The 72,089-nt window shown below is 45.7% G+C and overlaps 3 protein-coding genes across 3 annotated transcripts; 1 reads left to right on the top strand and 2 right to left on the bottom strand.

The window, feature by feature from the left end:
* Positions 1-40,463: 40,463 nt before the first annotated feature.
* LOC123122543 (histone H4) lies at positions 40,464-41,059 on the top strand. The gene has a single exon (XM_044542743.1). It carries the CDS (start codon positions 40,537-40,539, stop codon positions 40,846-40,848), a length of 312 nt encoding a protein of 103 aa, XP_044398678.1. The 5' UTR covers positions 40,464-40,536; the 3' UTR covers positions 40,849-41,059.
* Positions 41,060-43,043: 1,984 nt separating this feature from the next.
* On the bottom strand, positions 43,044-46,109 carry LOC123122542 (NAC domain-containing protein 86). Its single transcript, XM_044542742.1, has 3 exons — positions 45,853-46,109; positions 45,478-45,755; positions 43,044-43,553 (listed from the first exon to the last, which is right to left on the bottom strand). Exons 1-3 carry the CDS (start codon positions 46,007-46,009, stop codon positions 43,335-43,337), a joined length of 654 nt encoding a protein of 217 aa, XP_044398677.1. The 5' UTR covers positions 46,010-46,109; the 3' UTR covers positions 43,044-43,334.
* Positions 46,110-48,140: 2,031 nt separating this feature from the next.
* On the bottom strand, positions 48,141-50,444 carry LOC123125403 (NAC domain-containing protein 86). Its single transcript, XM_044545900.1, has 3 exons — positions 50,173-50,444; positions 49,764-50,074; positions 48,141-48,769 (listed from the first exon to the last, which is right to left on the bottom strand). Exons 1-3 carry the CDS (start codon positions 50,327-50,329, stop codon positions 48,458-48,460), a joined length of 780 nt encoding a protein of 259 aa, XP_044401835.1. The 5' UTR covers positions 50,330-50,444; the 3' UTR covers positions 48,141-48,457.
* Between the last annotated feature and the right edge of the window lie 21,645 nt (positions 50,445-72,089).

The raw sequence follows: 72,089 nt of genomic DNA, 5'->3' as shown, positions 1-72,089 counted from the left end.
GATACGTCTCCAACGTATCTATAAGTTATGAAGTATTCATGCTATTATATTATCCATCTTGGATGTTTTATGGGCTTTACTATGCACTTTTATATTATTTTTGGGACTAACCTATTGACCCAGAGCCCAATGCCAGTTCCTGTTTTTTCCCTTGTTTCAGTGTTTCGAAGAAAAGGAATATCAAACAAAGTCGAAACGGAATGAAACCTTCTGGAGAAGTTATTTTTGGAAGGAAAGCAACCCGGGAGACTTGGAGTCCACGTCAAGAAAGCAACAAGGAAGGCACGAGGCAGGGGGGCGCGCCCTCCACCCTCGTGGGCCCCTCGTGGCTCCCCTGACGTACCTCTTCCGCCTATATATATCCATATACCCTAAAACGATCGGGGAACAGAAGAGATCGGGAGTTCCGCCGCCGCAAGCCTCCGTAGCCACCAAAAACCAATCGGGACCCTGTTCCGGCACCCTGCCAGAGGGGAGAACCCTGACCGGTGGCCATCTTCATCATCCCGGTGCTCTCCATGACGAGGAGGGAGTAGTTCACCCTCGGGGCTGAGGGTATGTACCAGTAGCTATGTGTTTGATCTCTCTCTCTCGTGTTCTTGATTTGGCACGATCTTGATGTATCGCGAGCTTTGCTATTATAGTTGGATCTTATGTTGCTTCTCCCCCTCTACTCTCTTGTAATGGATTGAGTTTTCCCTTTGAAGTTATCTTATCGGATTGAGTCTTTAATGATTTGAGAACACTTGATGTATGTCTTGCCGTGCGTATCTGTGGTGACAATGGGATATCACGTGATTCACTTGATGTATGTTTTGGTGATCAACTTGCGGGTTCCGCCCATGAACCTATGCATAGAGGTTGGCACACGTTTTCGTCTTGATTCTCCGGTAGAAACTTTTGGGCACTCTTTGAGGTTCTATGTGTTGGTTGAATAGATGAATCTGAGATTGTGTGATGCATATCGTATAATCATACCCACGGATACTTGAGGTGACATTGGAGTATCTAGGTGACATTAGGGTTTTGGTTGATTTGTGTCTTAAGGTGTTATTCTAGTACGAACTCTAGGGCTGTTTGTGACACTTATAGGAATAGCTCAACGGATTGATTGGAAAGAATAACTTTGAGGTGGGTTCGTACCCTACCATAATCTCTTCGTTTGTTCTCCGCTATTAGTGACTTTGGAGTGACTCTTTGTTGCATTTTGAGGGATAGTTATATGATCCATTTATGTTATTATTGTTGAGATAACTTGCACTAGTGAAAGTATGAACCCTAGGCCTTGTTTCCTAGCATTGCAATACCGTTTGTGCTCACTTTTATCATTAGTTACCTTGCTGTTTTTATATTTTCAGATTACAAAAACCTATATCTACCATCTATATTGCACTTGTATCACCATCTCTTCGCCGAACTAGTGCACCTATACAATTTACCATTGTATTGGGTGTGTTGGGGACACAAGAGACTCTTTGTTATTTGGTTGCAGGGTTGCTTGAGAGAGAACATCTTCATCCTATGCCTCCCACGGATTGATAAACCTTAGGTCATCCACTTGAGGGAAATTTGCTACTGTCCTACAAACCTCCGCACTTGGAGGCCCAAAAACGTCTACAAGAAGAAGGTTGTGTAGTAGACATCAAGCAGTTTCTGGCGCCGTTGCCCGGGAGGCTAGGTAAGCGGCACTCACACCCCGTCAACTAAGCTAGTTTCTGGCGCCGTTGCCGGGGTGGTGAGTGCCTGAAGGTATATCTTTAGATCTTGCAATCAAATCTTTTTGTTTCTTGTTTTAGCACTAGTTTAGTTTATAAAAGAAAACTACAAAAAAATGGAATTGAGTTTGCCTCATACGCTTCATCTTTTTAATATCTTTCGTGAGTATGATGGAAAGGAAAATTGTGCCAAAGTGTTAGAAGAAGAATGCATTAAAAATTTTGGCACTAAATCTTTGAATGATGAGCATGATTGCAATGTTGTTAGTATGAACTCCTTGAATATCCATAGTACTAATGATGATTGCACTAGTCATGATGAAAATATCTCCTATAAGCATGTGAATTTTGTGGAGTGTATTGGGTTTGCAAGTACACGCCAAATAGAGAAGATAGATATTGCAAGAGGCATAAGCATTTAGAAACTAAATGGTTGCAAGAAAGGCTAGATGCGTTTGCTGAAAATTTAAACTTTCTTAGCCATACTTGTGAACTTTGCAATGAACGTGATCATTTCAGTACCCAATGCAAATTGTTTCATGATCGTATCGTGTCCAAAAATTGTGATGACTTGATTTCCCTTGCACATCATAATGAACTTAGTTTGCTCTTGGGTTATGAAGAAATGAAACGTATAACTAAGGATATTCCAGAATTTGCCCTTGATAGAATTCTTCATTTTGTTCTAGAGGAAATTTATATGTATTACGCGGTGAATTGCATTGAAAATCCTTATATTGCCAATTACATAAAGAAAAGAAAACAAATAGAGGATGAAGAGAATACTAATGAAAGGGAAGAGGCTTCCCAATATCCTCCTATTATTTCTTATGATGAATCAGGTAACGAGGAGGAGCCTTCTATTCAACCAATCTCATTAATAAGGAGCTCCAAAAAGAGGATTGAACCCACACATGATGTGGTGAAGAAGAAGAAAAGAAAAAGGAAGAGAGGTAAAAAGATATCTCTCCCAAATAAAGTTGCTCCTATTATTGTTGTGCCTCATGAAAATGAATCAAAAATAATTGTGGAAGATGATGCACTTGATGATGATCTCGTTATGCCTATTGCTTGTTGTGATGATTATGATTGGGAAGATAATAATACTTCTTATGATCTTGAAAATCTTTTTGGCACCTGCTTGGAAGAATATGATAATTGCTATACTATTGGTGCTATCCATACTATTAATGATGAGAGTGATTATGCTTATGATATGAAAAGGCCCAAGCTTGGTGATGCTATGTTTGATGAAGATGATGTTTTTGAGAACATATATTTGCTGCAATTAATGTTTGTCCCAAGCTTGGGGATGCTACGTTTAATGAAGATGATATTTTTAGCCTCCCAAGTTTTGATATGCAAAGTTGTTATGATGATAGCATGCCTTCTACCTATGATGATTATATTGATGAAACTGGGTTTGTAAGAGTGTCAACTTTAGGAAGTAGTGATCCCACTATTTTGGAGGATGTTGAATCTTATAATATTTATGAAAGTGGATTTGGAGAGGTCATGACTTTATTTAGTAATGATTCCACTATCTTGGAAGAGGTTTCAATCGATTATGATGAGAACAAAGTTGCTACTTATGAGGATTATTGTGATGAAACTTATGCTATAAAAAGTAGTGGTGATTATATTTATAAAACTTGTCATGATTATGATTACCCTTTTTCTGAACATTACTCATTTAATGTGGAAACAATTTATAGTATTCAAGTCTCTTATGATACTCCCACTATTCCGAATGAGAAGAATTTTGCTTATGTGGAGAGTAGTAAAATTTCTATGCAAGTAGATCATGAAAAGAATGCTTTAGGTGCTGGTTATATTGTTGAAGTCATTCATGATGCTACTGAAAATTATTATGAGGGAGGAATATATGCCTGTAGGAATTGCAATAATATATCAAGTTTCCTCTCTATGTGCTTAAAGTTTTGAAGTTATGCTTGTTTTGCCTTCCTATGCTAGTTGATTATTGTTCCCATAAGTTGTTTGCTCACAAAATCCCTATGCATAGGAAGTGGGTTAGACTTAAATGTGCTAGTCATATTCTTCATGATGCTCTCTTTATGTTTCAATTCTTATCTTTTATGCGAGCATCATTGAAATCATCATGCCTAGCTAGGGGCGTTAAACGATAGCGCTTGTTGGGAGGCAACCCAATTTTATTTTAGTTTCTTGCTTTTTGGTTCTGTTTAGGAATAAATAATCCATCTAGCTTCCGTTTACATGTGGTTTCATGTTTTAATTAGTGTTTTTGCCAAGTAGAACCTTTGGGAAGACTTGGGTGAAGTCTTTATGATCATGCTGTAAAAAAACAGAAACTTTAGCGCTCGCGAGATTAGCTAAAACTTTTTACTGGAGAGTGCTATTTAGTTGATTCTTTTTCCAGATGATTACTAGAAAAATTCCTTAGGTCCACCAATTTATTTTAGAACTTTTGTAGTTCCAGAAGTTTGCGTTAGTTACAGATTACTACAGACTGTTCTGTTTTTGACAGATTCTGTTTTCTATGTGTTGTTTGCTTATTTTGATGACTCTATGGCTAGTAAAATAGTTTATAAACCATAGAGGAGTTGGAATAAAGTAGGTTTAACACCAATATAAATAAATAATTAGTTCATTACAGTACCATGAAGTGGTGTTTTGTTTTCTTTCACTAACGGAGCTCACGAGTTTTCTGTTAAGTTTTGTGTTGTGAAGTTTTCAAGTTTCGGGTAAAGATTCGATGGACTATGGAATAAGGAGTGGAAAGAGCCTAAACTTGGGGATGCCCAAGGCACCCCAAGGTCATATTCAAGTATAACCAAGAGCCTAAGCTTGGGGATGCCTCGGAAGGCATCCCCTCTTTCGTCTTCGTTCATCGGTAACTTTACTTGGAGCTATATTTTTATTCACCACATGATATGTGTTTTGCTTGGAGCATCATTTTATTTTATTTTGTTTTTCTTGCTGTTGAAATAAAATACCAAGATCTGAAATTCTTAAATGATAGAGAGTCTTCACATAGCTACATGATTATTTTAACTACTCATTGATCTTCACTTATATCTTGTTGGAGTAGTTTGTCATTTACTCGTGTGCTTCACTTATATCCTATGAGTAAATGGTTGAATGATTTGAATGTCATAAATCTGAAATTATATATGTTTCATCTGCCTTTCCCATGGGGAGTAATGCCTTCACATATAATAAGTAGAGGTAGTAAATTTATTTAAGGTTAGCAAACTTTGTATTGGTCACTTGAACAATTCATGAAAGAATATTGAAGGAAGAGAGATTTCACATATAAATATACTATCTTGGACATCTTCTATGATTGTGATCCCCATTAATTATTTTCAATCCTGAGCAAATTAGTTGAAGTTGGACAAGGAAGACAACATAATGAGTTATGCTTGGGTATATTTGTATAAGTTATATTGTTTTGGATCCTCTAACATGTGGTGCTTGCTATTTAGAATCCTTTGCTAGCCAAAATATCTGTACTAAGCGGGAATACTGCTTGTGCATCCAAAATTCTTGAACCAAGTTTCTTCCATGAGTGTCCACCATATCTACCTATATGCGGTATTTACCTGCCGTTCCAAGTAAATTTGCATGTGCCAACTCTAAACCTTCAAATAATAATCTGTTTTGTATGCCCGAATCGCTCATGTAGCGACTACGGGTTAGCAGTATCTTCCATGCTAGGTGAGTTATTCTCACGATGAGTGGATTCCGCTCATCATTCACGAGAAAATGGCTGGTAACTGGGATGCCCAGTCCCATGATCAAAAGATCGAAATCAAATCAAAAATAATTGCAAACAAAACTCCCCCAGGTTTGATGTTAGTTGGAGGCACCCGTTGTTTTGGGCAAGCCATGGATTGATGATTGTTGGTGGAGGGGGAGTAAAAATATTTACCTTTCTGTTTGGGAACCGCCTATAATGTATGTAGTATGGAAGATATTGGGAACTCTTGTTCGTTATGTTGACAATGAAAGCATACCTCCCAAAATTAGTTTCATCTATGTTTTTGCTCCGAGCTCTGGCACCTCTGCAAATCCCTACTTCCCTCTGTGAAGGGCCTATCTTTTACTTTTATGCAAGAGTCAATAGTATTCCTTCTCATTCCAACCTACTCTTTAGTTGGCAAGCATCATGTGATGGAAAGATCTAAGCATATATGGCCATTCAAATATATTTGATCATGAATTATTATTGTTGACATTACCCTTGAGGTAAAAGGTTGGGAGGCGAAACATTAAGCCCCTATCTTTCTCTGTGTTCGATGAATACTATTTGTCCTAAAAATATGCTTTGAGTGGTAGCAACCATGGAAGACTAAATGATAGTTGAGTATGTGAAGTTTGCTGAATCAAAGCTCTAACATAGACTCTTCCTGAAAATAAGATGAATTGCAATTGTTTGATGACTAAGAACATAGTTTGTTAGTTTTCAAGAAAGTTTATGTTCTATACTTTAACATGTGAATAGTTTGTTACTTGATCATGCAAAGTTCTATGAGTTGAGCTACTGTTATGACATATAATGATGCTAGAAAAGGTGATTGAAATTATCATTGATCAAACTTGTGCACCTGCTAGCATACACACTTCATAAATTATTTCTTTTATCATTTACCTACTCGAGGACGAGCAGGAATTAAGCTTGGGGATGCTGATACGTCTCCAACGTATCTATAATTTATGAAGTATTCATGCTATTACATTATCCATCTTGGATGTTTTATGGGCTTTACTATGCACTTTTATATTATTTTTGGGACTAACCTATTGACCCAGAGCCCAATGCCAGTTCCTGTTTTTTCCCTTGTTTCAGTATTTCGAAGAAAAGGAATATCAAACGGAGTCGAAACGGAATGAAACCTTCTGGAGAAGTTATTTTTGGAAGGAAAGCAACCGGGAGACTTGGAGTCCACGTCAAGAAAGCAACAAGGAAGGCACGAGGCAGGGGGCGCGCCCACCCCCCTGGGCGCACCCTCCACCCTCGTGGGCCCCTCGTGGCTCCCCTGACGTACCTCTTCCGCCTATATATATCCATATACCCTAAAATGATCGGGGAACAGAAGAGATCGGGAGTTTCTCCGCCGCAAGCCTCTGTAGCCACCAAAAACCAATCGGGTCCCTATTCCGACACCCTGCCGGAGGGGGAACCCTCACCGGTGTCCATCTTCATCATCCCGGCGCTCTCCATGACGAGGAGGGAGTAGTTCACCCTCGGGGCTGAGGGTATGTACCAGTAGCTATGTGTTTGATCTCTCTCTCTCTCTCGTGTTCTTGATTTGGCACGAGCTTGATGTATTGCGAGCTTTGCTATTATAGTTGGATCGTATGTTGCTTCTCCCCCTCTACTCTCTTGTAATGGATTGAGTTTTTCCTTTGAAGTTATCTTATCAGATTGAGTCTTTAATGATTTGACAACACTTGATGTATGTCTTGCCGTGCGTATCTGTGGTGACAATGGGATATCACGTGATTCACTTGATGTATGGTTTGGTGATCAACTTGCGGGTTCCGCCCATGAACCTATGATAGAGGTTGGCACACGTTTTCGTCTTGATTCTCCGGTAGAAACTTTTGGGCACTCTTTGAGGTTCTATGTGTTGGTTGAACAGATGAATCTGAGATTGTGTGATGCATATCGTATAATCAGACCCACGGATACTTGAGGTGACATTGGATATCTAGGTGACATTAGGGTTTTGGTTGATTTGTGTCTTAAGGTGTTATTCTAGTACGAACTCTAGGGTTGTTTGTGACACTTATAGGAATAGCCCAACGGATTGATTGGAAAGAATAACTTTGAGGTGGTTTCATACCCTACCATAATCTCTTCATTTGTTCTCCGCTATTAGTGACTTTGGAGTGATTCTTTGTTGCATGTTGAGGGATAGTTATATGATCCAATTATGTTATTATTGTTGAGATAACTTGCACTAGTGAAAGTATGAACCCTAGGCCTTGTTTCCTAGCTCACTTTTATCATTAGTTACCTTGCTGTTTTTATATTTTCAGATTACAAAACCTATATCTACCATCCATATTGCACTTGTATCACCATCTCTTCGCCGAACTAGTGCACCTATACAATTTACCATCGTATTGGGTGTGTTGGTGACACAAGAGACTCTTTGTTATTTGGTTGCAGGGTTGCTTGAGAGAGACCATCTTCATCCTATGCCTCCCACGGATTGATAAACCTTAGGTCATCCACTTGAGGGAAATTAGCTACTGTCCTACGAACCTCTGCACTTGGAGGCCCAACAACATCTACAAGAAGAAGGTTGTGTAGTAGACATCACACCAACTGTGACCGAAGACCGCGGGCTTAGCTTAAAGCGCCAGCCCAACCCGGTCAGTTCCTTTAATGTTTTCAAGGAGTATCCCCTACTAGCATATTTTGAGGGGAAATTTAAGCTTCCTTCCCCTATTTTCAGGCCTGGATTAAGTTGCCCGAGAAGATTAACTGTCCGGCTCCGCTACCCGAGGACCAGGAATTTCCATTATTGGAGAAGATGTTGTTCCCTGCACCTTATGAGGTGCCGGAGAAGACGGCTAAGAAGGCGGCCCAAGGGGCCCAGAAGGGCCTTCGCCGGAGAAGCGTTCCGGACGAGACATCCGGAAGCGAGACTTCCTCTTCGTCCTCTGACGATGACGATGACGAGGAAGAAGAAAACGACTCCCCACCTGAAGCGGGAAGGAAGAAGAGAGCGGCCCCCGCAAGCCCGGAGGCGAAAACGCCTAAGAGGGTTAGAGGCTCCCTCGCGGATAGTTCCGCATGGGATGTCGACAGCAGTCCGGAACGGCCTTGCCGGACCAAGCCTCGGGCCGCTTCGTAAGTATCAGAATTTGCGAATATCTGGCCTTTCTGGTTTGTGATATTGACATATTGTAAACCTTGTCCTTGCAGTCCGGTGCGCGATGGCTCTCCGCGATCCTCGACAGAGGATTCGCTAAACACGGAGGAGATGGCTAGCATGTCTCCGCCACCTTCTCATTCCCTCTCACCCAAGGGTGATGACGAGGTGGTGTCCAAAAAGACCTTCCCAGGCCGGGGGGTTCCGGAGATCATCGGGGTGACGCCCCAGGATGACTCCTCGGACGCCGGACACATGGGGGAGAAAGCCCCCATGGGGACTGGTGATGGGGCCCGAGTTTCCTTCGGCCCTCAGCTGGATACCCTTCCGGAGATCTACACATCTCCGAGGTCCAGCGAACAGCACTCCCCGCGAGGAGGGAGTGTGCCCGTTCCACCGGTGACCTCTGTCCAGCCAGAGGCACCGGACAATCTGCTGGAGGCGCTACGAGGCGCCTCTATCGTGGATGAACATCGTGTCCTTATGGACATGGTAGTAGAGAAGGTTCAGCTCGTTAAAAGCGGACTGACCAAAGCCTGCACTAGCCTTCTAACAGGCTTTGAGGTAAGTAATGTGATTGGAGGAAAAGTATCACAGTGTAGACAGTAGCCCCTGATACTCTGTTTGGTGTTCGGGAAGAAAAGCCGAACAGAGGATCAAAAAATTGCAGGAGTCTAACGTGAGTTGTCTATGTGAATAAGCAGGTATCCCTGCAGGCTACCACTGCTCATGCTGCGGAGGTCTCAGGACTGAAGCAGAAACTAGAGCGGGCCGAGGAGGAGCTCGGCCATGTGAAGAAGCAGTTGGAGGACAGCCAAGGTATGCAATAACCTGTAGGTACATTTCGAAAAAAATGAGTAGTCCGACTTGTCTAAAACATCATAAACTTTACTAGGGGCCACGGTCGAGGTGGCAACCCTGAAGAAGGTGCTAGCCGAGGCCGAGGACAAAGCGGCCAAAGAGCGTGTTTTGCGCGAAAAGCACGAGGCCCGGGTTGGCGAGGCGCAGCAACAGCTCCAGGGCGCGATAGAGAGATTTGAGGCCCTGGAGCGCGATTGTAAGGCGCAAGAGTCCGAATTGATGAAGGCTCGCCAGAGTGCACAGGATGCACGAGCCGAAGCCCAGGGCGCCCTCCAAGAAGTCGAGATGGCCCAGAAGATTGCGTCGGGTAAGTTCTTCACCATGCAGAGCGGGCGTGTAGAAGCAACGTCCCTTGTACTTATCCTTTATTTTTGGTTTTCCAGGGGCATTTACAAGTCTGCCGCATAGTGCATCGGATGCGGCCGAGCATTATAGAGCCGAGGAAGGGATGTCTACGGAGAAGCTGTTCTGGTCCCAATATCTGGGATCCGAACATCCGGTGCCCTTCAGCGACCAGCTAAAGCAGTTGGTCGAGCTGCACAGGTTGGCAGAGCTATCCATGAGGGAATTTATAGTCCGGCTGTGGCCTACCGATCCAATGCCTGGCAGCTACTTCGGACTTGTGAGCGGCTTGTGAGTGCCTGTCCGCGGCTCGAAGCCGTAAAGCGGTCGGTCTGCATTGAAGGTGCGCGCATGGCCTTTGCCCGCGTCAAGACGCATTGGGCGAAGCTGGATGCCAAGAAGCTGACGATCGAGGGATCGCCGGAGGGCAAGGAGCATCGTCGACCCGAGCATTATTTTGATGGTGTCCTGGAGGGGTCCCGCCTTGCGGCGGAGCAATGTTCGAAGGATATTATATTCCCGTAAGAACATGTGTATTATCTTGCCCTGTAATATGGAACGAAGATGTTATCTATGTGATTTTTTAATTTTACCTCCTATGCGGCCGTTTGTTAAATCTGAGGGATGACCAGTCGTCGGCTTCTGCCCCCACGTAGATAGTACGGGGGTGTTCAGGATAAATCTAAACACTCTTTACTCCACATTCTGGTCCTTAAAGGAGGTGTTTAGCGCAGCGAACAAGGCAATCAGACTATGCGGCCTTTAACGCCCCCACTTAGCCATAGGAGTTTGACAATTAATGAAGTCGGCGAAGCCCCTGGTGTTCGGAAGGCCGAATTAGGGGCGCTATACACGCCTAATCGGAAGAACCGATTCTTCGCAAGAAGCGAGGAAAATCTCCAACGATTTGGAACCTCACGAACAGCTGACCGGCTCTCACCGCATCATGACAGTCAGTTTTCGACTTTCTCTACTAAGGTGCTCGTCCGGAAGAACCGGGACACAATCGTAGTAGTTCTCCCTTCACTACCCTAGCCGATATAGCGGAACGTAAGGTAGTAAGCACAGGAGCCGGGCAACCCAACTATTGACCAAAGACATGATTCGGAGCCAATGCATATAATGCTATAAGTTCGGGGTGCCGAATTGTACTGTAAAAGTGTTCAGACTTTTATTGCCGTGATGCGGGGCGTAATTAAGCCCCTGGTGTATTAGTACGTACCATGGTGTACGTGTGCAGTGAGTAATAAATACTGAGTTGAGGGAACGGAAAAAATGAAGTAATGGGCTGATGCCACTATTTATTCACCGTTGTTATGTGATCGGTACGTCAAGGCGTACTTTGTACAAGTAATGCAATAAGCAAGTAAGGCTATTGAAAATGCCGTAACCAAGGGCGGGCTGCATGCGGGTATGTAAAACAAGTAGATGAATCATTTATTAGAAACCACCTGGGGGTTCTTTAGTACGCCGGAGCTCCTTGCTTCCTTGGAGTGTTCTGCAAGCAGGTCGTCCGTATAGCCCTTGAGAAGAGAAGAAGACTTGTACAAAGAAAAAGTAGTAGCGTGCGAATCCCAGGGTCTATCAAGCCGTACTGTGGATTGTGAGCAAGTTGTGCCTCCGTTAGTACCCATGAGTGCGTAGCTTATGTGCTCGCGGTGCTAATACCATTGCCTCGTCTGGGCTTGGACGGAGGCCGAATTTTGCTATTTTGGCCCGTGACGAGCTGAGCTGTCCTGCTGCAGTATAGTTCGGACCCTCTTAATGCTGTCCAGGGGCTCGGCAACCGGATTGTAGTGCTGCTTGAGAAGGCCACGTTGTACTTCTGCTGCTAGGGCGGTAGTGTGCTCCTCTGTTCGGAGGGAGCGTTCCGTGATTCCATTTACTATAATGACGCCACGTGGTCCGGGCATCTTGAGCTTGAGATAAGCATAATGTGGCACCACGTTGAATCTAGCGAATGCGGTTCATCCGAGCAGTGCGTGATAGCTGCTGCGAAATGGGATGATATCGAAGGTTAGCTCTTCGCTTCGGAAGTTATCCGGAGAACCGAGTACTACTTCCAGCGTTATTGAGCCCGTACAACGGGCCTCTACGCCTGGTATGACTCCTTTAAAGGTAGTCTTCGTGGGCTTGACTCGTGAAGGGTCAATGCTCATTTTACGTACTGTGTCCTGATAGAGCAGGTTGAGGCTGCTACCGCCGTCCATTAGGACTCAAGTTAGGTGAAATCCGTCGATGATTGGATCGAGGACAAGTGCGGCTGAACCGCCATGCTGGATGCTAGTTGGGTGGTCTCGTTGATCGAAAGTGATTGGGAATGATGACCACGGATTGAACTGTGGGGCGACTGGCTCTACCGCGTAGACGTCCCTGAGTGCTCGCTTGCGCTCCCTTTTGGGGATGTGTGTAGTGTATATCATGTTCACCGTTTTGATTTGGGGGGGGAATTTCTTCTGCCCCCCAGTGTTCGGCTGCCAGGGCTCTTCGTCGTCGTCTTTGCTCTATGATTCCCCTTCTTTGCTTCTGTTATTTACTTTGCTGGCTTGTTTAAAGACCCGGCAATCTCTTTTAGTATGGCTGGCTGGTTTGTCTGGGGTACCATGTATTTGTCAAGGACGATCAAGTATGCGGTCCAAGCTGGATGGTTTTCTATTGCTCCTTTTATAGGGCTTCTTTCGTTGGCCGGACTTAGAGCCACTGAATCCGGCGTGAACTGTTGTGTCATCGGTGTTATCGCCATTGCTTCGGCGTTTGTTTCTGTTGCGCCGGAGGTTGCCGGCGCTATTTTTGGCCTCGGAGGGACTCATTTCGTTGGCCGTATTTGTACTGCGGGCCAGCCAACTATCTTCCCCCGCGCAAAAGCGGGTCATAAGTGCTGTCAGGGCTGCCATGGACTTCGGTTTTTCTTAGCCGAGGTGGCGGGCGAGCCATTCGTCCCGGATACTATGCTTAAAGGCCGCTAGGGCTTCGGCATCCGGACAGTCGACGATCTGGTTCTTTTTGGTTAGGAACCTAGTCCAGAATTTTCTGGCTGATTCTCTGGGTTGTTGAACTATGTGGCTTAAGTCATCAGCGTCTGGTGGCTGGACATAGGTTCCTTGGAAGTTGTCTAGGAAAGCTTCTTCCAAGTCCTCCCAGCTGCCGATAGAATTTTCAGGTAGGCTGTTAAGCCAGTGCCGAGCTGGCCCTTTGAGCTTGAGTGGGAGGTATTTAATGGCGTGGAGGTCATCTCCTCGAGCCATATGAATGTGGAGAATGAAATCCTCGATCCATACTGCGGGATCGATTGTGCCGTCGTATGATTCGATATTGACGGGCTTGAATCCCTCGGGGAATTCGTGGTCCAGTACCTCGTCTGTGAAGCAGAGAGGGTGTGCGGCACCTCTGTACCGGGCCGTGTCGCTGCGGCATTCGGACCGGACGTGGTTAGGTTTGTCACGTCCGAATAGGTAGCCGTCCTCGCGATCCGTAGATCGATCTTGTATGTCCTGCTCTCTTGTCCAGGGTCTGCCGGAGGTCATACGTGTGACCCCGAACTCTTCTGACTTTATTTTTGCGGGGCGGTTGGGCAGGCTGCTGCTCGGCCTGAGTTGCCGCTTTATCCCGACCGCGTGGTGGCCGGTCGGCCGCCCTGTCTCGACCACATGGTGGTCGTTCCGCCTTACGCGAGGGAGATATGTGCTCTGGTGCCTCCTCATCGAATTGGGGTAGCAGTCTGCATTTCGGGTAGCTCTTGGCTGGGTGCTTGAGGCCGTATTCTTCTGCTGTCAGGACGTCAGTCCATCTGTCGACGAGCAGATCTTGTTCGGCTTGAAGCTGCTGCTGTTTCTTTTTCAAGCTCCTTGCAGTGGCTATGAGCTGAACCTTAAAGCGCTCCTGCTCCAGAGGGTCCTCCGGCACGATGAAGTCTTCATTGCCGAGGCTTGTCTCCTCTTCGGAGGGTGGATGGTAACTATCGTCCTCCGAGTTATCTTCTATGGCCTGTTCATCAGGGTTGTCTTGCGTGTTGTCATGTTCCTCCTGTTCGGATGCAGCGCCGACAGGGTCATTGTCTTCGGCGTCGCCCGGAGTACTATTTTCTCCGGTGCCGGTGTTGCCATCCTTTGAGCGACGAGGCTTAGAACGGTGTTTGGGGCGGCGGCGCTTGGACTGCGTCTCGGAGGGTTTGTTCTTATCCGGCTCTTCTTTGTCGTCGCCAGATCCTTTGGGTGTATCAACCATGTACACGTCGTACGAAGAGGTGGCCGTCCAACGTCCAGTGAATGGTGGGTCTTGGCCTTGCTCATTGTCGGCATCGTCGTCCATACCAGTGATGTCTTCGGAGCCATAGTCAAGCACGTCGGTTAAGTCGTCGACAGTGGCTATGAAGTGGGTGGCGGGTGGAAGCAAAATTCCTCGTCGTCCGCTTCTAACTCGAACCGAACATAGTTCGGCTGTGAGTCACCCTCCAAGGACAAGTTCTTCAAAGAATTTAGTACATCACCCAAAGGCGGACGCTGGAAGATGTCTGCGGCGCTAAATTCGAAAATTGATAACTGATCCAGCTCGGTGTCCGCAAGCGCACTTGATCCGGGACGTGTAGCCGGACACGAGTCCGGAGTTCCATTGACGCAAGCATTGCAGGATGTCGAGTCCGTGTGCGGCTCCAACGCCGCGGACTTTATGGCCTCGGAGGGGATATCTGCTTAGGTACTGGGGCCGTTGCAACAACAGGATCCATCTCCTGGGTGTGCTCCGGTGACAGATTTGAGTCATGTTCATCGGAGAGAAGGGGAGAGATCGCCGTGGTCTCAAATCCATCGAAGATCAAGTCTCCACGGATGTCCATGACGTAGTTCAAGCTTCCAAATCTGACCTGATGGCCAGGGGCGTAGCTATCGACCTGCTCTAGATGGCCAAGTGAGTTGGCCTATAGTACGAAGCCGCCGAATACAAAAATCTGTCCGGGGAGAAAGGTTTCTCCCCGAACAACGCCATTACCGACGATTGAAGGGGCCATCGAGCCTTATGTCGACGGCACAGTGGAACTCTCAATGAAAGCACCAATGTCGGTGTCAAAACCGGCGGATCTCGGGTAGGGGGTCCCGAACTGTGCGTCTAGGATCAATGGTAACAAGAGACGGGGGACACAATGTTTACCCAGGTTTGGGCCCTCTCTATGGAGGTAATACCCTACTTCTTGCTTGATTGATCTTGATGAATATGAGTGTTACAAGAGTTGATCTACCACGAGATCGTAATGGCTAAACCCTAGAAGTCTAGCCTATGAGTATATGGTAATGAATCTGTCCTATCCGGACAATGCCCTCCGGTTTATATAGACACCGGAGAGATCTAGGGTTACATGGAGTCGGTTACATAGGAGGAAATCTTCATAATCGGTCGCCTAGCTTGCCTTCCACGCCAAGTAGAGTCCAATCCGGACACGGGTATAGTCTTCAGCCTTCATGTCTTCATAGCCCATCAGTCCGGCCCAACAGATAACAGGCCGGACGCCCGAGGACCCCTTAGTCCAGGACTCCCTCACCCTTCCCTTATACTAGGTTTACATCATTAGTGGTCTCTCTACTCCACATACACACACTCCCTCTCACACACAAACGCGCGCACAAACACACACAGACATGCACAAACACCCATTAATCTGGATCCTCATCTCTCCCCATGTCCGCATGTGTATCTCGCACACTCACTCTCTAATTATGTATATGTGTCTCCACGTTACACAACACAAAGCCCCTTGTACATGTCTCTCTCTATCCTCCACACACATAGACACAAAGAATATGTTATCATTGCCTCAGTCTCTAGACATATCACACACGCACACTGTCTCTCTCTCTCTCTCTCGCAAACATGCTCAACAAGGGTTTCCTCGTGAATAATTTACCGTCTATTCATCAACAGTCGTGGCAGTACGGTGAACACGAGACGTGAAAAAGAATAAATCTACACGTGCTTAGACTACCTAGTATGACTACTAGGACTAGAGCAAGCCAAAAAGCGCGCCGCCGTCACCCCCTCCTTATCGGCGACGGGAAAACCTTTGTTTTACACAGTCGAGAAGTCATTGTGCTAAGGCCTCACATGCTGAGGCATTGAATAGAATGTAGATGCTAGTTTACGGAAACAAGTATCGATAATACGTTTGTATCTCCATACTTATATTTCTTCTCTTATAAAAAACCGAGTTGGTGATGATGGTACGCGTGCCATCTTGCAATATAGACCGTCCGATCTATATCTGACTGATGGAAATTAAACTAAAAGATACCCGCACCCCTCTCCACATTTGCAGACAAGGCCTTCCCTCGTTCATCCTTATCTCCAACAACCTCATTGTTGAGCAATTAAGAAAGGAAGCCTCTGGAACAAACTGGCCTGGTGGCCGCTGCCGACGTCGTCAATCCCCATGCCTCCGCTCAGTCCGACCACCAATCACCACCACGCCCCACTCCTCTTCACCTTATCTCCTATTTCTCGAGATATCATTAGTTTTTACACATGGGATTACTCCCGCATGGGTCAATCACAACGAGTGTTTTTATAAAAAAATGCATCTTGATGTTCCGTGCAATGCACGGATCTTGCTAGTACTCGTACAGAAGACTAAGTTGGTGATGATGGTGTGTCTGCCATCCGTCGTTTGTGACCATTAGATCTACATCTAACGACCGTGAGGTAAGTTGTTGCCTTTTCTTACAAACATCCCACTTGTCTACCAATTTGCAGAAAACCCATAATTAGTATCTTAAAACCAACCACATCCCTCCCTGACCTCACCAAAACAGCCCAAGGAATATATTCTAATTGAAACATAATATATCTCTAGTGATATATGTATATCAAAATTAGAGTGTTTTGTATCAAGTTTTTGAATAAGTATTATTCTAATTATGATTCGTTGCAATGCACATGAACATTGCTAGTATTTCCAACCATGCAATTTTTTCCCTAGTATTCCATAGTTTCGAGTTTTCCATCAAGATATTAGTCACTCATGGTTGATATTTACTTTCAATCATGTACACATATGCACTATGTAACTAGCCTTGCTTATTGGGTTCCAAAGCTTAACTTTCACTCCTACTTACAATATGTAGAGTATTTAACAAAAAACTACCACTTTCAACCAGCTCTAGGAAGAATCTATTGTACAAAAAATAGCAAAAACATATCCAAAATTTCTTAATCCACGCCAAAAACTACTACCTACCGATTAGGTTAGTTTAAACCCATTTATGACAGGGTTGGCCCACACGTCCGTGCTGACGAGGCAGCTTAAACCAACACATTTTGTTTGACCGTTGACACGAGGGACCCACATCTGACCTTCTATCCTGTTATTCCCCCTCAAATCATTATTTTTCCTGAACATTACTTCAAACAGTACTGGTGCGTGTTCGTCGGTGGCGCCGGTGATGAGCGAGTTGGCCGCCGCTCCGTCGGATGGGCCGGACGCCGCGCTGGCCTCCGCACGGGTTGGCAGGCTGGTCCGAGCATGACTCACGAGCGAGCAAGCCGCGCGCTGGCCTTCGCTCGAGCCAGATGGCTGGCCTTAGCGCGGCGCGCACGAGCAAGCCGCCACGCCGCCGTGCCAATCTAGCTAGCAAACCTTGCAGACAAGCAGCTGGACGGAGCTATCTTGGCTAGCTAGCGGCCGCGAGCACCGGACGGAGCTGGCATCCGGGCTGCCGCAAGATGGGATCCGCACCGCCGGCGGTTTTGACCTCGCCTTCTGCCGGCGGCGGTAGCTGCGTCCCATGGCCGAGGATGACTAGGTGGACGGGCCGGAGGTAGGAGGTCACTCGGGGATTTTTGTGCAGACTGACATGTAGGTCCCACAAGTCATAACGCCCGGTCGAATAGAAGGCATTGACTTAATGGGCGACATGGGCCCTGTTTGGATACAGAGGTTAGGTTCTAACCCTGAACTAACTCTAACTAAAGTGGTGTTTGGATGGCAGGGTTAGATTGACAACAAATGTATCCAAACAGGGCCATGGGTTGAAACGTGCCTATAACGGCACTTTGTAGAGTAGTTGTTTCTTGGTAGGGCTGGTTGGTAAGAGCATGTACAATGGTTGATAAGGTAGTCTTATCTTAAGTCTGCCACGTATGCAAGTGGTAGTAGTTTCTTGGCATTATTAGTGGTTTCTTGCATTATTAGGGGTTTCTTGTAAGGAACAATGTACTACTAGCGACAAAAGGCGATTCTAGGTTGTGTTGTACTCCAATGAGTACTACTAGTGGTCGCGGGAGTGTATACCTCGTTTTGTGGGTTCGATCCCGGCCGAACGCACGGCGGCCTTTTTTTAAATAGTAACTTCGCTACGAGCCAATATTTTACACGGGTAGTTTGAGTTTTGAAGTCAAACGAACGTGTGGCACCACAATCTGGGTGCACTGGATAGCCTAGCCACGTGAACGGGTTTTCCTTCCCAGCATCTCGTGGCTCGCGTGCTCGCCCTAGCCGCACCTCGCTTGCAGCTTCCTCATCAGCTAGTAGCATATTTAAACTAGAGCCTCCCAATTAAGCCCGAGGAGCCGGAAAAGCCTGGCGGGGCATTGGGAACTGTGCAATATGGCTATGTATGTAAAGTGCTCTACTACTACTCTGTAGCTTGTGGCGTTGCACGCATGGACTTCACTCCATTATCGGCTCTACTATAAAAGAAATTCCTCTTGACGTGTTTTTTTTGAAACGGAGGCAAAAGCTTTGCTTCATCTCATTCATAAAGAAGGAACTACTAACAAAGTTCGACGAGAATCATTACACCTCCACGAATGGAAGCGAAAAGCCTAGTCTCGTTGTATCAAATAACTCAAATGTTCTGCCCCCGCAGTAACCGTCGCTGATAAACAGGCTGCTAGTGTGTGCGTGAGAGGAGCGGCTGAGTAGGTTGGTCGTTCATGAAGCATGGTTGTGTCTTCAGTGTGCACCGCCGGATGAACGACATGCTGGGACACGCTATCCCTGATTTATGCCGCTTCAGCTTGGATGAGTCTCCATCGTGTGGAACCGGACTAGAAAGCTGCGACAATGATTCCCGTTGCCCACCGCTATGGATCGTGCCATCCATGAAGAACACCTGGGACTAGAACCTGGAGGAGGACATGTAGCCCATCTATAACGTGTAAGTGGAGTACGGTAAATTGTGAACGGTAGCGCTGTGAATATATGTAGACTAGTCGTGCACAAATTTATCACATGAATTGGAGATGAACTTGTGTGGCATACTGGCATTTATCCTTTAGAATTTATAACTAGCAAATGTGTTATGTGTACGTGCAACTTGTGTGGTTGTTGCACGGGCTCCAACGCGCTCTTTGAGAAAAAAAGGTGGCACAGCTTTGGATATACGTGATGTGGCGGCATCATACAGTAGCATCGTTCGCTATAGTTGTAGTACGCTCCTACTAGGACGACAAATCCTATAAAACCTTGCGCTTGGCTCTTTGCCTCTTCGGGAGGTTCAACAGTTCGTACTCGTGTGAACCTTGCACTTGGCTCTTCGCCTCTTCGGAAGGTCCAACAATGATGATACTACAGTACACATTATGCTTTTGGCAATCTGACACCGATTGAACTGCTGCACGTCCACCGCGAGGGCGAGGGTGAGGGAGAGGGCGATATAGTCAAAACCCTCTCCTCGTCCTGCGAACCACCGCACGCGTGGGCGAGGGAGAGGCATAGTAAGCAAGCTTCTCCTTGTTCGGCGAGTTGACAGGACACATCAAAGCAGTACTAGTACTAGTCCATACTGCGTCCTTTCCGGTTAATATGGCTTAATTTGAAACGAGAAAAATACACTGGCGGTCAACGTATGTAACAATACGCTCTTTACGGTCACTATATATAGTTTTGCGGTGATTATATGATCACTAGCTCATCGTAGAGAACCGTATTGCACCCTACTGACCGGCCACATAGTCGACGTGGCACTTTGTTGACTGGTTAAATTGTCACCTGGTTTCTGGGTCCCACTTGTCAGTTGGCAGAGCAAAGAAATCAGCTAAAAAACAAAGAGTGTAGTACATCTACACTTCCAATGCATTTAGCCTTTAATCTAAATCGATATTGATTGACTAATGCACCAACTTGTGCTCTAGGTATAGGCTATGTCTATCCTTAATTACAGCATGCAACGACCTTCATTTAATCTTCTTCTCTCAATGGTCGCATGCACACATAAGTCTGCTACTTTTGGGCGTTAATTATGCCCTGGTCAATGTGTAAATCTCTATATGTATAGTCTTTCACGGATGTAGGGAGTAGGTTGAGCACTTGAGAGTGAGCGTGTGTGTTGCGTTGTGTGCTGTGTGCCGCATGGGTGCGTGAGTGTTGCATGCGTCCATGTGTACGTGTGAGTGTTGCATGTTGCGTGCATGCATGCATGGGGCTTACTCCCTCCCATTGACATGTTCATATTTCAAGCTTCCTCTGTTCCCTCCATATGGTGATACTCCCTCTGTTCCCAAATACGGAGTAAAATCCTCCCTTTGTTCCCAAATATGGAGTAAAATCCTCCCTCTGTTCCCAAATACGGAGTATTTGTCTTTCTAGAGATTTCAACAAGTGACTACGTACGGAGCAAAATGAGTGAAGTGAGCGTAGAGGCATAGGGATAATGTAGAAAGGAAGTCTTCGCGATCCATTATTCCCCATCTCGGTCAGAGAGAACTATTCAACTAGTCTTCGCAGTGAAGTGACAATACACGCTGCAGCAGATGGGACACTTAATTAATAAGTTGAACCAGCGTGTTGGTGTTACTAAATCAGCCTTACCCAGTACTGCCATCATGTTTGCCAGTAGAGCACGCTTCTGTCCTCCATTAACTGACATATGGGCCCTCTTGTGGTAGACCCACATGTCATCGGTGTAACTATTTACACTCCGAAGGACGGTATATCCTGGTAGTAGTAGTAGAATTGAGATTTAATGCACTTTCTTCCCCGTCTTCCACTCTTCTTCCTCCTCTCTTCCCCATCGCCGGCCGCACACCATTTCCCCCCGCTCACTGCTCGCCCTCCCACGCTATCTTCCTTGGTAGCTCGCGCGTACCATATCCCCCCGCTCACTGCTCGGCCACACGAGGAGAAGCTTCTTTGCTCGCCCGCCCGAATCCACTTCCCCGCTGGCTCGCAGGCACCAAAAACCCCAATGGCAGAACCGACTGACACACAGAGCCACGATTGGAATTCCCTCCCCGATGTTCTCTTGGAGCAGATCTGTAATCGTATGGACCTACTCAGCATCGTCCGTCTGGCCGCATGCTCGGTGTCTCTGTACCATCTACTCGTCTGCAATCGGCCGGCTCTTTTCAAGACACCCTGCTTGCTGATGCCCGATCCTCGCAGGTGGCCCAGACAACGACTTGACGATCCTACGGAGGTTGTCGTGGTGCCCCTCGACATGCTACCACTACCCGTCCACCTGTCTTTCATGCGCAGCCACTACTGGGCGGGCATGAAGGCCAACTGGATCGTCCTCATCCACCAATCCGGTAGTCCGTGGCGTCTCGTGGATATCTACACCCAACGAGAGATCACCCTTCCATCTTTGGATACCGCTGCCATCGAGCCTCGCGGCCCGCCGGACACTCCTGCCTACTACGCACGAGACGCGTCGAGCTTTTGGCTCGACCTCTATTTGCTGAAGGTTGTAATCTGCGAAGTGCCCATACCATCAGAAGACTACATGGATTACAAGCTCATTGCCGTGTTCAACATGGGATTAGTCTATCTGGAATCCGGTCACCATACATGGTTATGGCTCATCGTCGATCCTCTTTACCCAACACTTCTGTCTGATGCTATAGTGCACGATGGCATCGTTTATGCAGTCGGCGCACAGATTGGCTGCCTATACTGGTGGAATCTATCGTCGTGTAATTGTTCTATCTCATCTCATCTTTACCTTAAGAATACGACTGCCTGTTCATTGTTACAAATTTAGAATATATAGTATGTCTATAACCACATCATTGCTATATGTTCCTCTCATTTCCTAGATTTTTATGACCACACATATTATTGTTAGAGTTGATATGAGAACAATTGGTATCTAATGATTGTTAGAATAGATATTATGAGTATAACCTCATAATTGCTATATGTTACTCTCATTTCCAGGATTTTTATAACAACGCATGTTATTGCTTAGAGTTGATATGATAACCGTAGTAAGTGCTATGGTAGAATATGAGTAGGCCCTATCATATCTGTTTTCCTCTCATTGTTACATGATGTTTGAACCATGATATATTGCTAGAATATGAAAGCTGTTGGCTTCTTTTTTTTAACTTGGGGTATGATTATGACCACGGCATTGCAATTCTCTGTCTATGATATGTGTTACTGTTATAATAATCTTAATTCCACACATACTCTGAACATGATTGTTTATTTTTGTCCTTTTGGTCTCCAATTTGAATTGTTGCAGCTGACGCAAATGTGCTGGCCTTCATGATTCCAGGACCTGGAACCATACCAGCCGATGGGTGGTGGTTTATCGCTCGTTCAGCTGACGGTGGTCATTTGATGCTCATTTGCACGTACAAAATTGACCAAACCATTTCATCAAACCACATGCAGTACAATGCCTGGGGCGTTCGTGACATTGATGGCTATGGCTGCTTCGTGTTCGAGAAAGATCCCAGCTCCGTTGGGCCAGGCGTATTCAACTGGAGGAGGGTTTACAGCCTCGGCAACCACTCCATGTTCCTTGGGCTCAATTATCCGATCATCCAACCAATCATCGATCATATCACTGGCGATGATTACCGTGCTATGCAACTTCCATTCGCCAGGGGGGACTGTGTTTACACATCATACCATGGGTTTCATGAATCACCATATCTAGAGATTCGCCGACACAGCTTGTTGCCAGATAATCTTCAATGTGTGAAAGGCATCAAGCTTCCATGCGATGGATGGCTTTTGCAAACCCGACATGCGGCGATGTGGTTCATGGCAACAGCAAATATGCACAACTTGATTCGTACTGATATGTAGACTGAGCCATGGATTATGCTGCTGTAGCACGACCCTCTTTTGTTGGATATTATGTATTGTTGTTAGTTTGAAGCACTCATCTGGTTTGAAGGATAGATACCTTTCTGGGATCAAGTGCATCCTAACTCACCTGCGCAGGATGTACTGATAATGATGATGGAGATGATGTGCGGTATATATATATATCACTTAGGCTTCAAGTGCGTACTTGTTAGTTAAACCTATGGTTAAAATGTGACACTAAATACGACTAGTAAGTAGTACAGTAGCAGTACTAGTATACGTCGGTCAAATTATTCATCATGTCCACACATTGAATTGACGTGACAACACGCCGCGCGTGAGGTGACACAAGAATCCCGCAGGCGTGTTCGGGTATTCTGGACTTCAGATTTGGATTACCACTTATCTGTCGAAATCTTTCATCATTCACTTAAAATAGTCGATTGATCATACATTGAGTACCATATAACTGGAATTAACCCATGCAAGTCAAAGAAGGATTGGCCGGTGCTGCCGGCTGGCATCAAGTTCGATCCCACGGATCAGGAGCTGATCGAGCACCTTGAGGCCAAAGTGAGTGCTGACAGCGCGAGATCTCACCCTCTCATCGATTTGTTCATACCAACCATCGATAGCGAGCATGGCATATGCTACACCCAACCTGAGAAACTTCCAGGTAAGACACCGATCGGCCGTCTACTTGCACAAACATATTCCTTTGTTTATAGCTCTATTTTTCTTTTTAGACGCAGACCTGGTGAAGCAATTACAATTTGACAGTTAATAAAAAGTGAAACAAGTGACTGCAACATGCCAAAGATGTTATGAAAATGCCAACTACGTACACTAAAACCTGTATTCGACAATACTGCAGGTATCACACTGAGTGGCCTAAGCAAGCATTTCTTCTAGCGCAATTCCAGGGCGTACAAAAGGGGCACGTGGACGCGTCGCAAGATACAGTCGGAGTGCGGCATGCACGTGATGTGGCACAACTCCGGCAATACCTTGCCGGTGATGGTCAACGGCCGGCAGATGGGCAGCAAAAAGATTCTGGTGCTGCACACCAACAAGAACTTCGACCAGCAGAGGACCAACTGGGTGATGCACCAGTACCACCTCGGGGACCTGGAGCAAGAGAAGGAGCGGGAGCTGGTCCTCTGCAAGATTTTCTACCAGACGAACACTAGGGCCAGGAGTAAAAAGATTATAAGTTAGTTTGGTATTGGTACTTGTACTACCTTGTCGTCCGCAAGTTGGTATTGTTGTTAACGATCTTTTGGTATGAACTTGGCATTTGCTTCCAACCATCATGCCGAGGGTCGACGTGGATATAAAGCTGAATCATTTGTTTCAAAACAAATTTTCAAGCACCTGATTTTTATTCGATGGGTAGCATAAGCACCTGCCGTTCGAATTCCCAGTTCTCCAAATTTTTCGAAACAAGTGCATGCTCTTATTATCACGATGAAAAAACAATATCCCTGCTGCATCCCAGTTATCAGTCTGTACTTGCAGAATTCTCTCGTTTATTGAGCACATATATTGTTTTTCAGGTCGAGCAAGTTTCAACTGGGCTGTCGACTGCCCAGGCTTGGTTTTGTTTTTAACAGGCCCAGCCCATGACGACAATGGGGCACGAAGATCTAGCAGGTATCTACTGGCCTCTGGCCCGCCAGCGTTAGTTATATTTTGTATTACAACATCCGCAGGCAGTTTTTTTACTGAATCAAACACATAGCCCAGTTCTATTTTCCCCTTGAAACGCATGTCCTACATCCATTTTCTAATCTCCACCTATAGTTTTACTAGTTCATATACACGTATCATTATATTGAAAATGCATAAAATTCCCTTTTCATATTTACATCCTTATTTTTGTTGTTGTTTTCCCTCCCAGCGTTGATTTTTTTTACCACTGGTTTTCCCTTAAACCAACTCAATTGTCCCACGTCTTATTTGCTTACAAAAACAAAGCGATTTTTTTGGCAAATCAATAAGTTCTTACAAAAATGTTTATCATTTTGGGATTACAAAAGTTTGGGCTCCACCGAAATATGCAAAATAAGGTTGAACTTTTTGACCGTGGTCCTGAGCAGAAAATGGACTGTAATAAATTACTTAAGAATTAGCAAATGGGCTGCAAATTATTAAAAATTAGAAAATGGGCTCTATGTTATCTTCCACAGATTTGGAGGATGACTTGTGGGCCTACTAAGTTCATGCGTACACAAGGTTTATCAAAAAAGAAACTTAGTCAACAATCGACTCTACCAGCGTCAGACCGTTAGATGTCAATCTAACGGCAATCGTGCTTCTTCAGTCTGTGATCTTCCTGCCCCAGCCGCCCAAACCAGTGCCGTCGGAACCGCCTGCTCCCGCCTCCCGTGGCCGGCTGTGCTGCCGGGCAGGCCTCACGGCCCCATCATATACTCGCATCCCTGGCCTGTCTAACCCTCTACTCACCCACACATCCTGTTATTTTCCGGTGACGGCAGCCGAACCAGTCAACCCTCGTACTCTCCACCGCGTGGGCAGCCACTGTCGTGTCTTCCCCGGCTCCATGTCGTTCCCTTCAGAGGCCTCACCGTCGTCCACCGCCCTGGTGCTCTCGGCGCGACGTGGTCAACATGGTCAACGAACGACATCCATCGGAAGTGGACTGTACGTGGAGAAGCTGGCAGTTGGGTCCACGGCCGCACACAAGGAAATGCCTCCTTATTACGTGCAAAATAATGATTCCTCCACCTGACATCAGGGACACGCCGGAAGGGCCTCTGTATTTCGCGAAAAAACGTTCCCTCCGCTAACAGGTCGGACCCACCAACTATATCTTCGCACGCAAGGAAGTGCCTCCTTATTGCGCACAAAAAATGAATACCCCCTGCCAGCTGGGACCCACCACAGTGGGAGGCTGACTTGTGGGCCTACTAAGTTGACGGGGACGGAGGGCTTTGTCAACTTAGTCAATATGAACGATTCTAGCTCCAGTGATCGTACGATGTCCATCCAACGGCCTTAGTGCTTCTTCAACCTCTGGTCTTCTTGCTCTAGCCGCCCAAAGCAGCGCCGGTCGTGCCGCCTGCTCCTGCCTCCCGTGGCCGGCTGTGCTGCCGTGGAGGCCTCACCGCCCCATACTACTCCCACCGCTGGCCAGGCCATCCCTCCACTCACCCACACCCCCTGTTATTCTGCGGCGACGGCAGCCTCACACCGCAGCTGAACCAGTGAACCCTCGTACTCCTCTCCGTGTGGGCATCCACTGCCGCGTCTTCCCCGGCTCCGCGTCGTCTCCTTCCTAGGCCTCGCCGTCGTCCACCGCCTTGGTGCTCTCGGCGCGGCGTGGTCAATGTGGTCAACGACCGACTTCCATCGGAAGAGTACTGTACGTGGAGAGGCTGACAGCTGGGTCCACGGCCACAGCCCAGTTTTTTTGTGATTTGCCAAGTAAGTCGCTTTGTCAGGCCTGTTGGGCTACAAATCTTTCAAGACGAGGAGAGCTTCATTTGGCTGGCCGAGAAAATGGCCTATCAGTAATGAGAAATGGGCTGTACATTTTTAGAACACATCAAACCGGCAATTAGTTTCAAATTTATTTTTTTCATTTTGAGATTTTAAATTGCATTGATTTTTATGCGTGGACAATTTGTTGGATTTTATATTGATATACATTTATTTTTAAAATTAGTTTCAATGTGACTCGAAATTTTGGGATTAAAAATAGTTCGGACCGCACCGAAATATGCAAAATTTCGTATAATTTTTTAACCGTGGCCACAATATGGGCTGTAATGCTAACAAAAAGAATATGGGCTCCAAAAAAACCTTAAGAATTAGCAAATGGGTTGTAAATTATTAGAAGTAATGGCAGATGGGTTGTATGATGTTTTCCACAGATTTGAGGCTTTCCTAAAAAAAGGTTGACGCACAAGCAGTGACTGTTGGATGTCCATCCAACGGCCGCCGTGCTTCTTCAATCTCTGCTCTTCCTGCTCCAGCCGCTCAAACAAGTGTCGGCGGGACTGCTTGCTCTCTCCTCCCCGCGGCCGGCTGTTCTATCGTGCAGGCTTCACCGCCCCACCGTACTCCCATCACTGGCCTAGCCATCCCTCTACTCACCCACACATGTTGTTATTCTCCGGCGACGGCAGACGAACCAGTAAACCCTCGTACAGTCGTACTCCCCTCCGTGTGGGAAACAACTACCGAGTCTTCCCTGCCTCCGTGTCGTTCCCTTCCTAGGCCTCTCGGTGCGGCCTGGTCAACATGGTCAACAACCGACATGCATCTGAAGTGGACTGTACATGGAGATGCTGACAGCTGGGTCCACGGCCGCACGCAAGGAAATGCCTCCTTATTACGCGCAAAATAATGATTCCTCCACCTGACATCTGGGACCCACCGAAAGGGCCTCTGTATTTTGCGAAAAAAACGTTACCACCGCTGACAGCTTGGACCCACCAGCTATATCTTCGCACGCAAGGAAGTGCCTCCTTATTACGCACAAAAAAATGAATACTCCCCCTGCTAGTTGGGACCCAGTATAGTGGCAGGCTGACTTGTGGGCCTACTAAGTTGACGGGGACGGAGGGCTTTGTCAACTTAGTCAATATGCATGATTCTAGCTCCAGTGACCGTACGATGTCCATCCAACGGCCGTAGTGCTTCTTCAACCTCTGGCCTTCTTGCTCCAGCCGCCCAAACCAGCGCCGGTCGTGCCTCGAGCTCCTGCCTCCCGTGGCCGGCTGCGATGCGGTGGTGGCCTCACCGCCCCCTACTACTCCCACCGCTGGCCAGGCCATCCCTCTACTCACCCACACCCCCTGTTATTCTACGGCGACGGCAGCCTCACACCGCAGCGAACCAGTGAACCCTCATACTCCTCTACGTGTGGGCATCCACTGCCGCATCTTCCCCAGCTCCACGTCGTCCCCTTCCTAGGCCTCGCCGTCGTCCACCGCCCTGGTGCTCTCGGTGCGGCGTGGTCAACGTGGTCAAGGAATGGCTTCCATCGGACGTGGACTGTACGTGGAGAGGCTGACAGCTGGGTCCACGGCCGCACCAAGGAAGTGTCTCCTTATTACGCGCAAAATAATTATTCCTCCACCTGACAGCGAGGACCCACCGGATGGGCCACCGTATTTCGCAAAAAAAACGTTTCCCCCTGACTGCTGGGACCCACCAGCTACATCTTCGCATGCAAGGAAGTGCGTCCGGGCAAAAACAACGATTCGCCCCCTGACTGCTGGGACCCACCAGCTACATCTTCACAGGCAAGGAAGTGTCTGACAGTCGGGACCCACCTGGTCGAAGCGTACGTAGCATTGTCATTCTGGTCGCGAACGTGTATGTACATACTGGTCGATGTAGAGACGCGCACGTGTCGTAGTAGAGGCGCGCACGTAGCATGTACACGTACGTACAGCGGCTAGTGTGCAAGAAAGAAAATACGGCCATGTACGTACATACGGGCAGGGTCTCGAACGCCTACTCGTGCATACGTACGGCCAGGGCTCGTGTACATGGTTGGGTCGGAACGGAGAAACAGCGTCATTGTGTTCATGGGGAGCCAACCAGTTGGGTCGGAACGGAATGCATCGTCGTGTTCATCGGGAGGGCTTGGACGGAACAGCAGATGGAAACGAGGCCTGGCGTACCGCAGAACGGAGGAAACGGCCTTGTGTTTGAAACGGGATCCTGTTCATCGGGAGGGGTCTTGCGTACCGCAAAACGGAGGAAACGGACCTCCTATGGTCGAAACGGGGTCCTGTTGATCGGGAGGGGTGTGGCGTATCGCAAAACGGAGGAAACGGACTTGTGTTGGAGCGCTATGGTAGAAACGGGGGTCCTGTTCATCGGGAGGGGTGTGGCGTACCGCAAAACGGGACTCCACGGGATATTATTCATCTCCACCGTCGACCCCCTCCAGCCTCCACGGGCTACTGTTCATCCACCGTCGACCTCCTCCAGCCTCCACCTGCGACTGTTCATCCACGGGCTCCTGTTCATCCAGCCTCCACCGCGCGCTACTCCACCGGCTACTGTTCAACCAGCCCTCTCCACGGGCTACTGTTCAACCACCCCTCCACGAGGCTACTGTTCATCCAGCCCTCCACCGTCTACTATTCATCCAGCCCTCCACGGGGTGGTCCTGTTCATCCAGCCCTCCACGGGGTCCTGTTCATCCAGCCCCAACCGGCTCGATCGATCAGGGTCCTGTTCATCCAGAGGCAACACCACGGGGTCCTGTTCATCCACCCCACCAGGAACTGTTCATCCAAACCCCCCTAGCAACGCTCACTGTTCATCCAGAGGCAGCATCGATCGGCTTCAGTTAGCAGCAGTAGCGAAGGAATCGCTCGATCAGGTTCAGTTAACAGCCATCGATCGATCACTCGGGTTCAGTAACGCGTAGCCTGCAGTGCAATCGCTCGGGTTCAGTTAGAGCCCAACACCTCGCTCGGGTTCAGTTAGAGCCCAATGCCTCGCACCCACGCGCGTGCGTGTACGAGAGAAACGCGCATCACTCGGCCCCGACCACCCACCGTAACCGGGAACACCCCGATATTTTCCTCGCCCTCGCTTCTACCACGGTTTTTTCCATCATGGACGGCCCAAAGAATGTCATGCAGCTGCGTCTCCGGCCCGCCCAGGATGAAAAGCCCATTTTCTGTCATGATTTTTTACTCATAGAAGTAGGACCCCACCACATCTATGATGATACCGGGTTTTGTCACAATTATCGTCATAGAAGTGTCATAAGTATGACAGAAAAAAAATTCGTTCGGCCCAAAATGTCACGGATGTGTCTTTTTTTTGTAGTGGTTTGTGCAGGTATTCGGTGGCTTGCTGCGTTGTCTCCTACTGGATTGATACCTTGGTTCTCAAAACTGAGGGAAATACTTACTCTACTTTGCTGCATCACCCTTTCCTCTTCAAGGGAAAAACCAACGCAAGCTCAAGAGGTAGCATATGTGAACGTAGAGTCTATCACACCCGATCATCACGTGGTGTCTCAACACGACGAACTGTCGCAACGGTGCATACTTAGGGATAACACTTATACCTTGAAATTTAGTTGAGGGATCATCTTATAATGCTACCACCGTACTAAGCAAAATAAGATGCATAAAAGATAAACATCACATGCAATCAAAATATGTGACATGATATGGCCATCATCATCTTGTGCTTTTGATCACCATCTCCAAAGCATCGTCATGATCTCCATCGTCACCGGCTCGACACCTCGATCTCCATCGCAGCGTCGTGGTCGTCTCGCCAACTATTGCTTCTACAACTATCGCTTACGCATAGTGATAAAGTAAATCAATTACATGGCGTTTGCATTTCATACAATAAAGAGACAACCATAAGGCTCCTGCCGGTTGCCGATAACTTTTACAAAACATGATCATCTCATACAACAATGTATATCACATCATGTCTTGACCATATCACATCACAACATGCCCTGCAAAAACAAGTTAGACGTCCTCTACTTTGTTGTTGCAAGTTTTACGTGGCTGCTACGGGCTTCTAGCAAGAACCGTTCTTACCTACGCATCAAAACCACAATGGTGATTTATCAAGTTTGTTGTTTTAACCTTCAACAAGGACCGGCCACAGTCAAATTCGATTCAACTAAAGTAGGAGAAATAGACACCCGCCAGTCACCTTTATGCAAAACTAGTTGCATGTCTGTCGGGTGATCCGGTCTCATGAACGTGGTCATGTAAGGTTGGTCCGGGCCGCTTCATCCAACAATACCGCCGAATCAAAATAAGACATTGGTGGTAAGCAGTATGACGATCACCGCCCACAACTCTTTGTGTTCTACTCGTGCATATCATCTACGCATAGACCTGGCTCGGATGCCAATGTTGGGTAACGCACCATGCAATTTCAAAAAGTTTCCTACGCTCACGCATGATCTATCTAGTAGATGCATAGCAACGAGAGGGGGAGAGTGTGTCCACGTACCCTTGTAGACCGAAAGCGGAAGTGTTTGACAGCGCGGTTGATGTAGTCAAACTTCTTCTAGATCCGACCGATCAAGCACCGAACGTACGGCACCTCCGAGTTCTGCACATGTTCAGCTCGATGACATCCCTCGTCCTCTTGATCTAGCAAAGGTGTCGAGGAAGAAGATGAGTTCCGTCAGCACGACGGCATGGTGACGGTGACGTTGAAGTGATCCGCGCAGGGCTTCGCCTAAGCACTACGAAGATATGACCGGAGGCGTAAACTGTGGAGGGGGGCGCCGCACACGGCTAACAGTTGTTGGTGTGTGTGCTAGGCGCCCCCTCCCCACGTATATATAGGTGGGAGGGGGAGGGGAGCAGCCATGGGGTGCCCCAAGTAGGAGGAATCCTACTTGGGGTCCTATCCCAATTCGCCCCCCTTTCCTAATTATCGGAATGGGGAAAAGGGGAAGAGGGAAGGGAGGAAGGGAAGGGAGGAAGGAAAGGGGGGGCCGAACCCCCTCTTCATTCTCCTATTCGGCCTCCTGCCTAAGGGGGGGGCGCCACCCCTTGTGGGCTGGTGTGCTCCCCTCTTATGGCCCATAAGGCCCATTGTCCCCCCGGGGGTTCCGGTAACCCCCTGGTACTCCGATAAATACCCGATACTATCCGAAACACTTCCGGTGTCCGAATACTATCATCCTATATATCAATCTTTACCTCTAGACCATTTCGAGACTCCTCGTCATGTCTGTGATCTCATCCGGGACTCCGAACAACATTCAGTCACCAAATCACATAACTCATATAATACTAAATCGTCATCGAACGTTAAGCGTGCGGACCCTACGGGTTCGAGAACTATGTAGACATGACCGAGACACCTCTCCGGTCAATAAAAAACAACGGAACCTGGATGCTCATATTGGTTCCTACATATTCTACGAAGATCTTTATCGGTCGAACCGTAATGACAACATACGTTATTCCCTTTGTCATCGGTATGTTACTTGCCCGAGATTCGATCGTCGGTATCTTCATACCTAGTTCAATCTCGTTACCGGAAAGTCTCTTTACCCGTTCCGTAATACATCATCCCACAATTAACTCATTAATCACTTTGCTTGCAAGGCTTCTTATGATGTGTATTACCGAGAGGGCCTAGAGATACCTCTCCGATACTCGGAGTGACAAATCCTCATCTCAATCTGTGCCAACCCAACAAACACCTTCGGAGATACCTGTAGAGCATCTTTATAATCACCCAGTTACGTTTGTGACGTTTGATTGCACACAAGGTATTCCTCTGGTATCCGGGAGTTGCATAATCTCATAGTCGAAGGAATATGTATTTGACATGAAGAAAGCAATAGCAATAAAACTGAACGATCAATATGCTAAGCTAACGGATGGGTCTTGTCCATCACATCATTCTCCTAATGATGTGATCCTGTTACCAAATGACAACTCATGTCCATGGTTAGGAAACCTTAACCATCTTTGATCAACGAGCTAGTCAAGTAGAGGCTCACTAGGGACATAGTGTTTGTCTATGTATTCACACATGTATTAAGGTTTCCGATCAATACAATTCTAGCATGAATAATAAACATTTATCATGAATAAGGAAATATAAAATAACAACTTTACTATTGCCTCTAGGGCATATTTCCTTCAGGAGGGGGGCGGTGGGAGGAGGAGGGTCGCCGCATACCGAGAAGGAGGAGGGAGGACGGCGGCGGCGGAGGCACAGTGGCGCAATGGGGAGTGAGGGGAGGGAGTGATGGGAGGAATAAGGTCAGGCCACGTCGGGAGAAAATTCGATAAGGCACCCATAGCAGTAGCGCTTGTCCCAGGAGGGCGCTACTGCTAAGCCCAATAGCAGTAGCGTGGTCCGATGACAAGCGCTACTGCTAACGGGGGCCCACCTGCTGGCCCGTGCACACACTTAGCAGTAGCGCTGCCCCTCGGCTCAGCGCTACTGCTACTTCACCACCTGTAGCGTTGGTATATGTACAACGCCACCACTAACTAGCAGTAGCGCAGGGCAGTTGTAACACGCTACTGCTAAAATCCTATCTATAAGCTTTCTCCTAGTAGTGTGTTGTCACCTGGAATGTTAGCATCATGTGCTGACCCTTCCCAGCCAGCCAACACATAGGTGAACATCATATCAAAGTAAACAACAGCAAGCACATTCTGGCTTGTGTAGTGCTTCCTCTCTTAGTATGTTGCAGATTGTGACCGAGGCACTCTAGCAGTGATATGACTACAATATATTGCCTGAATGCAAACTTGGAATGGCAAATGAAGATTGTGTTGGTGCTCACCTTGAACAATACAAGTATATCAAGCCATGAAGCACATACTGTCAGTGCTCACCTTGAACAATACAAGCATATCAAGCCATGAAGCATATACTGTCAGTGCTCACCTTGAAGCATGGATACCATCTTGGACTAGTGCGAATCTTGGTAGGAGTCCGGCCGGTTGGTGACTTGATCATCTCTCCCCTGTGCTCCCCAACAGCATAGAGTACTTGCTTGAAGTACCTCAAGATGGTCTCCATTGATCTTCTCAACGTGTTATGTATAACCCTGAACCTCTGATTACGACCAACAACATGGAGGAACATGACCACTTGCTCTTCCACACTGGTGTGGATGCTATCTTGTAGCAGCCCCTAGCCCTGAAGGTCTGGACAAGTTTGGCAAATGGTGCTCTTTTCATTCGAAGCATCCACATGGCCTTTGTGTCATTGCAGTTGTAGATATAGTTCAGATTGACGATCCTCTCCCGCTCCTGCATAAGCATTCGAGCATAACAGATGACATGTCTCTCACCACAACGAACAACACTCTTGTGCATGAACATGACCCATGCCTGAATCACAACAATTAGTGCTGCTGCCTGAACTCCCAGCCTCATCCGTGCGTCCATAACCTAGTCGGCATTGAGGGTTCATTGAGCATAGGGAAATCGATCCTAACAACCTACCTAACATACGAGAGAGGGGGTGTTGCTTACCGGCATCGGAGACGAGGAGGATGAAGGGGGGGCATGGCTGAGGCAAGGACAACCCGACGGTGGCCAACAGAAGGAGAGCACCAGCTCCTACAGCCGGATAGTGCTGCTGCCGCGTCCGCCGCCGCCGGCGGCGGTTGTGAGGCTAGAGGAAGTAGCTGTCCTAGAGGTAATGGTGACCGAGTAATTGGGGAGGGGGGGCTAGATTTGGCGCCGTGCCGCCGCACCCGATTTCCATCTCCCACCACCCCTCCCGTTTCCGGGTTGCTTCCGCGCGTGCGACCTTGCGCCGCACTAAGCCTAGCTTGCTAGAAACTCCTGATTCGAGGGTTTCCAGCAAACCAGGCTCTGGGCTGCTTTAAGCTTCGTGCCCATGCAAGTCAGCCCACCTGTATGAAACCAAATACACATTTCATGACCCAACTCGGTCTGGTTGGCCCTAAGAGCATCTCCAGCCGCGCCCCCAACAGGCCCTTCCCAGGCGTTTTTCCCGCGCCGGCGCCCAAAAATCGGCCCAGTCGCGCCCCAGGAGCCCATTTTTCGCCGGCTTGGGCCGAAATTGGCGCCGGCGGATCCAGGCCGAACCCGGCGCGCTGGGGGGCGCCGGGGCAAGACATTTTGGCGCGAAAGCGGATGGGCCCGCCGAGTCCGCGACACGCCGCTTCATCGCCCTCATCGTCTCGGTTCCCGCGGGAATCAGTGCGAAGGCTGCCACGCTGCCGCGTCGGTCAGCCTCCATTGATGCCTCACGGGCGGCGCAGTAAACGCGCCGCGACGCGCGTCCAGCCACGCGTCGCCCGGCATGCAGCCCAACGCCACCCAGCCACGGCTATAAAAGGCGGCCTCCCCGCCGGTGGACGCCACAACTCTCATTTCCCCCCTTCCCGGCCTAGAAAGCAGCACTCTCCCCTCTTCCCGCCGACAAAGAAAGATGGCCGAGAGGTTCCCAGGCGACGGCGCGGCGGCGAACGGATTCGGCCGCGGCCACCTCCAAGAGGCGGAGGCGCGGCTGCTGTACGAGGCGGAGTACCCGGCGCCCCCGGACATGCGGGTGCCGGGGACGTGGAGGCTGAGCGCCGGCGGCGTCCCGGTGCCACCGGTGCCCGAAGGGGCGGCGCGGCGCGCCGAGATCGCCCGCATTCGCTCCTCCCTGTCGGAGGAAAGGCGGAACGAGCCGTGCTACGCCGCCGACAGCCACACCCTCTGGACGATGTACTTCGAGCGCCGCCGCGAGGAGCAGATCGCCTCCACCAACGGCGTCATCCCGCGGGGCCGCCACAACGCCAACGGGCGGCGCGAGTGGTGGGGCGTTCCGGGCCGCACGCTCGAGGTCGTCCTCGACCACATCGAGACTGGCAACATGCCGTGCCTCGAGTACCCGCCGCGGCCGCGAGGAAGGCGGCGTCATCGTCCTCGACAACGACGAGGAGGGCGAGGCCGGGCTATCCAGCGCACCACCGCGCCTCGGCGACCCGGGCCAGGGCTGCAGCAGGGACGGCGCCGACCCAAGCCAGCCGCGCGACGACGACGACGGCGGCGACTACACCCATTTCTACAGGCTCCTCGACATGTAGACGACGGCGACGGCTAGGCGTAGTTTAGGCGTTATTAGGCGTAGTTTGCATGTGTTGTGTGTTTTTTGTACAAATTCAATGAAGTTTCGCGAGTTTGTGCAAAAAACGCCGAGTTTTCATATATTTTGTACGGACGTCGCCGAACCCGGGGTGACCTGTGGGCCGACGACTGGGAGCTAGGTCGCCCCCAGGGGCCAATCTAGCGCCGGCTCGCCCCTAGGCGGCTCTTTTTCGGCGCCCTGGGGGACGAATGGCTGGAGATTCTTTAATACGGGCAGCCAAACACGTCCTTGGTTTCACAGTTTTGCCTACCAGATCAGGGTCCTGGAAAACGTACAATACGCCTTCCATCCGTGCTCGTCATAACCAAGTTTACGCCTTCAAACCAGTTTCGTGGCAGGGGTACCAGGAGAAGCTAGATGTCCAGGTGGGAGGAAAAAGAGGAGTGGTGCTGATGGATGTTGATGGCAAGGAAGGGGAGAGAACAAAGAAAGCCAAGGTGAATGAGGAGAACAAAAACACCGGTGAGGTGAACGCGGGGCTGTCGGAACAGCCCTACATAAACCAATGAAACTAGTGGCATGGAACTGTCGCGGGCTTGGGAACCCGACGGCAGTTCGTAGCCTCCTGGAGCTTCAGGGGGTTGAAGAGCCTGACATTCTCTTCTTATCAGAAACAAGACTGATAGAAAGGGAGTTGGACAGTCTGAGGTGGCGATTGGGTATGCCAAACATGGTGGTAAAGGACGCGGTTGGCCGGAGCGGTGGTCTTGCACTGCTCTGGAAGAGAGGAGTGGATGTACAGCTGAGGTGGAAGGACAAGTACTACATTGACGCAGAAGTTAGGGAAGAAGATGGCACGAGGTGGAGACTGACGGGCATGTACGGTGAGTCGAGATGGGGGGAGAAGGAGAACACTTGGCAGGCTATGAGAACCTTGCGTGCTCAGTCCGATCTGCCATGGATCTGCCTTGGGGATTTTAATGAGATCCTGTTCGCAAATGAGAAGGAAGGGGGGCCGCTTCGGGCCCAAGGGTGCATGGATGCGTTTCGGAGTGCGTTGGAGGCTTGTGGTTTGGAAGACTTGGGTTTTGTTGGGGACCCGTACACGTGGAGAAACAACTGGCATTCGGTGGATGGATACACTAGGGAAAGACTTGATCGTGCGGTGGCTAACATGGAGTGGAGGTGTCTTTTCCCATTGCATAAGATCATAAATGGGGACCAGCGACACTCGGACCACAAACCACTTATTGTGGAGCTCAATGGAAGAACATGTATGCCACAGGAGAGGGCGGGGCCAAATCTATTCTGTTTTGAGGCACGCTGGTTGCAAGAAGAGGAGTGTGCACATGTGGTGGAGAAGGCATGGAATGATGCTTTCGCGGATGGAGAGGTCTCAGTGATGGAGGGCATCAAGCAGGTGGGAGGGGAGCTGTCTAGGTGGGACAGGGAAGTGTTGGGGGAGCTGCGGGGTCGGATTAGGAAAGCAAGGAGAGAGCTGGAGAAGTGTAGGCGAAGCCCTTTGAGCCAAGAACAAGTGAACAAAGAGCATTTGCTGCGATATAAGTTGGGTAGGCTGGAAGACCAACATAACATGTACTGGAGGCAGCGAGCACATGCACATTGGCTAAAGTATGGTGATCGCAATACGAAATTTTTTCATGCCCAGGCTTCAGAGCGGAAGAGGAAGAATGTCATAAGAAAGTTAAGAAAGGAGGATGGGAGTGTAGTGGAGGGAGAAGAGGAGATAGGGCTTTTTGTCACTAACCACTACAAAAGTTTGTTCACTTCTCATGCAGGTTTAATCAACGATGAACTCCTCTCTTGTGTCCCTGCTTCTGTCACCCGAGAAATGAATGATAGGCTGACACGGCCATACGAGGCGGAGGAAGTGAGGAAAGCTCTTGAGGCCATTGGTGACCTTAAAGCTCCGGGACCGGACGGAATGCCGGCTGTGTTCTATAAAAGGTTCTGGGAGTTGGTGGGACAGAAGGTACAAGCTGAAGTGCTTGCTGTCCTAAATGGGGGCGCTATGCCTGAGACATGGAATGATACCATCATTGTGTTGATTCCAAAGAATAAAAACCCTGAAAGAGTGACAGAGTTCAGACCCATAAGCCTCTGCAACGTGCTGTACAAGTTGATTCGAAGGCAGTGGCAAACAGATTGAAGGAAATACTTCCAGAGATCATATCACCAACACAATCAGCGTTTGTCCCAGGGAGGATGATCACGGATAACGTGTTGTTGGCCTATGAGATAAATCATTTAATGCACAAGAAGAAGGGTGGTCGTGATGGATTGGTTGCTATCAAACTGGATATGAGTAAGGCCTACGATCGAGTTGAGTGGAAATTCCTCGAATGCATTACGCGCAAGATGGGTTTCGCTGAACAGTGGATTGGAACCATAATGAAATGCGTCTCAAGTGTAAGGTATAGGGTGAAAGTAAACAGAAACCTCACTGAAACTATTGTGCCCGAAAGAGGACTGCGCCAGGGGGATCCCCTCTCGCCGTACCTATTTCTATTGTGTGCAGAGGGATTCTCGGCGCTCTTGCACCGAGCTGAGATTGAGGGATCGATTCAAGGAGTACAGATTTGCCAAGGTGCCCCTAAGATCAACCATCTGTTCTTCGCAGACGACTCGCTGATTGTGATGAAGGCAAATGCTCAAGGGGCCCACAGGTTGCAGGATATTCTTGCACTTTATGAGGCCCAGTCTAGCCAAATGATTAATAAGAACAAGTCAGTTGTCACTTTCAGTAAGGGTACCAGCAATGCTAGAAGAGCAGAAGTGTTGCAGATTCTTGGAATCGCGCATGAGTCTGTAGGAAAGCGGTATCTCGGTCTGCCAGTGCACGTCGGAGCAGCAAGAAGCAAGGAGTTTGAATACATTAAACAAAGCATTTGGCAAAGGATGCAGGGATGGATGGAAAAACTGTTGGCTTTGCCGGGCAAGGAGACGTTGGTGAAAGCAGTGGCACAAGCAATCCCGGCATATGCCATGTCCTGCTTCGATCTAACTAAGAAATTGTGTGAAGAGATTGACACTCTGATTAATCGGTATTGGTGGAGCCAACAGGACAAGTGGGACCAATGCCATTGGATAGGGTGGGAGAAACTCACTAAGTCAAAGAAAGATGGGGGATTGGGCTTTCGGGACCTGCACATTTTCAATCTGGCCATGCTTGCTAGACAGGGGTGGCGAATACTGCAGGAACCGGATACTTTGTGTGCGAGGGTGTTAAAAGCAAGGTATTTTCCAAACTGCTCGGTCCTAGAAGCAGAAGCGATTGGGGATATGTCGTACACCTGGAGGAGTATCTTGAAAGGGGTGGAGCTGCTGAAAGAAGGAATTGTTTGGAGGATTGGGACAGGAGAACATGTGCGTATCTGGGAAGACCCGTGGATACCAAATGGAACGACGAGACGGCCGCGCACTGCTAGAGGCAGCGTGCTCATCGACAAAGTCAGTGACCTGTTTGATCCGTATACGGAGAACTGGGATGAAGAACTGGTGAAAGATCTGTTCTGCGAAGAGGATGTGAAGGAGATACTAGCGATACCAGTCAGGAGTGGCATGGATGATCAGCCGGCTTGGCATCTGGATCCAAGGGGAGTGTTCTCAGTGAAATCCGCCTACCATTTGGGAACCAGCATTAGGGACGCGAGCAAGAATAGAGATGCTAGCTCGTCGACGGCCACGCCAAGCTACTCGAAGAAATGGAATAGGTTCTGGACTCTTGATTTGCCCCCCAAAGTGAGATGTTTCTGTGGCGTCTGGCACATAACTCTTTGCCGCTACGGATGAATGTCAAGCGAAAGCAGGTGGAGCTAGATACTAGATGCCCGATATGTATGAGGCTGGATGAGGATGGTGGCCATTTATTTCTCAAGTGCAAGCTAGTGAAGCATCTTTGGAGAGAATTGCAGCTGGAGGATGTTAGACTAGAGTTGCTGAAGTGTGCTGATCCAGTAGCCATGTTTGATTTCCTGTGGTCGCTAACGCGGGTTCGCCGTGATCTGGTCCTGATTCTTCTATGGGAGTGGTGGAATATACGCAATAAAGCAAACCATGGCGGCAAGATGAAGCCCACCGAAGGAGTGGCCTATAACATCCGCAGAATACTTGATGATTTTCAGAATGGATCTTTGCAGACTGAAAAGCATGACACAATGCATACAATAGCAGGGTGGAGTAAACCAAAGGAAGGTTTTGTCAATATTAACTTTGACGCAGCCTTCCATGTGGAGCAAGGAGGGGGAGCCTGGGGCTGTGTTATGAGATCAGATCAAGGGGACGTCATTGCTGCATGTGCAGGGAGGATGGATCATCTCACGTCGGCTTTACAAGCTGAAGCTACTGCTTGTAACAGGGCCATCGAAGCGGCGAGCGAAATGGGAATCAATCAGGCTATTTTTGAATCAGACTCGTTGAGTCTGGTGAATGCCATAAACTCTGGCGAGAGGGATCTGTCTTCAATTGACGTCCTAATCCGTGAAGCTCGTAGCCTTTGTTACGCATCTTTTGATGCTTTTGAATTTACCTTCTGTAAGCGTTCTTGTAATTCTGTAGCCCATAGCCTTGCTGCTTTTGGCTATCGGGCAGGTGTGGTGTGCTCCTGGTGGAAGGACCAAGCATCAGAATTTGTATGCGACTTGGTTGCCGGCGATTCTGCTGTGCACGGTTAAGTTAATGGAATGTGTATTCCAGTTAAAAAAAAACCAGTTTCGTGGCCTGCACACAGCTCACTGGCCACGCCCACACCGACAGTCTCCGCAAAAACGCATCCAAAACTTCGCGGCAGCGAACACCCCGCGCAAAAATCCATCCGAAAACCACGCGGTCCCACCCGCCATCCACCCAGACGAGACTCGCGCCCTCCCCGCGTCCCAGCAGCCCGCCTCGTCCTCACAGAAAAAGCACACCTCCCCGCCACGTCACCGATCCGCGCCACCACTCCACCCCCACTCCTCGCCGTCCACCTCCCATCCGACGGCCCGCGCGCCGCATCACGCGGATCCTGGCCGCTCCCCTCTCCCCAAACCCCGCGGCTATAAATCCCACCTCGCCCCGCACTCCACCACCATCAATCTCATCGCCCACCACCAAAACAATCCAATCCAATCCCACCGTAGAGAGGGGAGAAGCGCGGAGGATGTCGGGCCGCGGCAAGGGAGGCAAGGGGCTGGGCAAGGGCGGCGCGAAGCGCCACCGGAAGGTGCTCCGCGACAACATCCAGGGCATCACCAAGCCGGCGATCCGGCGGCTGGCGCGCAGGGGCGGCGTGAAGCGCATCTCGGGGCTCATCTACGAGGAGACCCGCGGCGTGCTCAAGATCTTCCTCGAGAACGTCATCCGCGACGCCGTCACCTACACCGAGCACGCCCGCCGCAAGACCGTCACCGCCATGGACGTCGTCTACGCGCTCAAGCGCCAGGGCCGCACCCTCTACGGCTTCGGAGGCTAGGCCGAGGGTTCATCGATCCAGCTCGCGACGCCGCCGTCCGACCGAGAGTAGTAGTGCTATCTATCTAGTTGCTGTCTAGGGTTCGTGGTTCTCCGTGCAAGAGCAGTGGTATCTCCTTGGTGTTTGCTCCCGTCTTGTGAGCTGATGTTGCTGTTGTAGAGATGTACTGGAAGAAGTTTGGAATGGAAATTGCAGCAGTTTATCCCTGAAATTCTTCTGATGTGAATGCCTTCCAGTGCGTTCGCTGATTTTGCATTCTCTGCCCCCCATCCATCGCCTGGTCTGATTCCCCATCTGAAGTCTCTGAACTGTGAAAGGCATTTGAGCTGTTTTATCCCTGAATTCTTCCTTCAATCTCTTGCTCTGTTGCTGTGGATGTGCGCGGCATGCTAACTTTTCCCCATTGCCCGTCTCTGAATTTCAGTGCTATTCTGAACCATCCCTGCATTTCCGTCCCCGAATCGTGAAACGCCCACTTCGAGCTGATTCAAATTCCAATTCCAAATCCATCGATTGACACCGATCCACCCAGCAGCCGGAGAACCGAGGAGAACGGAACGGCTCGTCTGCACCGGCAAAGCGGCGGCGCAGGTAAGCCCAAAACCTGTTTCCATACAGCCATTTCGTCGAACACCCGAGGTGCATTCTGTTCTCCTTTCCCCCTTCGTTTTCGTTCACGGCCCATGACTCTTGCTTCCGAAACAGATTGGAGCCGAGGTCGCCGCTGACCGCGGGGATGAGGGCTGTCGTGCCGCGGCGGTGGAACGCGGCCGCCGCCATGGGGGGCCTTGAGTTGGGATCGCGTGCTCGCCTCTGCCCCGAATCGACCCACTTTGCTGCTCCCGCGACCTCTCGGTACAGATCTGCTTTACCATCTCGATGTCTTTGCAAAAGCTGTCATGATCAGCCACAGCTTCGATTTGGTAGTTCATACTACCAGCTTTATTGGTTGCAATTTGGACGCGCTACCAATCAGGACTCCTCATAACATTTGAACTGTGATGGGAATTTCCTTACTTTGTTATTTAAAATAGGTGTTGCCTGTCTGACAACATTCTGAATGTGATAAGAACCAGCTGATTTCTTTGCTTGTTCTTGAAAATGGACATCGGCCAACGGACTACCTTTTGAATTATGGTAAGGAGCAGCTGGTTTCTTTGGCTGAAATTATATTTTGACTACCTGACCCAACTTTTTTGATGTTGGTAACTGGCAAGAACACAGTTGATTTCCTTGGCTGATAAGATCATAAGATATATGAACTGAATGCATCATGGAGAAACATGAACCAGTGTGGATTAGGTTGATGGGGTCTGGGTTTGGTTTACAGATACCCATGTTGCCATATATCCCAGGAATTTGTTATTGTCTGGGTGCTGAGATTTCTGGCTTTCACAGCCTTGAAATGATCAAACCAGTACTATGATACAGTATATAAACAATTATACTAGCTAGCCTTGGATTGGGATGGGAAGCAACTGATTTCTTTGCCTGATTTTGAAAATAGATGTTGACTATGTGAAACATCTTTTTTAATTGTGGTAAGAGGCAGCTAATTTCTTCGGCTAAAAGTAGATTTTGACTACCTGACACCTTCTTGAATTGCAATAACCATTTAACCATCTTGTTTCTTTGGCTGAAAATGCATATGAACTGAACATGTTCAGAGGCAGATGATAGGAAAATATACGACACATTATGGTGCTAAAGGCGCATAAATAAAGGTTGACGGGTTCTGTGTTTGGTTTTCAGCAACCCATGCAGCCATGTATCCAAGGATTTTATGATAACCTGAGTGCGGAGATTTCAGGCTTTCAGCCTTGAAATGGCCAAGCGAGTATAATGATATCTAAACAGCTTTAGTTAGAACCTACATCTGGAAAACAGTCTGAAAACTGTATGTAGCTTACGCTATTCTTTATTTCACACGTATCGAGCTTAGGCTATTGACGAACATGACAATAGCACCACTTGTATACATTTTGCAACTCAGGAACCTTTGAACATTAATAAGAACGATTAACTACCATATTGGCACCTTACATTTCTGAGTTGAATTTTATTAGTCGGTAATGGTGATTGCTAATGGTATTAGTAGCTTTGGTCTCTTTACATTTGAGACTGATACCCTTAAAATCATTATAAACTGATATTACAAAAAAATTTAGGAACATGAAAACTGTTCACAGAATAAGATACATTGAACTAAGTTTCTGCCTTTTGTATTAGTGCTTTCACTACAAATCATTGCATTGGATGGTAGATACAGGTAAAAGAAGACTTCAAGTACAAAGTAGCCCATTTGTATATTACATTACCAAAAGAAGAGAAGTATAAGCCTACATCAAGAATCAGAGTCCAAACTTAAGTGTTCATACTGTCCAAAGTGAGAAGTGTTTTTATCAAACATATACAAAGATACACAGTGTAACTAGTGCTGGATTTTCTGGTTAGATCATGTTGAGCAAGCTGCATTCTCTAGTTCATTACTTGGTTTTGTTGCTGCACCACAGGTCTTCCACTATGAACTGCATCCAAGAATTGTCTTTGTCATTCTCGTTTGCAGTTGAGGACTCTCCAGCATCCTCGAAGTCTGTAACCTGTTCTTGATTTGCTTTAGCCTGTGATGAGCTGCATTCCCCTTGTTTTTCAAATTCACCAGCCGGCACATTTTTCTTGAAAACCCGACATAGCGCATAGGAGTCCTGTAAAAGAACAAGAAAGATGAACAACAAAACCTCATTCCCCTTTTTTTTGCTTTCACATGGAACAAACTGTCTCTTATGTTCCACATGGATGGAAAATTAATTCCATGCTAACCTTTCTGCTTTATTGAACAATACACAGCTGCATACTTAAACTGTGTCAATGATGCTTCTTTCTTATGCCGGGGAATTTTGCTGTGCTATATCTAAAAGCTGAACTAACGTTATATCTTTATAATTTGAATCATATGGATGTAAAATTAATGCCATGCTAACCTTTCTGCTTTACTGAATGATATACAACTGTATACTTAAACTGTGTCAGTTATGCTTCTTCATTATGCCAGGGCATTTTGCTGCTCAAATAACGTTATGCCCTTATAATTTGAATCATATGGATGTAAAATTAATGCCATTCTAACCTTTCTGCTTTACTGAACAATTTACAGCTGCAAACTTAAACTGTGTCGATGACGCTGCTTCATTATTTTGGGGACTTTTCCTGCTTTGTTACATGTGCTAATGTGCTATATCTATACATTTGAATGCCCTTCTATGTTTATGTGCGGTGGATTGGGGTCTGTTTTCTATTTTTCTTAATTTTTTTCTATAAGACTCACAATTAGTTATTTGCGTTCTAATAATAGAATATCTGTTTTACACTTGCATCTTCAAACTTATAAACCGTGTAGATGCTGCTGCTTCATTGTGTTGGGGACTTTGCTGCTCTGGTACATGTGCTATATCTATACGTTCAAATAACGTTCTATGTTCATACATGTGCTGGATCGGGGTTCGCATCCTGCTTTTTTTCTTGTTCTCTTTTGTAGGGCTTATCATTAGCTACTCTTGGCTTTTCATGATAGAATTCTGGGTTTCTAGCTAAATAAACCTTGTTTATTACCAATCTTTGGAAATGAATCTCCAGAGAATTCAGCATTATGTGCAGCAGGAAATGATATGCAAGTTCAGTGCTGACTGTAGTATGCTGCTACCCAATAGTCTATTAGAATATGATCAACCATCCACACTTATGAAGAGTTTTTTGTGGGGTATTTGGTGTGTTACGTTTGGACCAAATGTAACCAAATTTAGTTGTCACATGAAGCGATGCACAAACTCTGAATAGTACTACACTATTACTGTATAAACAGTCACAGAAATGTGAAAAGGATGGCCCAGTATGCACAATTTTTAGCTAGCAAGTTTGCTGTGCTCTGCTCTCCCATCTAATCTACAGTTTACATGGGATCAGAAGTTTATGTTCAGTTTTACTACCAAGTAAAGTAGGAGTGGGACATGGAGAATAAAGTGCAAAGCCACCGACACAGCACTGGGCCACACCGAAGGATGTCTAAGCTTTAAGGTAGCATCAACATGCAAAAGACCTAGATTATGTGTACCCTGCATCATGAGGCGGTGGTGGCACCCCTTATGCAGTCACACAGTATGGTTTCAATTCAGAAACCAAGGATTGGATGTTACATTTGTCTTATCAAGTGTACCAAAAAAAGTGCACCATGTGTGACCCCATTAGAAGAACTTCTGCTGTACTTTGTAAAGTATCTATGGTCTATGGAAGCAAGGAATACTTTATGCTGATGGATATGGGCCGGGGAAAAAGAGATAAGAACCCTAGCTTTTCATGCACTCCATGCATAAACAACGTAGTTTTCCTGAATTGCGTATGCCCTAGCTAATTTTTCCCTCTTTTATTGTCAATTTTATTTTTGCTGTTTATAATAAAAACAAAATTATTTTAGCAAGACAATATCTCTAAAATCCTGCATATTTCCAAGGTATGATTACTACAAGATTGGCTGGATTTTAGTACTATGAACTGCATCCTGAGCTCACTAAATGTAGCAGAAACACAATGATTTAACTGATACTGAAAGTGAGGAGAGGAGAATGAAGGAGTAACCTGAACCCCCATGGTGTTGTTGCATTCGCTTTCCTCGATGCGGTACTCATGCATGACCCAGTTGCTCCTGATCCCCTGAGGAGCTCGGCCTTGGTAGAAGACTAATGTCTTCTTCATACCGATTGACCTCTTCTGGTAGTTGATGGATCGATCTTTGCCGGTCGATTTCCAGTATCCTGCCCGAGTTGCTCGGTTCGTCCGGCATCCATTTGGATACTTCCTATCCCTTGGCCCAAAGAAGTACCACTCAGGGTCTCTACTGGGCAGGAACGATTTCTCTTCCGAAACAAAGAACATATCCCAAGTTCAATCAGGACTCAGCAGTAGTTAGACAACAGGATGAACAACACAACAGAGTTTAATTTTTCAGGTTACCTGCTAGCTCCCAAGGCTCACACTTGTAGAGGTCTACCTCTGGGATGATGTCGAGTTCGATGCTCTGGCCATGGACCTTCCTCTTGAGGTAATAGTTCACAAGCTCCTCATCAGTTGGATGAAACCTAAAGCCTGGGGGGAGACCAACCGGCGCCATGATCTCCTGGTTCGCCTCCTCCTTTGTTGCCGATCTTTCTCTTTGTCTTTCCCCTTTGTCTTTCCCTACCGTGTCCAGCTGCTGCGCTCTTTAGCCCCTTCGTGAAATGATTCAAAGCCTGCCCTACAAGTAGCCGTGTCTCTCTTTCCAGGATTCTCACACAAGCAGGCTCTGGACGTCTTACAGCACCGAAGGATCTTCTTTTCATTTCTTTTAACGGAGCCGACTTTTGTTCTGTTTTTTATCTGGATAACACACTTTTATGATCTCCAATGCTGGTAGGTCGTGGAGGGGCGCTGTACCAGCATGAGAAAGTTGTCACGATGCCGCCTGCCTGGACCTTGCATTAGATCATGTTCTTTTGCCCACTGAACTTGTTTTTGTGCCTCACAAGCTTAGCCTCTTTGAAGTGTCGTAGAGAAGAAGAGGACTAAAGACAAGGGTAGGGAGCTATGCCACATGCATCTGTCTTGGGATCAGCATTGTAAAACAGAAAGTTTCAGAAAGGAAAAGGAAAGGTTCATGTAGCCATGAGGCCCTATAGTGTCAATGAGCTTGCATTGCTAGCCATTCAGCCATCTAGATCAGACAAAACTTTTAGCTTTAGATTCTGACAAAGGAGTAATTGAGTGCATTCGATCATCACATTTCTAGTTGAGCATACAAATGCCTCCAGAAGCATAAGTTGATTAGAAAGCTCCTTGTGTTCAAAGAAATTAACGGCAATGATCTAGATCCTCTCTTTCTTGAATGGAAGCCGTTCGATTAGTAAGATCAAATGATCAGTCTTAACGCAAGAAATATTTATGTGTACTGCAACCTTATTTTGAAGGGGATAAATGATCCGTTAAAAAACTGGCTGTTATTTTCTCCTAAACTCCTCCAACACTACAATGCCAACGAAGCAGATGGCATCTCATGTAAAGAGGCCAGCGAGTGGCCTTACCCAATTCTCTACATGAAAAGAAGGGCATCGCCTTCAGATGCATGTGGTCTAAAGCAAATTCTGTTTCTAAATGTAGATTTGCAAATTACTTTGCAGTTGGTGTGACTATCCAAACGGCGAAACGGTTCAAGGGTACTATTGACCTGCTGGGCCATTCTGAAAAAGATTCAGAGGCAACACGCTTGCAGCGAAGATTCACGGTGAAGACACGATAAGGTAGACTGCAGAACTTTAGTTCTGTCTTCTCTGGTACCAGTGAGGCCGGAACGATGCCCAGAAAGATGATAAATCATTACTGTTTTCGCCTGAGATCTGCATAGAAGCTTTCCTGGCCATGTGGTAAAAAGAGATGTTATTGGAGCACCACTCGGGTAATACTTTGTTGCAGTACACGGTTTTGTGAAAAATACAGTCATAGACCTGTATGTTTACTGAGAGTACAAAGCTGCTCTGGGCTTATATTTATTGACTTGAGATGGATTCTAATTGACATTCTAGGGCTACTGGCAACAGCATGTGGTAGCCTCTGATCTAGAATAGTATTCCTTCAACGCTTTGGTGCACAGAAGTGTTCAATTAAGCTTCTTCGTCAGTACTGATGCATGCCTTGCAATCCAAGCATGTAACGGAACCTGTTGCATAGGATTTTCCATGTTTACAGGATATAGTGCTTTGCATGTGATATACTAAAAAAGGTAGATTTTCAGCATTTGAAGATATATATTTAAAAAAAGTAAAATGGTTTACTGTGAGATTTCTATTTTATGAGTCATGAAGTATAAAGAATGTTTTTTCATATCTATATGCTTGGCCTATTTACTAAAGTAATACATGTAAACAATTACGGCACAAATGTGGTTGCCAAAAATCATAATTTAGTTGCAATTTTATTTTCTTATTTATTGATAAACATACGAATAATGGATTTACTGAGGCAATAAGAACCAGGTGCCAGGTTTGGAGCAGATTGATGCAAATTGAGCAGTCAGGTACAAGCAGTTACATTTTTGTTCAATTCTATTGACATATAGGGAGGCACACAACAACTATATATGCTATGGAATGGCATAGCCTCACTCTTTCTTTTTTCACAGGAAGAGGAGAAAAAAAAGCCTCCAATCGAGAAGCTTAATAATACATATGAACACCAAGGAAAGCATGAACAGAAGAAGAAAAACACAAATGTAGTCTGATTGTTCCTATCATCATCATATAAATATAAATCCTCCTTATGAGCTCAACTCCAGGAAGGATTACAGCCTTCACCTTGAGGCCAGCATCGATCGATCGGTTACCCAAACTCCCAGCAATACGCTGGAAGATGGAACCCAAAAGGATTATATATACCTTATTACTGCTTGATCTTTCACCTTCAACACTCGGTGATTATTGATAAATTGCCAGCAGCACCGATCACAAAAAGAAAAAGGAAAAATATATAGGTATATATATCAGGAGGATTATTTCCACCGACAGAAGAAGCTCTCCGGCCGCATGCATGATCAGCCGGCGCAGGAGGTGCTCTCCTCGGCGGCGGTGCTGGAGCACCAGGCGTCCTCGGAGATGAACTGCATCCAGGAGTCGTCCTTGTCAGCGTCGTCGTCTGCGTCGGCGTCAGCACCGCAGGAGGTGGACCCTGCGGGCACGTCGGGCGACGGGGTCTGGTAGTACTCCTGTCCGGCAGTGCGGCTGCTGGCGAGCAGCTGCTGGCAGGCGCCCTCGAGCAGTGCCATGCTGCACTGCCCCTCCTGCAGCTCCTCCACCTCGGCGCAGATGGCGTTCTTCTTGAAGACCCGGCACAGCGCGTAGGTGTCCTGATCCATCCACCATGCATGGTATATTAACTCATGACAGGAAAAAGCAAAAACAAGATCCATCTGCTATTGTGGTTTCTCGAGACTTTCTTGAAAGTTTATGCACACACTGATGCATGATTATCTCATGTGCAGTTACTTCTGCCAATTAGTAGTCAACAGGCCTTGGGTTTTGGGCAATTTGATCCATCAGAGTGCCATCATAGTGTTGTATACATTCTTGTTGATTGTTAATCAGAAAAAGAGGCCGATCGATTATCAAAGCAAAGCGGGAGAAGAAATAAGAAGACTAGCCGGCCATGGAAAAATCAGAAGGGTGTGAGGATGATGATGGGATTCAGCACGGAATAAAGCGGAAAGCGCGGGAGGACGCCGACATGCATATGGCCATGACTCGACACGAGCTGCTATCTCGCGCCAAGATGCATGAGGGCTTGCTTTGCTTTGCTCTCTAGCTTTGGTTAAGGCCCTTTAGCGTCTCATGATCAGTGCAGACTGCTCTAATCTCACCCCAAAAAAAGAGAGAACGTAGCGTAGCATGCATGGTTAACACGCAGAGTACGTACTACTCTTATCTTAGAACAAAGAACGTAGCTGGAGAACGAACAAATACTACTAATGCTAAGGCCCCGGCTTTTACTTTTGTTAGTTAAATTTTTTGGACAGCAAGGCGAGGCCTACATGTTTGTCTCTCTCATCAGAGTAGTAGCTGGAGCAAAGCAAAGTGACCCATACTACTACCACACCGTTTTACAGACGGGAGAAAAGCCATGTTGTAATCCTCTCAGAAAATTTTACGTCTTCCTTTCATTTTAGACGCAAGCAGAAAATTTTCTTTGCCCGGCCAGCACAAAAGAAAAGGATCAATTTTTTCTCAAAGCCCTAGCTAAATAGCTTTCCATTGCATCCATGGAAGGAGAAGATTAGACATGCATGCATGATCACCTTGCATGACGGGATAGGTCACTCAGAGAATGAAGGTGATTATACATACCTGGATGGCGATGGTGTCCTCGGAGTCCTTGTCGTCGAGGCGGTACTCGTGCATCACCCAGTCGGTGCGCACCCCCTGCGGCGCGCGTCCGCGGTAGTACACCAGCGTCTTCTTCATCCCGATTGCCCGCGCGCCCCCGCCGGCTCCTCCGCCGCCGTGGTGCTGCTGCGTCATGACGCGCCGGTCCTTGCCGGTGGACTTCCAGTACCCTGCCCGCGTCGCCCGGTTGGTCCGGAAGCCGTTGGGGTACTTGCGGTCCCTCGGCCCGAAGAAGTACCACTCCGGGTCACGGCTCGGCAAAAACGACTTCTCTGCACGCCATGAGGACGTACGTTGTAATTCGCATCAGTTCACAACACATACGCGATCGAGATCACATGCGAACTGAGATCGGTGGTGCGTACTGTACCTGCGAGGTCCCAGGGCTCGCACTTGTAGAGGTCCACCTCCGGGATGATGTCGAGCTCGATGTGGAGCCCGTGGATCTTGCGCTTCAGGTAGTAGTTCACCAGCTCCTCGTCCGTCGGGTGGAACCGGAAACCCGGCGGCAGACCCACCGGCGCCATACCCCGGCGATCGACGGCGGCAGCAGCAGCAGCTAGGTTGGTAGGTAGCTGCTTCGGCGGAGGAGCAAGACGCGCACTTTGCTTCTTCTTCTCTGCTCCTGCTGGTTGGAGGAGGCTGCTGCTGCTGCCTTTACCGGGCGGCCAGCTGCCCTTATAAGTAGGTTTTCTCTTCCTCTGGGTCGATCGTCGTCGGCTGGGGTAGGAGGCACAGTAGTCGTCCTCCCCTCGAGATTTTCATCGATCGGATGGGGGCCACCTTTAGCTAGCTACCTCCTCTTTTGCAGATTCCCTCGCAAGCTTCATCCTTTTCCTTACACGGCCGACCGCCCCTCATTTCTCTCTCTAGACGTGTAACACTCTCTCTCTCTCTCTCTCTCTCTCATCCTGGCAAGTGAATGGATCAATTTTTTTGCGAGTGACTAGATTACTCCATTGCTGAAATAAAACTACTAAGACAGTGTCCACTATATGTCATGTCTTTATTGAGGTTTCAAAAAACCAAGTCCTTAATAAATGGTTTATATAATTATATTACATAATCTCGGTCCAACAGTTAGAAAGCTGAGCACATGTTTATACATGTACAATGTGAAGCCATTGCTACATTGTTTGAGCATCCACACCCTATAAACACCTATAGCCTCGGTATACACACCATCTTTCTCTTGATCCGAGAGTTAAAAGCTGAGCATGCCCCCGTTATTTTAGATGCCACTTACACACATTTTATTTTTTAAAATATATATGTGCATTGTGGAGCCATTGGTCGATTTCTTAGATCATCCGCATCCCCATAAATAATTATAGTTTCCAGCCTCGATAAGTGTGTCAACTTTCTCTCTCATTCACCTTGATAAGTGTTTTTTTTACCATATCCTCTAGCACCACTTGAAGGTACTAAATATATTAAATTTATCATCCAAATTAAAGATTGGCACACAAGCTATTAGTTTAACATACTTTGCTAAGCTTAGCATTGGATGCTAAGCTTAGCGTTAGTGCTAAGCTTTTGATCTTAGCATCTACCCTCACATGCATCCTTTAGCACTAGTGCTAAACAATTTCTCTCACCTTTAGCCTCTGCTTAACACCTAGGGATGCAGATGCTCTTAGTACATATAATAACTTAATATAACACAACTATAGCGTTCAAATAACGACATCCATAGCTATTGAGGCATATTAATTTCCATGGACGAAATGCAGCAACACTGGTTGTAGTGAGCTGAGTTGGATCAAGAATGTGGGTACACCGGTAGCTTCTACATACAAAAAGGAAGAGGAAGGAAGAGAGAATGTACAAAGCAACACCGAATCAGCTGTATCATGTGGACTCTGGCTATATATGTGTGTGCGATCTTGTGTAGGAATATCACGTTTTTGTTCAGTGATGAATGATGGTTTATCTAAACAGTACCCCTACTACCATCTACGCTGCCACATTATGGTTTCTACATGCATGTCATCTTTTAGGTACTGGAAACTAGACACACTGTCCCGCCCTCTACACCATACCATGCACACAAATTAGTTTGTTAAAATATGAAAAGAACCAAAAAAGGGAAACAACTCATAAATATCAAACAAGGTAATCACCGTGCAGAGTAGCTCTGCCACTGTCTCCTGTAGCTTAAAAAGGTCAATATAAGGAGCACATTTGCATAACCGAGACATTCATATTAGCATTTAAATTTGAATATGCTTATCACTTATGGCCATTCCTTTTAATTCCAGGATAATTAAGATGTCTTCATTCATAAGTGATCAATTAATTGTAGCTCGTGCATATATCACCCCATGTTACATTTGCGCCGCATCACTATATCTATATGTACACAGTGTAGAGCACTCTATCAATTAGCCGGTGCAGCATAAAAGAAGACAATACACATGGAGCATCGGCTGTCCTACAAAAAGGTAAGAGAATATATCCCTTGCCATGCACATTTTTGAAAGTTAAAACATGTGATTTTTTTCTTGCTAAGTTTCAATATCAGGATCACGTGAACAATGTTTAGCTTAGAATTTCCTACCATATTACTAATCATACCCTTGATTCATAGGCGGTCAATGGCTCTATCTCAGTTTTGCCATGTTAAGCAGAAGATAAGAGCATATCTCCAAGAGGCCCCTACTCCACCCCTCAAATCACTTTTTGAGGGCTAAGGACAAAAAATCAACTCCAATAACCCCTACTACATTTTTTTTTGCAAATCAACCCCTACAACATTCATAACAGAGGATCCAAAAATAATAACCCTCCAAGCCCTCAGTTCAAGGCCGCCCTGCTCCATCCTCCTAAACTCCTCCCTCCAGGATCCCACCCCTCTCCTCTGCCCGATTTCGCCACCCCGCCTATCAATCCGGGCGGTGCCGATCGTCTCCCTCCACCAGCACCATCGAGGCTGCCACCCTCTCGCCGTTCCGCCTCTCCATGTTTTCCCGCACCATGCCCCAACCTTACAAGGTGCAAGTCGCTACGACATCGCCTCCCTGCCCGCACTGTTGTTTGTGTTATCATTGAGAGCGAGTGTGGGTCAACATGAAGACTTCGAGTGAAATGATATGGGAGTCTATGTGGCTTTGGAGGATCTGCATCACATTACTGCTAGTGAATTCCTTGATGTCTAGAGAAGGATGGAAAGCCCTATAAGCGCACGATCAACTTTGAAATGACCTTTTTTTTCCGACGAAGGAGCCCCTCTCCAATTTTAATTAACCATGAAAATGATAAACAACGGTAGGTAATATATATCAAACATGAGCCTTGGCTCAGACCATGGCCGACACAAGCGATCAACTCAAAGATGATCTTTTTTCAGCACTCGCGAGAATGATATGGGTCCAAGTAGTTTATTTACTATATTTTTGTTTAAAACACCGACTACGTTGGATGAACCATGTAGTTCAATGAACATTTCCTAGTATTATTTGATTTTTTTGTGTTCAATATTTTGAATTGTGGCGCTTAAAATTATGAATTTGAACATTGTTGAGTTTTATGCGTAGACATATTATATTTCAAATTATTGTGGTGTCAAATTTGGTGTCACATAGAGCAAATGTGCAACAAGAAGATTTTTTCTACAAAGCTGAGAAATGAAGGGTATTGTTAGAGTTTTTAGGGCTGAGAAAGTAGGGGGTGCCCTCAAATGACCCTTCGAGGACCTTTCTTGGAGATGCTAAAGCAACTAACGCAATGGATGGAAATTAGCAAAGTATTTTTATTTTTATTTTGCACAACTCACAAATGATCGCATTGAACACAATAAAAATATATGGTCATGCTTTGTGTCCATTTTCTACATGCATAAACTGTTTGTCTATTTTTTTAGAAAAGCTTGACCGATGTGATTTTCTTGCTAAGTTTTAAAAGCGGGATTGTATGGAACCATGCTCACAGTAGTACTAGGAAAATCCCTTTCGGTGCCCGCGGTTCAGATGAGCCCGGTGAACATACCACAGTTTAAAATAGAAAAAAAGTTCAAAAATTTCCAATTTTTTTGGTGCAAGATGCTCCTATGCGTGAACTCCATACAAAATTTTATGAAGGTTGGACATTCAAGGAGCTCGTGAAAAAAAAGACAAAATCAGGCATGAACACTGCGATTTTCAAAAGTTTCTCAGACATCCGAAATTTATCTTTTTTGCCACGAGCTCCTCGAATGTCCAAACTTTACAAAATTTTGCACAGAGTTCACGCACAGAAGCATCTTGCACCACAAAAAAAATGGATTTTTTGAACTTATTTTCTATTTTGAATCACGATACTGTTCTCGGGAGCCAAATCGCTGTATATACTATTAATTCCGTATTCATGACTCATGAGTGTACACGCCAATGTACTGAAGACAAAAAGCAAAGAAAAAAAGAAGAAGAAGAGAGAGAGAACCGTGCATAAAAATATCTTTAGTTTTTTTAACCTTTAAGTACCTTGAATAAGAAGGGCATACAGATCAAGAGCTTTGCTGTCATAGTCTCGCTTTGATGCGTGCTAACGTATCAGCTTTTCCTTTTAGCCATAAGTTGTCCTCACCTTTCAATCGACCGTGCTACAAACGCAACTGATGAAGGAAATTTGACTCATTTAAGGCAGAGCAAGGTTAAGATCATGTACACCACACCTCCTCCACTAGTGGTATGAGACTAAACTTTAGAGAATATAAATCATGATTAAAATTATTATTAGCATGCAACAATCTAGCATACTAGATGAACATGGAAACATGTACCACAACATTGCACAAATAATGGCAACCATAATTAGAGACATGAATAGATCACGACGCACGTACTATTTATCGGTAGCCGTAGCTGCTGCAGGAGTGATGTTGTTGATGATGCATTCATGAAGACAGGTCGAAGCAAATGACGTTGGAGATGTCGGTACGCGATGCGACCCGACTTGGATGGAAGACACCCGTGGTGACGAAGTTGAGCAGTCGCACGAAATGCTTACCAAAAATCTAATTCGTCCTCTCCCTATGCAGGATCACAAGAACGAAGGGTTCTAGTGACCTGCTCTCCCGCTCGCTGGTGCACACACACACGTTTGGAATGGAGTAGACTACGATGATGTCGCAAGTTGTGAGATAAGGCAAAACCCTAGCTTGTTTCGGTGTATCTTTAGTCGTAGCTGGTAAGTCATATTTATAGGAGGACCAAGGTGGTAGCGTGTCGTGATCACGATCTCAAACCGACTTGGTTTTCAAGTCGTAACTTACCAGACAAGTCAACTTGTGAACCATTCACACGCATGTCGCACAACCACACCCCTCCCTGTCCAGACCAGGCCAGGTGAGGCGAACGCGCACGCTTGTGGTGTTCTCTTTCTCTCGTCATACTCACCGCATAGTGTGGTGGGGAGAACCCACTATGTAAACATGTCTCATACCTCCTCCACTAGCGGTATGAGACTAAACTTTAGAACCACCCTGTTGGAGTCCTGGACTAGGGGATGCTTACCACGACGGCCCGCCGGTTATGGGCCGGGTCGAGGACCCAACAAAGACTGATGAATGGGCCATGCAGGCCCTGGCCCTCTGTGTAATCAAGATGAAGATCTCCGAAGGCTTGGCATTGCTACCTCTTGAGCATGCGCTGGTTTTCTCTTGAAGAGGAAAGGGTGATGCAGCAAAATAGCGTAAGTATTTCCCCTAGTTTTTGAGAACCAAGGTATCAATTCAGTAGGAGATTACACGCAAATCCCTCGTACTTGCACAAACAAATAAGAACCTTGCAACCAACGCGATAAAGGGGTTGTCAATCCCTTCACAGCCACTTGCAAAAGTGAGATCTGATAGAGATAATAAGATAAATATTTTTGGTATTTTTATGGTATAGATTGAAAAGTAAAGATTGCAAAATAAAACAGATCGAAAACTTATATGATGGAAGATAGACCCGGGGGCCATAGGTTTCACTAGTGGCTTCTCTCAAGATAGCAAATTCTACGGTGGGTGAACGAATTACTGTCGAGCAATTGATAGAAAAGTGCATAGTTATGAGAATATCAAGGCATGATCATGTATATAGGCATCACGTTCGCGACAAGTAGACCGAAACGATTCTGCATCTACTACTATTACTCCACACATCGACCGCTATCCAGCATGCATCTAGAGTATTAAGTTCATAAGAACAGAGTAACGCATTAGGCAGGATGACATGATGTAGAGGGATAAACTCAAGCAATATGATATAAACCCCATCTTTTTATCCTCGATGGCAACAATTTAATACGTGTCTTGCTGCCCCCGCTGTCACTGGGAAAGGACACCACAAGATTGAACCCAAAGCTAAGCACTTCTCCCATTGCAAGAAAGATCAATCTAGTAGGCCAAACCAAACTGATAATTCGAAGAGACTTGCAAAGATATCAAATCATACATATAAGAATTCAGAGAAGAATCAAATATTGTTCATAGATAATCTTGATCATAAACCCGCAATTCATCAGATCTCGACAAACACACCGCAAAAAGTATTACATCGAATAGATCTCCAAGAGAATCGAGGAGAACTTTGTATTGAGATCCAAAGAGAGAGAAGAAGCCATCTAGCTAATAACTATGGACCCGAAGGTCTGTGGTAAACTACTCACACATCATCGGAGAGGCTATGGTGTTGATGTAGAAGCCCTCCGTGATCGATTCCCCCTCCGGCGGAGCGCCGGAAAAGGCCCCAAGATGGGATATCACGGGTATAGAAGGTTGCGGCGGTGGAAATAGGGTTCGTGGTGCTCCTGGATGTTTTTAGGGTATAAGAGTATATATAGGCGAAGGAAGTAGGTCGGTGGAGCCACGAGGGGCCCACAAGGGTGGGGGGCGCGCTTACCCCCCTGGGCGCGCCTCCCTACCTCGTGGCCGTCTCGTTGCTTCCTTGACGTCCACGCCAAGTCTCCTGGATTGCGTTTGTTCCAAAAACGATCCTCGCGAAGGTTTCATTCCGTTTGGACTCCGTTTGATATTCCTTTTCTGCGAAACACTGAAATAGGCAAAAAAACAGCAATTTGCACTGGGCCTCCGGTTAGTAGGTTAGTCCCAAAAATAATATAAAAGTGCATAATAAAGCCCATTAAACATCCAAAACAGATAATATAATAGCATGGAACAATCAAAAATTATAGATACGTTGGAGACGTATCAGGCATCCCGAGCTTAATTCCTGCTCGTCCTCGAGTAGGTAAATGATAAAAACAGAATTTTTGATGTGGAATGCTACCTAGCATAATCTCAATGTAATTTTCTTTACTGTGGCATGAATTTCAGATCCGAAAGATTCAAGACAAAAGTTTAATATTGACATAAAAATAATAATACTTCAAGCATACTAATAAAGCAACCATGTCTTCTCAAAATAACATGGCCAAAGAAAGTTATTCCTACAAAATCATATAGTCTGGCTATGCTCTATCTTCATCACACAAAATATTTAAATCATGCACAACCCCGATGACAAGCCAAGCAATTGTTTCATACTTTTGATGTTCTCAAACTTTTTCAATCTTCACGCAATACATGAGCGTGAGCCATGGACATAGCACCATATGTGGAATAGAATGGTGGTTGTGGAGAAGACAAAAAAAAGGAGAAGATAGTCTCACATCAACTAGGCATATCAATGGGCTATGGAGATGCCCATCAATAGATATCAATGTGAGTGAGTAGAGATTGCCATACAACGGATGCACTAGATCTATAAGTGTATGAAAGCTCAACAAAAGAAACTAAGTGGGTGTGCATCCAACTCGCTTGCTCACGAAGACCTAGGGCATTTTGAAGAAGCCCATCATTGGTATATACAAGCCAAGTTCTATAATGTAAAATTCCCACTAGTATATGAAAGTGACAACATAGGAGACTCTCTATCATGAAGATCATGGTGCTACTTTGAAGCACAAGTGTGGTAAAAGGATAGTAACATTGTCCCTTCTCTCTTTTTCTCCTTTTTTTGTTTGGGCCTTTCTCTCTTTTTTTATGGCCTCTTTTCTTTCCTTTTTTTTTAATTTTAGTCCAGAGTCTCATCCCGACTTGTGGGGAATCATAGTCTCCATCATCCTTTCCTCACTTGGGACAATGCTCTAATAATGATGATCATCACACTTTTATTTACTTACAACTCAAAAATTACAACTCAATACTTAGAACAAAATATGACTCTATGTGAATGCCTCCGGCGGTGTACCGGGATATGCAATGAATCAAGAGTGACATGTACGAAAATCATGAACGGTGGCTTTGCCACAAATACGATGTCAACTACATGATCATGCAAAGCAATATGACAATGATGGAGCGTGTCATAATAAACGGAACGGTGGAAAGTTGCATGGCAATATATCTCGGAATGGCTATGGAAATGCCATAATAGGTAGGTATGGTGGCTGTTTTGAGGAAGGTATATGGTGGGTGTATGATACCGGCGAAAGTTGCACGATATTAGGAGGCTAGCAATGGTGGGAGGGTGAGAGTGCGTATAATCCATGGACTCAACATTAGTCATAAAGAACTCACATACTTATTGCAAAAATCTATTAGTTATTGAAACGAAGTACTACACGCATGCTCCTAGGGGGATAAATTGGTAGGAAAAGACCATCGCTCATCCCCGACCGCCACTCATAAGGAAGACAATCAATAAATAATCATGCTCCGACTTCATCACATAACGGTTCACCATACGTGCATGCTACGGGAATCATAAACTTTAACACAAGTATTTCTCAAATTCACAACTACTCAACTGCCATGACTCTAATATCACCATCTTCATATCTCAAAACAATCATAAAGAATCAAACTTCTCATCGTATACAATGCACTTTATATGATAGTTTTTATTATACCTATCTTGGATGCTCATCACTTTAGGACTAAAATTTTAACCAAAAAATTACCATGCTGTTCTAAAAGACTCTCAAAATAATATAAGTGAAGCATGAGATATCAATAATTTCTATAAAATAAACCACCACCGTGCTCTAAAAAGATATAAGCGAAGCACTAGAGCAAAATTATCTAGCTCAAAAGATATAAGTGAAGCACATAGAGTATTCTAATAAATTCCGATTCATGTGTGTCTCTCCAAAAGGTGTGTACAGCAAGGATGATTGTGGTAAACTAAAAAGCAAAGACTCAAATCATACAAGATGCTCCAAGCAAAACACATATCATGTGGTGAATAAAAATATAGCATCAAGTAAAGTTACCGATAGACGAAGACGCAAGAGGGGATGCCTTCCGGGGCATCCCCAAGCTTAGGCTTTTGGTTGTCCTTGAATTTTACCTTGGGGTGCCTTGGGAATCCCCAAGCTTAGGCTCTTGCCACTCCTTGTTCCATAATCCATCAAATCTTTACCCAAAAACTTGAAAACTTCACAACACAAAACTCAACAGAAAATCTCATGAGCTCCGTTAGCGAAATAAAACAAACCACCACTTTAAGGTACTGTAATGAACTCATTATTTATTTATATTGGTGTTAAACCTACTGTATTCCAACTTCTCTATGGTTCATACCCCCCCGATACTAGCCATAGATTCATCAAAATAAGCAAACAACACACGAAAAACAGAATCTGTCAAAAACAGAACAGTCTGTAGTAATATGTATCAAACGCAAACTTCTGTAACTCAGAAAAATATACCAAAATAGGAAGACCTAGATAATTTTATTATTGATATACTGCAATTGGAATCAGTATTTTATCACTTTCTGGTGATTTTTAACAATTGTTTTTGTGGGCAGAAAGTTTCTGACTTTTTCAGCAAGATCAAATAATTATCACCCAAGAAGATCCTATAGGTTTTACTTGGCACAAACACTAATTAAAACATAAAACCACATATAACCAGAAGCTAGATGAAATATTTATTACTAAACAGGAACAAAAAGCAAGGAACAAAAATAAAATTGGGTTGCCTCCCAACAAGCGCTATCGTTTAACGCCCCTAGCTAGGCATAAGATTTCAACGATGCTCACACGAAAGATAATAATTGAAACACGAAGAGAGAATCATGAAACATGTGACAAACACATCTAAGTCTAACATACTTCCTATGCATAGGCATCTTATAGGCAAACAAATTATCAAGGCAAGCAAAAACTAGCATATGCAAGGAAGCGGAAAGAAACAATAGCAATCTCAACATAACGAGAGGTAATTTAGTAACATGAAAATTTCTACAACCATATTTTCCTCTCTCATAATAATTACATGTAGGATCATAAGAAAACTCAACAATATAGTTATCAGAAAACATATTCTTAACACGATCCACATGTATGCAAAGTTCACACTCTTCCAAAATAGTGGGATTAACATTAACTAAAGTCATGACCTCTCCAAACCCATTTTTATCAAAAACTTCAAGATTGAGCATTCTCCAAATATGTGGGATCTAAAGTTGACACTCTTCCAAACCCACTTTCAGTATTATTGCAAACATTATTATCAATCTCATATTCATCATGGGGCTTAAATAAATTTTCAAGATCATAAGAAGAATCACCCCAATCATGATCGTTGCAACAAGTAGTAGACATAGCAAAACTAGCATCCCCAAGCTCAGGGTTTTGCATATTATTAGCACAATTGACATCAAGAGAATTTATAGTAAAATCATTGCAATCATGCTTTTTATTCAAGGAGCTATCGTGAATCTCTTCATAAATTTCTTCATCAGAATTTTTAGATTCACGAATTTCAAGCAAAACCTCATAAAGATAATCTAGTGCACTCAAATCACTAGAAATTGGTTCATCATAATTGGATCTCTTAAAAAGATTAGCAAGGGGATGAGGATCCATAAACTTTTAGCAAGCAAAGATGCAAGCAAAAAGAAGGCACATGGTAACACAAGATCGGACGGAAGGAGGGCGAAGAAAAGGCAAAGGTGAAGTGGGGAAGAGGAAAACGAGAGGCAAATGGAAAATAATGTAATGCGAGGGATAAGAGTTTGTGATGGGTACCTGGTATGTCTTGACTTGTGCGTAGATCTCCCCGGCAACGACACCAGAAATGGCTAGTTGACGGGAGATCAAATATTGACTTGACTTGGTGCAAATCTCCCCGGCAACGGCGCCAGAAATCCTTCTTGCTACCTCTTGAGCATGCGTTGGTTTTCCCTTGAAGAGGAAAGGGTGATGCAGCAAAGTAGCGTAAGTATTTCCCCCAGTTTTTGAGAACCAAGGTATCAATCCAGTAGGAGATTACATGAAAATCCCTCGTACCTGCACAAACAAATAAGAACCTTGCAACCAACGCGATAAAGGGGTTGTCAATCCCTTCACCGCCACTTGCAAAAGTGAGATCTGATAGAGATAATAAGATAAATATTTTTGGTATTTTTATGGTATAGGTTGAAAAGTAAAGATCGCAAAATAAAACAGATCGGAAACTTATATGATGGAAGATAGACCCCGGGGCCATAGGTTTCACTAGTGGCTTCTCTCAAGATAGCAAATTCTACGGTGGGTGAACGAATTACTGTCGAGCAATTGATAGAAAAGTGCATAGTTATGAGAATATCTAGGCATGATCATGTATATAGGCATCACGTCCGCGACAAGTAGACCGAAACAATTCTGCATCTACTACATCGACCGCTATCCAGCATGCATCTAGAGTATTAAGTTCATAAGAACAGAGTAACGCATTAGGCAAGATGACATGATGTAGAGGGATAAACTCAAGCAATATGATATAAACCCCATCTTTTTTATCCTCGATGGCAACAATTCAATACGTGCCTTGCTGCCCCTGCTATTACTAGGAAAGGACACCGCAAGATTGAACCCAAAGCTAAGTACTTCTCCCATTGCAAGAAAAGATCAATCTAGTAGGCCAAACCAAACTGATAATTCGAAGAGACTTGCAAAGATATCAAATCATACATATAAGAATTCAGAGAAGAATCAAATATTGTTCATAGATAATCTTGATCATAAACCCACAATTCATCGGATCTCGACAAACACACCGCAAAAAGTATTACATCGAATAGATCTCCAAGAGAATCGAGGAGAACTTTGTATTGAGATCCAAAGAGAGAGAAGAAGCCATCTAGCTAATAACTATGGACCCGAAGGTCTGTGGTAACTACTCACACATCATCGGAGAGGCTATGGTGTTGATGTAGAAGCCCTCCGTGATCGATTCCCCCTCCGGCGGAGCGCCGGAAAAGGCCCCAAGATGGGATATCACGGGTACAGAAGGTTGCGGCGGTGGAAATAGGGTTTCGTGGTGCTGCTGGATGTTTTCAGGGTATAAGAGTATATATAGGCGAAGGAAGTAGGTCGGTGGAGCCACGAGGGTGGGGGAGGGGCGCCTACCCCCTGGGCGCGCCTCCCTACCTCGTGGCCGCCTCGTTGCTTCCTTGACGTCCACTCCAAGTCTCCTGGGTTGCGTTTGTTCCAAAAACGATCCTCGCGAAGGTTTCATTCCGTTTGGACTCCGTTTGATATTCCTTTTCTGCGAAACACTAAAATAGGCAAAACCCCCCCCAGCAATTTGCACTGGGCCACCGGTTAGTAGGTTAGTCCCAAAAATAATATAGAAGTGCATAATAAATCCCATTAAACATCCAAAACAGATAATATAATAGCATGGAACAATAAAAAATTATAGATACGTTGGAGACGTATCAGGCATACACTTCAAGGCATATTTGAATGATCGACATGCTTATCCCTATATTGTAACTGACGATGTCTAAACCGTAGATACCCTCAGTGTCTATATAATCCGTGAGGTTTAGTCTGTTGAGGCACGATTGCAAGGTTTGGAGCTTAGAACTCCTTCATACGATCTTGAGGTAGATCATACTGTACTCTGTACCCCATCACAATCGATATATCAGAAGCATGACGTAGGGTTTTGCCTTCTCAAGAGGGCCCGAACCTGGGTAAGCATCATGTCCCTACTTTCTCCTGTTATCATCTATCTCAGATCACCAAGCTTCAAAACCCCTACTAGAGATCTGCCGGTTTTAGCACCTTGGTGGCCCATACAGGTCCCGCTGTGTGGTCGTAAGAGCTCGATGGCGAATCTTTGGATCAACGACAGCGTTGGCTGCAGGGATATCTTTTCCCCCGGCCCGCTTTTTGCCTTCGGCAGCATCGTGTTGCACGCCGACTCGACTGGCCATCTCAGCCAAGTAGAGAATGTCTCTCCAGGACAAGCCATCCGGTTTGGCAATCTGGAATACACCGCAGATTCACGCGGGGAGCTTGCTTTCTCAGGTTGGGTGTTAGATGATACGTCTCTAATGTATCTATAAATTTTTATTGTTTCATGCTATTATATTATCAATCTTAAATGTTTTATATGCATTATTATGCTATTTTATATCATTTTTTGGGACTAACTTGTTAACCTAGTGCCTAGTGCTAGTTGCTATTTCCCCCCTTGTTTTTTGTCTTCATAGAAAATCAATATCAAACGGAGTCCAAATGGAACGAAACTTTTTGATGATTTTTCTTGGACCACAAGACACCCTGGAAGCTTCGGGAGGAGGCCAGAAGGGCCACGAGGCGGCGACAAGCTCAGGGGGCGCGCCCGGGGGGGGGGGGCAAGCTTGTGGGCCCCTCGTGGCACTTCCAACCCTAATTCTGTTGGGAATCGTTGCATGGAAAACAAAAAAATTTCTACGCACATGCAATGATCTATCCATGGAGATGCATAGAAACGAGGGGGAGAGTGTGTCTATGTACCCTCGTAGACCGTAAGCAGAAGCGTTTCACAACACAGTTGATGTAGTCGAACTTCTTCGCGCTTCAACCGATCAAGTACCGAACGCACGGCACCTCCGCGTTCTGCACACGTTCAGCTCGGTGACGTCCCTCACCTTCTTGATCTAGCAAGACGTTGAGGTAGTAGATGAGTTCCGTCAGCATGACGGCATGGTGACGGTGATGGTGATGTGATCTCCGCAGGGCTTCGTCTAAGCACTACGGAAATATGACCGAGGGAGTAAACGGTGGACGGGGGCGCCGCACATGGCTAAGACAATATTGTGTGTCCTTGTGTGGCGCCGCACACGGCTAAGACAATATTGTGTGTCCTTGTGTGGCGCCCCCTCCCCACATATATATAGGTGGGAGGGGAGGGGAGGCAGCCAGGCACGCCCTAGGGCTCCTGCCTTGCCCTGCGCCCCCTTTCCTTGTATAAACAAGGGGGAAGGAAAGAGGGGGGGGGGAGGGAAGGAAGGGGGAGTCCTACTCCACACTTTCCTTGCCCTCCCCTCTTTCCTTCTCCTCCTCATAGGGCCGGCCTGTATAGGGGTGCACCAGCCCCTTGTGGGCTGGTGTGTTCCCTCTCTTGGCCCATAAGGCCCATATCTTTGCCGGGGGTGCCCGAAACTCCTTTTCGGTGACGATAAGTACCCGGTACCCTCCGGAACACTTCCGGTGTCCGAATACCATCGTCCTATATATCGATCTTTACCTCTCGACCATTTCGAGACTCCTCGTCATGTCTGTGATCTCATCCGGGACTCTGAACAACATTCGGCGACCAAATCACATAACTCATATAATACTATATCGTCAACGAACGTTAAGCGTGTGGACCCTACGGGTTCAAGAAATATGTAGACATGACCGAGACACCTCTCCGGTCAATAACCAATAGCGGAACCTGGATGCCCATATTGGCTCCTACATATTCTACGAAGATCTTTATCGGTCGAACCGTTATGATAACATACGTAACTCCCTTTGTTTATCGGTATGTTACTTGCCCGAGATGCGATCGTCGGTATCTTCATACCTAGTTCAATCTCGTTACCGGCAAGTCTCTTTACTCGTTCCGTAATACATCACCTCGCGCTAACTCCTTAGTCATATGCTTGCAAGCTTATGATGTGTATTACCGAGAGGGCCCAGAGATACCTCTCCGATACTCGGAGTGACAAATCCTAATCTCGATCTATCCCAACTCAACAAACACCTTCAGAGATACCTATAGAGCATCTTTATGATCACCCATTTACGTTGTGACGTTTGATAACACACAAGGTATTCCTCCGGTATCCGGGAGTTGCATAATCTGATAGTCGAAGGAATAAGTATTTGACATGAAGAAAGTAATAGCAATAAACTGAACGATCATTATGCTAAGCTAACGGGTGGGTCTTGTCCATCACATCATTCCCCTAATGATGTGATCCCGTTATCAAATGACAACACATGTCCATGGTTAGGAAACCTTAACCATCTTTGATCAACGGGCTAGTCTAGTAGAGGCTTACTAGGGACACGGTATTTGTTTATGTATTCACACATGTATTTAAGTTTCCGATCAATAAAATTCTAGCATGAATAATAAACCTTTATCATGAATAAGGAAAAATAAAATAACAACTTTATTATTGCCTCTAGGGCATATTTCCTTCAAATTCTTCTTCTATAAATACCCAAATATTCCCCGTAGACCAGAGGGCACACCAAAAATACTTTTCCGCCGCCGCAATTCCGTCTTCATGAGATCCCATCCGGGGACCTTTTTGGTACTCCGCCGGAGGGGGTTTCGATCACGGAGGGCTTCTACTTCAACCTTGCTGCCTTTACGATGATGTGTGAGTAGTTTACCACAGACCTACGGGTCCATAGCTAGTAGCTAGATGGCTTCTTCTCTCTCTCTTTGATCTTCAATACAATGTTCTCCTCGATGTTCTTGGAGATCTATTCGATGTAATCTTGTTTTGCGGTGTGTTTGTTGAGATCCTATGAATTGTGGGTTTATGATCAGATTATCTATGGATATTATTTGAGTCTTCTCTGAACTCTTTTATGCATGATTATATAGCTTTGTAGTTCTCTCCGATCTACTGATTTGGTTTGACCAACTAGATTGATTCTTCTTACAATGGGAGAGGTGCTTTGTAATGGGTTTAATCTTGCGGTGCTCAATATCCGTGATAGAAGGGGACATGACACATATTTGTATTGTTGCCATTAAGGATAAAAAGATGGGGTTTGTTCATACTGATTGGATCTATCCCTCTACATCATGTCATCTTTCTTAATGTGTTACTCCATTCTTATTAATTTAATACACTAGATGCATGCTGGATAGCAGTTGATGTGTGGAGTAATAGTAGTAGATGCAGGCAGGAGTCAGTCTACTTGTCTCGGACGTGATGCCTATATACATGATCATTGCCTTGGATATCGTCATAACTATGCGCTTTTCTATCAATTGCTCAACAGTAATTTGTTTACCCATCGTATGCTTTCTTTCAAGAGAGAAGCCTCTAGTGAAAACTGTGGCCCCAGGGTCTATCTTTTTCATATTATTTTCAGATCTACAAAATCAAAAACACAAAAATACCTTGTTGTAATTTATTTACTTTCATTTTATTTTGCAATTTTATTTATCTTTTATATCCATCACTATCAGATCTCATCCTTGCAAGTAACCGTGAAGGGATTGACAGCCTCTTTATCACATTGGATGCAAGTATTTGTTTGTTTGTGCAGGTATAACTATTGGAGACCTGTGTGTTCCTCCTACTAGATTGATACCTTGGTTCTTAACTGAGGGAAATACTTATCTCTACTTTGCTGCATCACCCTTTCCTCTTCAAGGGAAAAACCAACGCAAACTCAAGAAGTAACATTAGATCGGCCCGAGATTCCCGCAGATATCATCGCCCACGCACTAGATTCAATCTCGGAGCGGGCCCACCACACGATCTCTTATAGCCTTGTAATTCGTCGACTCCCTTAGGTTTTTTGGGATTTTAGAGTATCTATAGAGCCGGAGGTAGGTCAAGTCGGTGCCCGTGGGCCCCACTACCCATAAGGGCGCGCCTTGGGCCTCTGGCGCACCCTGGTGCCTAGTGGGCCCCCTTCCACCTCTGGCTTCCTCCGGAAGCTTCCAGGGTCTCTTATCACCAGAAAAAAATCTCCAAAAAGTTTCGTAGCATCTGGACTTCGTTTGTATTGATATTCTACAAAGTAAAAAACAAGCAAAAAACAACAACTAGCACTAGGTTAATAGGTTAGTCCCAAAAATGATATAAAGTTGCTAGTAAATGTATATAAAACATCCAAGATTGATAATATAACAACATGGAACAATAAAAAATTATAGATACGTTGGAGACGTATCACGCCACAATAGAGGACATAGTAGCGACACCGAGGAGGGAGTAGTAAATGCCGGATTCAGCAACCAACGTGGTGGGAACAAGTGGAAACTCTTTCAAGGGAATAAAGATAACGTATCGATGTTGGGCAAAATATTGGATAAAGCATGTGCCGTAAACGGCACCCTAGACAAGCCTGCCACTCATTCGAACCGGGACTGCTGGGTAATCAAGCAAGCCATCAAGATAGCGACCAAGAATCAGGGCATGAACCAGCCTCATAACGGGGATGGTAACCAGCCTGGGCCAGGTAATGGTGGCGAGAAGCAATTCCCTTCCGAAGTCAAGGACGTGAACATGAATTCCCTCCCGAAGTCAAGGACGTGAACATGATTTACGCTACTCACGTCACCAGGAAGGAGAGAAAACACGCGCTTCACGATGTCTATGCCGTAGAGCCAGGAGCGCCAACTTACAACCCATGGTCGGAAATTCCGATCACCTTTGACCAAAGACACAATTCGACAAGTATCCGTCATGGAGGCACTGCAGCTCTGGTACTCGACCCCATAGTGGACGGCTTTCATATGACCCGAGTCCTTATGGATGGGCGTAGCAGTCTCAACTTGATATACGCTGATACCATTAAGAATATGCATACAGATCCGGCCAGAATCAAGCCCAGTAGTACGAACTTTAAAGGTATCATACCGGGAATTGAGACACAATGCTCGGGTAGTGTCACTTTGGATGTTGTATTTGGCACACCCGATAATTTCCGCAGCGAAGAATTAATCTTCGACAACGTACCCTTTGGAAGTGGTTATCACGCACTCCTCAGACAGACCGCCTTCGCTCGATTCCATGCTGTCCCTCACTATGCTTATCGAAAGCTTAAGATGCCAGGGCTGAACGCCGTCATTACAGTCAATGGAAATACGGAACGCTCCGTCCGAATCGCGGAACATACAGTGGCCTTCGCGACTGAGGAAGCATCAAGAGCGCGAGCAGTGTCAAGCGGCCAGAGCCACATGAAGTGTTCAAGAAGTGTAAACTTCACCTACACTTCACCTCGGCGCACAAAAAGGGTGACCCCAAATAAGGCCGTGCGCTCCACTGGCCCATTTCCATGACCGAGGTTTGTGTCCCTCAGATACACAACTTTATGTTGAAAATCCCATGGGAGGTGGTGGATCACAGCATCCTGGGTAACGGGTCAGGTAATCTGACATGTTTTCCTGCACCCCCGGCGGTAAATTCACGCCCTGCTCTTAATCATAGGGAAGACTCGGCCGGGGGTGACTACGAATGGCATTTGATCCGAATTCAATAAACCTCAGCTACATCACCATTTCAAATGAATTCAAGAAACGACGGGTCCCTTCACAAGTGAGATGTCTTTCCTCGGACTCGATGAGGAACTGCTGTTTAACATGATGGAGGATGCACGCCAGCAGGACAATAAAGGACGTCAAGCCCACCATCCGATAACTAGCCGCGCTGCCCTTCTCGCCTATCTTTCATATAGATATCTTGTATCCTTTATGTTATAGTTCAGATTGGTTCGATCCTTTTTATAAGAGAGGGCCCGATGTCACATCCTTTTATCCTTCTCTTGAAACACAACTGTAAACGATGCAGGTGATGGATGCCTTTAAGGCGCCATCGAACCTTATGGGGGGCTGTAGAATCAAGCCGACACCCTGTAACATCCGAGGTACTATAGAGAAGACCTCGGCCCCACATCCTCGGTATTTCGCATTATATGCATCAGTTTTGAGTTGTGTCTTTGGTTAATAGCTGGGTTGCTCGGCTCCTGTGCTTACCTCTTACGTTCCGCTTTGTTTGACTAGGAGGTAAAGGGAGCACCGCTATGATTGTAACTTCAGGTTTAACCGGTCAAGTACCTCAGTTGGAGAAAGCCGAAAGTTGACTGTCACAACAAGCGTAAACTATTCGGCGAACCGACCGCAACGTCAAACTCTATACGACCGGTAGCGGTTGTCCGTGTAGAACGAAGGGCTTTCCTTTTTCAAAAAAGCCGAATTGTTCCTTGTTCGACCTCGGATATCCCGAGGATTCGACGTATACTAGGGGCTATTATTTTTTTTTCATTTGTTTCTTCGGGTTTCAATGCTATTTTCGTTTTTTGTTTCTTTTCTTTTTACTTCTCCGTTTTTTGTTTTGCTTTCATTCTTTTTTATTCTTTCTACATGTTTCTTTTTTTTTTGGTTTGTTTTGTTTCTTTTTTTGTTTTCATTTTTTCCTTTTTTTGTTTCTTTTGTTTTCATTCTACATTTTTGTATATGTAAACAACATTTTTCTGTTACACATTTATCATTTTTTCAATATAAGTTTAACATTTTTTAATACATAGTCAACATTTTTTCTATACAAATTTTTAACAATTTTCAAATGCTTCATCAACATTTTTCAAATACAAGATTAACATTTTTCCTATGCACATATTAACATTTTCATAAAATGCTTGACTACTTTTTTCAAAATGCAATATTAACTTTTTTGAACACATGGTCAACATATTATCTGTACACATTTTACATTTTCTAAATGCTTGATTAAAATTTTCAAATACATGTTCAACATTTTTTCAAATGCTTGATTAACATTTTTGATATATATATTATAAAAATTATCATTTTTAATTACATGGTCAACATTTTTTCTATACAAATTTAACATTTTTGAAATGCTTGAGCAAAATTTCCAAATAATTTTTCAACATATTTTCGAATGCTTTGTTAATTTTTTGATGTTGATGATAAAAAAAATTCATCATTTCTTAATACATGGTCAACATTTTTCTATACATATTAAATTTTTTCAAATGCTTGATTACCATTTTTATATAATTGTTCAACATTTTTACGAATGCTTGATTAACATTTTTCTATTCATGATCAAATTTTTTCATCATTTTTTAATACACGGTCAACATTTTTTCTATACGTATTTCACAATTTTTAAATACTTGTTCAACATTTTTTCAAATGGTTGATTAACAATTTTTATATGCATGCTCAAAGTTGTTTCATCATTTTTGAAATACATTGTCAACATTTCACTTGTTCAAAATTTTCTCAAATGACCGAATAACTTTTTTGTATACATTTTTCATATATTTGATAAACATTTTCTCTATACACATTTAACATTTTTCAAATGCTTGGTCAACATTTTCAAATGTTTTTATGAAGAATTATTTTTGTAATATATTTATTTAGAATATTTGTAAGTATAAATAAAAGTAAAAAAAAGAAAGAAAAAAAGAAAACAAAAAACATGAAAAAAAACAGAAAACATGGCCGCTGTTTCCCACACGCCTGGGCAACCTGATTGGCGGTTCCCTTCAGCGAGGGTTCCCCGAGATCACTAATTGAGGAGTACTTCTTGCAAAGATCACTCCTAACTTGTCAGGTTGTGACAATTGATGCGCTGCATGTGCGCCACTTGTCGCAACCTAGAAGTTTTCCTTTTTCCGTATATCCGTTTATTAAAAATATTTTATCTTTTAAACCGTGCGTCTAAATCTCGAACAGTTTTCACCGTTGGATTCCTCGTGTCGAGATTTTCAAAACTAGATCCATCTTGGTAGGTTTTGACGAACTTTTTTTATACGAAAAAACCGGAGAAAAAATCGGACAAAAAACCGTACCGACAGCACGAAAACACATTTATTTTGTTTCTGAGCCTCTCGCGAAATCACAACCGTCCCTCTCACTAAAACACAACCTTGCATCTCACGGAAGCAAAAATGCGCCTCTCGCGGAAGAAAAAAACTGTTTTTTTCGTTTCTGAGAGGCACGGCCGTGCATCTCGTGGAAGCACAACCATGCCTCTTGCGGAAGCAAAACCGTGCCTCCCGCGGAAGGAGAAAACAGAAAACACATTTTTTTTCTGTTTCCGAGCCTCCCGCGAAAGCACAGCCGTGGCTTTTGCGGAAGGAAAAAAACAAAAAAGCATGTTTTTTTTCGTCTCTGAGAGGCACAACGTGCCTCTCGCAGAAGCACAATGGTGGCTCTCACGGAAGCAAAACCGTGCCTCTTGCGGAAGAAAAAAAAACTGAAAACACGTTTTTTTTTCTGTTTCCGAGAGGCACGGCCGTGCCTCTCGGGAAATCAAAACCGTGCCTTTTGCGGAAACAACAAAAAACATGTTTTTTTCACGCAAAAATTTGTTTTCGTTTTTTTGTCAAAAAGCTAAGAAAGACCGATGGAAAACCCAAAAGTCAAAAAACCCCGTTTAAAAAGCTGAAAACGCCTGCGAAAAAATAAAAAAAATCCGGAGGGAGCGCCCATAGCGCGACACGTGACGGCGGCTGAGTGCGCGCCAAGTGACACACTCTCAGCCCATCCGCAAGTGATCGTTGCGAGGCACCCGAAGGAGCGCTCGTCAACTAGTTGCTCCTGAGGTTCCCTCCTGTCTCGCTTAACGCGAGTCCCTCCACACGGCCTAGGATGGGCCGGGCCACAGATGGCTTCACTGTTTCTTCTATTTTTGTATTTTCGGTTTCTATTTCTTTTCTTTTCCTTTTTCCTTTTTTGTTTTTGTGTATTATACAAAAGTTCACTGTTTATTACAAAAAAACTTCATCACGTTTTAAGAAAATGTTCACCGCATAGTAGGAAATTGTTCAAGAAATAGTACAATATTCACTGTGTATTAGAAGTTTGTTCAGCGTATGTTACCCAAATGTTCAATGTGTATTCGTAAAAATTGTTCAACATATATTACAAAAGTATTAAAAAATTGTTCAGTATATTTATTAATAATTGAAAAAATGTTCAAAATAAAAGCAGAGCAAATAAAAGGACATTATAATATACTTTACAGTACCGGGTGCTACAGTGTTTTTTTAACGTTTTTCGTGGTCGAACAGTAAATCCGAGTGGCCCACCCAATTGCATTCCTTGCTGTGCGAAGTAGCTAGTTTTTTAAACGTCTGTTGAAAAACTTGCTAAATACTTTTTCACCATTTTCCTAAAATTTAACAAACTTGAAAAAGTCTGCGAACCTGATTTCTTTCTCTGAATTTGAAAAAACATCCTAGAAATTTGAATATTTCGTGAATTTGAAAAAAGTTCATGCTTTGAGAAAAAACTTAATGATTTTAGAAAGTGTCCATGAATTCTAAAAAGATCGT

This window comes from Triticum aestivum, chromosome 5D, assembly GCF_018294505.1.
Source record: "Triticum aestivum cultivar Chinese Spring chromosome 5D, IWGSC CS RefSeq v2.1, whole genome shotgun sequence".
NCBI lineage: Eukaryota > Viridiplantae > Streptophyta > Magnoliopsida > Poales > Poaceae > Triticum > Triticum aestivum.
Note: the sequence above shows the minus strand (reverse complement) of the source record. Positions and strands in the feature narration are given on the sequence as shown.

What these genes read in the sequence shown, in the direction of transcription:
- LOC123122543 (XM_044542743.1), top strand. Translation starts at nt 40,537, where the DNA reads ATGTCGGGCCGCGGCAAGGGAGGCAAGGGGCTGGGCAAGGGCGGCGCG.
- LOC123122542 (XM_044542742.1), bottom strand. Translation starts at nt 46,009, where the DNA reads ATGGCGCCGGTTGGTCTCCCCCCAGGCTTTAGGTTTCATCCAACTGAT. An exon ending in TGAGCCTTGGGAGCTAGCAG is followed by an intron (nt 45,756 to 45,852) that starts GTAACCTGAAAA and finishes TTGTTTCGGAAG; the next exon opens with AGAAATCGTTCCTGCCCAGT. An exon ending in ACAACACCATGGGGGTTCAG is followed by an intron (nt 43,554 to 45,477) that starts GTTACTCCTTCA and finishes GTTCTTTTACAG; the next exon opens with GACTCCTATGCGCTATGTCG.
- LOC123125403 (XM_044545900.1), bottom strand. Translation starts at nt 50,329, where the DNA reads ATGGCGCCGGTGGGTCTGCCGCCGGGTTTCCGGTTCCACCCGACGGAC. An exon ending in CGAGCCCTGGGACCTCGCAG is followed by an intron (nt 50,075 to 50,172) that starts GTACAGTACGCA and finishes CATGGCGTGCAG; the next exon opens with AGAAGTCGTTTTTGCCGAGC. An exon ending in AGGACACCATCGCCATCCAG is followed by an intron (nt 48,770 to 49,763) that starts GTATGTATAATC and finishes TGGATGGATCAG; the next exon opens with GACACCTACGCGCTGTGCCG.